Source organism: Lygodium microphyllum, unplaced genomic scaffold (genome assembly GCF_053477565.2).
Source record: "Lygodium microphyllum isolate KBCC unplaced genomic scaffold, Lygodium_microphyllum_v1.1.10 scaffold_95, whole genome shotgun sequence".
Lineage (NCBI taxonomy): Eukaryota > Viridiplantae > Streptophyta > Polypodiopsida > Schizaeales > Lygodiaceae > Lygodium > Lygodium microphyllum.
The window spans coordinates 180723-252811 of record NW_028229578.1 but is presented as its reverse complement, the minus strand read 5'-3'; the positions used below and the strand labels follow the sequence as shown (position 1 = coordinate 252811).

General features: G+C 41.6%; 2 pseudogenes; both read right to left on the bottom strand.

Moving 5' to 3' along the window:
• Positions 1–48384: 48384 nt before the first annotated feature.
• Positions 48385–49247, bottom strand: LOC148008663 (calmodulin-like; annotated as a pseudogene).
• Positions 49248–49348: 101 nt separating this feature from the next.
• Positions 49349–49780, bottom strand: LOC148008662 (monodehydroascorbate reductase 3, cytosolic pseudogene; annotated as a pseudogene).
• Positions 49781–72089: the final 22309 nt, after the last annotated feature.

Genomic DNA, 72089 nt, shown 5'->3' with positions numbered 1-72089 from the left:
TCACCAAGCACACAAACTTCTAGATCACAACAAGAATATAGGAGGAAGGGTTTGATATACCTAAGGTGTGTGAAGAATTCCCCAATGGCAAGATCGAATTGAATCACCAATGGAAGCTCTCTCTCTCTTTCTCTCAATGCTCGGGTGAAAAAATAAGCTCTTCTATGGTGTCCTAGCCCTTAAACCCCTTCCCAGGCAAGGTCTTGCTATCCCCAATTCCTCACTTTTCGACATTAATCATTTCAACAACTCTTTTTTTTTATAACCACGATTTGTGCTCTATTTTGCCTTACTTTACAACAGCAAACCCTACGCTTTTCCAATTTGATTTCTTAACCCTAAACCTACGCTAAATGCAACAAAATCAAAAGCAAATAACTAGAGTGATTTTCCCTTCTTTTCCAATCATCAAACAACCAAGATAACCAAAATATTTACTTGTATCAAAGATTAAAGAAACCCAAACTTTCTACCTATCTCAAGCTTTGTTTTGAGGATGAATCCCTTATTTCAATGCTTGATATGAGGCATGCAAGTGCTAAAGCTTGGATCCATTGGTCTCAACAACAGAACCAAAATGTAGAGGGAGCTCACTTTCAACCACCAAGACCCATAGACCGCTTATTGCTTCAAGTGTTTCAAGTGAGCTCTAATGGCTATCTCTCACCTAACCGACACACCTTCAAATCTACGAGTGTAGTGAGCTTATCTCCATGTCAAAATGAGTTGCCTCTTCCCTCACATACATTGGTAGCTCCACGATCCTAGATGCTAGCTTAAGCATCCTCGAGCCTCCTCCCTTGAGCTTCATCCACCATAGCCACACATGTGCACAAGAAGAGAAGAGAAGAGAATAAGAGAAGAGGAGATGGTGAAGAGCTTCACCCTCTTGATCCCTCACTCCCACACACTCTCACACAACCTCTCTCAAGAGCACACACACAAGCAAGGTGAAGAGAAGAAAAGAAGAAGAGAGGATTCTTGTTAGCCACACACCAAAGAATGAGCTTCCATTCACTTTTTGAACTTTATATACAATTCCTAAAATCCCATGGGCACTCATCCCTTTTTACATGACCGGCCCCTCTTCTTGCCTCATGTCTTAAGCCTACACTTGACTGTTCTTTTATAAATGACACATGAGGGATCCTGGTGCGCTTTTACAAGAGTTTTTAGAGTTTTTTGAGGCACCTTCCATTTAGAATTGCACTTTTTTCCTTAGCTTAGCTTTAGGGACAACCCTTGTGCCTTTGGTCTTTTTTTGTCCTTTTTTCACTCTTTGCTTCATATTTCCACCATCTTTCACAAAAAACCGAGGTTGTGGCCAAAACAACGACCATGAAGAAAAAGTTTCTCTGCTATTGACTCAATGAGGCTCTCTTGCAATCAACATCTCTCTCTCTCTCTCTCTCTCTCTCTCTCTCTCTCTCTCTCTCTCTCTCTCTCTCTCTCTCCCCCCACACCTATAAGGAAGCGCTGCTCTAATCCATAAGCTTCTTCCATAGCTTCCAAGAGACATTGAGATGCTGAGCGAGGTCATGCTCTAAGAGCTCATCAATTTTAGAAAGTAGTTGTTACTGCTAAAAGCGCAACCAGAAGTTAACCCCGAATCCATTCAACCCAAAGGACTGACTATTCCATAACAAACCAAGGTTGCGGCCCTAACCTATAATCATGATGGATGGCTAGATGTAGATAATCAGGTTCGGTGATGCCCACTCGATGCGTGGTGCTCACCCATATATTCGTCAATTTTTGTTTTCATGCTACAAAAATGGAACCCCCTCCCTCACGACATCAATGATGTCGTCAAAAGCGCTAAAAGAAAAAGTTATCTCTTTAGCATTGATGATTTCATCGAAAATTTTAAAAAGTAAGTGTTCTCTATTTACCTCCCCATTACTATATAAATAGGGATAGATCCTCACACGTAAAAAAAGGACACACACAACAATGATCGTGCAACAAAAGTCTTTCTCTGCTATTGACGTGACCAAGATTTACTGCAATTGCTTGACTCTCTCTCTTTCTCTCTCTCTCTCTCTCTCCACACCTATGCACAAGCACTACTTGAATCCATCAGATTCTTGCATGGCTCCCAAGACATGTCAAAATGCTGATTGAGGTAACACTCTGAGAGCTTCCCAATGTGAGGAGGTAGTTGCTGCTGCAAAAGCACAAGCAAAAGTTAACCCTGAATCCATTTAACCCAAAGGAATGGTTATTCCACAACAAATCGAGGTTGCAGCCATAACTTGTAATCACAGTGGAAGGGCAAACAAAGATAATTAGGTTAGGTAACGCCCATGCGACTCGTGCTACTCCCCAAATATTTGTCAATTTTTATCTTCATGTTATAAAAATGGAGCCTTCTCCTTGATATCATCAATGATGTCATAAAAAATGCTAAAAGAAAGTGTTCTCTCTTTACCATTGATGACATCATTGAAAATGGTAAAAAATCAAACATCCTCTCTTTATCCCCCCCATTACAATATAAAGAGGGATAGAGCATCATCACATCAGAAAAGGACACACATATGAATGACCACGCAACAGAAGTCTCTCTGGTGTTGACACAATGAAGCTCTGCTGCTACAATCAACCTTTGTATCTATGTATCTCTCTCTCTCTTCACACCTACACAAAAGCACTCTTCAAATCCAAGAGCTTCTTCCATGACTCCCAAGAGACATCGACATGCTAAGCGAGGTCACGCTCTAAGAGCTCCCCAATGCAAGGTAGTAGTTGTTGCTACTAAAGCAGAAGTGAAAGCCAATCCTCGATCCATTCAACCAGAAGGACTGGTTATTCTACAACAGACATCTGACACTCGGTGCTCACCTATATATTTGTCAAGTTTTATCTTCATGCTATAAAAATAGAGCCCCTTCCTTGACATCATCAATGACATCGTCAAAAATTCTAAAAGAAAGTGTTCTCTCTTTATCATCTATGACATCATCAAAAATGCTAAAAACCAAGCATTCTTTACCCCCCCCCCCCTCCTGGTTACAATATAAAGAGGGGTAGAGCATCATGTCAGAAAAGGACACACATAACAACGACCATGCAACAGAATTCTCTATGGTGTTGACATGACAAAGTTCTTGCTCTTATAATCAATCTCAGTCTCTCTCTCTCTCTTCACACCTACACGAAAGCACTGCTCAAATCCATCAGCTTCTTCCATGGTTCCCAAGAGACATCCAGATGCTAAGCCAGATCAAGCTCTGAGAGCTCCGCAACTAAAGCTAAAGCAAAAGTCATGGTAACCCATATATTCCTCAATTTTTATATTCATGCTAAAAAAATGGAGTCCCCTTTTTTATGTCATCACAAATGACGTTGTCAAAAAAGCTAATAGAAAGCGTTCTTTCTTTATCATCGATGACATAATTGTAAACAATAAAAAGTAGTCGTCCTCTCTTTACCCCCCCCAATTACTATATGAACATGGGTAGAGCATGACATCAGAAATGACACACATAACAATGACCTTGCAACAGAAGTGTCTCTACTATTGATGGAACAAAGCTCTACTACAATCCATCAGCTTCTTCCATGGCTCTCAAGAGATGTTGATATGCTTAGCAAGGTCATGCTTTGAGAGGTCCCCAACATGAGGAAGTAGTTGTTGTTGCTAAAGTGCAAGCTGAAATTAATCCTGAATCTATTCAACTCAAAGGACCGATTATTCCACAACAAATAGGGGTTGCGGCTAAACCCGTAATAATGATGGATGGCCAAACACAGATAATGAGGTTAGGTGATGCCCAACACATGGTGCTCACCCATATATTTGTCAATTTTTATATTGATGGTACGGAAAGGGAGCTCCCTCCATGACTGTCAAGAATCGCGTGGTGGAGGGGATTGCTCAAGATGCTGTGCCGAACACAATGCACAAGGAGAAGCTCACTCAAGAGACAAGAAGAGAGATGGAGGCCAAAACGTTTTCTTGCTGATTTCTTCTTCTTCTTCCACACACTTTACAATGTACACAAAGTATAGATAAGATACAAGATAAAAGGAAAGTGGCCTACTAAGTCAAACAATGCATAACCGACTACACTAGTCGACTGGCGCTATAACTATGCCAGCTGTAAATAGGTGTAACAATCTGAATATAATAAGTAATGAGTCAGTGGCCATGTGAGAGTCATAATGACCACCGACGTGCTAAGTGTAGACGTGTGGACCTATCTAACCAGGAGGTCCATCATCAATATCCACATGTGTTGAGCTTGTCATCTCAACACTCCCCCTCAAGCTCAACTGCATCTCTGCAACTCCAAGTAAGCTTCAAAACTTTTGAAGCTTCTCTGTACCCAATGCCTTCGTGAAGATGTCAGCTATCTGATCGTGTGTGCTGACATACACCAAGTCAATCTCACCTGCTAGTACCTTCTCTCTCACAAAGTGGTAGTGTACCTCAATATGTTTTGTCCTGGCATGGAACACAGGGTTCCTAGCCAACTGTATACTGCTCATGTTGTCACAATAAATGACAACTGGACCTTCCACCTGCACATCCAAATCAGCCAATAACTTTTGCAGCCATACTACTTCACATGCTGCAACAGCAGCACCTCTATACTCAGCCTCTGTACTCGACAAAGCAACTGTAGATTGCTTTTTGCTGCTCCAAGCAACTGCTGCACTACCAAGAGAGAACATGTATCCGCTGGTAGATCTTCTATCCGACATACTACCAGCCCAATCTGCATCTGTGTATCCAAACACATGTACGTCTGTACCTGCCTCATAGAAAAGTCCATAATGTAATGTGGACTTGACATATCTCAATATGCGTCTCACTGCATCCAAGTGTGGTTTTCTAGGTACTTGCATAAATTGACTCACAAGACCAATATCGTAGCTCAAGTCTGGCCTTGTAATAGTCATGTAAATCAAACTCCCCACTATCCTCCTGAACATAGTAGGGTCTTCTATCTCATCCCCAACATCAGCACTCAGCTTTACATTCTACTCCAACAGGACTGAAAGTGGTTTGCATACTGTCATACCATACTTGGACAACATATCCAAGCCATACTGTCTTTGGGATAGCCATATACCATCATCACATCTGACCACCTCAATGCCAAGGAAGTACCTTAGCTCACCTAGATCCTTCATCTCAAACTTCATCTTTAAACAGCCCTTGACTTCAGCAATCCCACTATCACTATCACCTGTAATAATCAAGTCATCCACATAGATGACTATGATGACCAAACCTGCATCTCCCTTTCTCACATAAAGTGAGTGATCAGCATCAGAAACATAAAAGCCAATATTGACAAGATACTCTCTAATCTTGTCAAACCATGCTCTAGGTGCTTGCTTGAGCCCATAGCGTGCCTTCTTCAATCTGCACACATACGTGGGATGCTCTAAATCTTCATAACCTGCTGGCTGATCCATATACAGTTCTTCCTGCAAATAACCATGCAAGAAGGCATTCTTTACATCCATTTGCTGCAACCTCCAACCTTTGGCTGCTGCCAAAGCAATCACACATCTGACAGTTTCCATCCTAGCAACTGGACTGAAGGTTTCATCATAATCTATGCCATATGTCTGGGCATAGCCTTTTGCAACCAGCCTAGCTTTGTACCTGCTAATAGAACCATCTGCATTGTGCTTAATCTTATAAACCCACTTACATCCAATAGCTTTCTTTCCCTTCGGCAATGATACTAGATCCCAAGTCTTATTAGCCTCTAATGCAGCCATCTCCTCATCCATTGCTGCATCCCAATGAGTATGACCAACAGCCTCCTCAAAACATGTAGGCTCAACATCCTCAACTAGTTTCACCATATAAGCATAATGGTGAGCTGCATAACCTTCAAAACCAAATCTTTTAACAGGGTATCTCACCCTGCTAGACTTGCGTACCACTGGATCACTCAATGGAGTCTTTGCATCAGCCCATGCTCTCTGCACACCTGGAGTTCTCACTGAAGGAATGCCAAGCTCATCATCTAAGCTCTCTGAGCCACTAGAGTCTCCATCAAGTACTGCATCAATGCCTTCTGACACTTTATTCTTTCCTTTGTCTTTACGTGTAGTGCTACTAGATGCACCCGAAGATGTAGAGGTACTCCTTAGTCTCCCAGACCAAGGACTACCAGATGATGTCTCTGGTCCACTAAGAGTTCGTGATTCTTGCTTTTCAGCCTGCACATGAGTGTCATGATCATCATCATCATCCAATGCATCACCACTAGATGCATACCAGCTGCTCATTTCATCAAAGATGACATCCTTGCTCACTTTGAACTTACATGTGACAGGGTTGTAACAGCGATACCCTTTCTGCTCTAAAGAGTATCCAATAAAGACACACTTTTCAGCCTTTGGATCCAGTTTCTTCTGCAATTCATCTGGCACATGAACATACGCAATGCAGCCAAATACTTTCAAGTGTGAAACATCAGGCTTCTTACCTGTAAAACATTCTTTGGGGGTCATACCATGAACTGCAGCTGTGGGAGTTCTGTTCATAATATAAACAGCAGTATGAACAGCCTCAGACCAAAAATGCTTAGGCATATTCTTTTCAGCCATCAAGGCGCGTGCAACTTCTGCAATATGCCTGTTTTTCCTTTCTGCAACCCCATTTTGCTGTGGGGTATACCTGCACGTGAACTGTCTCTTTATACCATGAGACCTCAGAAAATCATTGAACTCATTTGAGAGGTACTCTCCCCCTCCATCTGACCTCAGGCACTTTACTTTCAAGCCTGTTTCTCTTTCAACTGCAGCCTTGAAAGTTCTAAAGTGCTCAAACGCTTTACTCTTTTCCTTCATAAAATATACCCACAGCTTTCTAGAACAATCATCAATGAATGTGACAAAGTATGAATTGCCTCCAAGAGATACATTTTGTGTAGGCCCCCAAATGTCTGTATGTACAACATCAAGAATATTTCTGCTTACATCTCTATCATGTGAAAAAGGTTGCCTTGCCTGCTTACCAAACTGACATGCTTCACATACCTTCTGAAATTCTGCAACTCTAAATGTAGGCAAACCTGTAACTAACCCTTTGGACTGCATTAGTTTCAGCCTTTGTACATTTGCATGTCCAATGCGTTTGTGCCAAATTTCAATGTCTGCAATAACACCTTTTCCTTTGGCATACATAGCAGCATTCATAGTAGGGATTCCGGCATCTAGAGTGAACATACATCCAACTCTACTTCCCTTTGCTACCAACCTGCACTTGTCATTGAAGTCTTCTACAAAGCAGCCCTTTGCATTAAATCTGACTTGCAGCCCTTGCTCTACCATTTGACCGACTGACACCAAATTCTTTGTAATAGATGGCACATGTAATACATCTGAAAGACTCTTTGTCTTACCATCATGCAAGGACAAGGGAACTTTTCCAATGTGTGAAATTGGGTGGCATGAGTCATCACCCGTCTGCACATAACCTGCATTCTGCAAATCCTGCATCTCTCCAAACCATTCTGCATGGCTGGTCATATGATTGGATGCACTTGAATCGACATACCAAACATCTTCATGTGTTCCCTTTCCTGTAACAGCATTCAGCATATGCTACATAACAAACAAACGTTCATTTTTGTCTTCATTCTGTCGTGAAGAAGATGCATAGTTTCCTTGCTGCAACTTACCACTCCGAATATCATCTTTCTTGGCATAACATTGGGCTGCAATATGACCTGTTTTGCCACAGTAGTGGCACACGATACCAGAGTTGTTAGAACCTCTGTTCTGCCATCCACCTCTTCCTCTAAAGCTCCCCCTGCCTCTAAAGTTACCATGACCTCTTGAAACCTGCATATCGCCAAATTGTTGATTCAATCTATTTTGCTGGTTATCACTACCACGTCCTGTACCACGGCCTCTTGAAGAGAACATAACACGTCCCCTTCCTGAACTGGAGTAGAAAGCCTGGACCTGTTCACCACTTCTTTAAGATGTCTCACTCTGCATGTTGATTTCTTCAGTGATCATTAGAGAGACCAACTCATCAAAATTTGGAAATGGCTTTCTGACATATACGGAAGTTACAAAAGACTTCCAAGCCTTTTCATTGTTAAGTCCACCCAAGGTAGATGACACCAAATCATCATCATCCGGCATTGCATCAATTGCTGCCAATGCGTCTGCAATGCTTCTTACCTTCAGTGCATACTCATTGATAGACATCTTCCCTTTCTTTAATGTATTCAACTCTTGCTTGAGTTGAATCTTTCGTGCCTTTGTATTTACAGAAAACATACTTTCAAGTATGGTCCAAGCTGCATATGAATTCTCTGCATTTCTAATGTGTCCCAGCATATTATTGTCAATTACTGCAGACAACCAATACATGACCTTTTTATCCTTTGCATTCCATTCTTTCCGTGCCTTTGTCTCTTCTACAGTTGGAGGATCACTCATCTCCGGCTCCTTTTCTTCACCTGAAACGAACTCGTAGAGGCCTTTTCCAATAAGAAAGTTTGTGACACGGAACTTCTATGAAGGGTAGTTGTTCTTGTCAAGCTTCTCAATGATGGGGATTCCACTGTTCTCTGCCATTATCACAAGAATAATACCAAACAGCAAGCAAATCTTCTGCAATCCTCGACCTGCAGTGCACAACAATACACTAGACAGTCTTTTTCACTGTGTGCTCAACAATACATGCAATCTGCAACCTGTTTGCATATAAACCTCGTGTTTACTCACTGGTAAACACCTTTAATCTTACAGATCTGAAATCTGTAACCTGCGCACCCACTGTCAGTCGATACAGTTGAAGTCACAGCGTACCCTGAAAGTGCTGTCCGCAACTTGCGGCTCTAAAACGGGCCCTGAAACGGCCTCAAATGCCCAAAATAACTGCGGGAAATCCCTAAAGGGCCTATTTGCAGAATATACAGTGCTCTTCGTGCACACCAAATCTCACTGCAATCTGAGATTTTTGCTCTGCCCTGCTTCCGGTGCCTCCACAGGCACTATCCAAGAGAAAGAGTTGAAGGATGGGAGAGCTTCTTACCCGTAGCTTGCTTGCTCGAACCTTACTTCTTCTCCTTTGCTTCAACCTTCGAAATCCGCCTCTCTCAATGGCGCAGCTCTGATACCATGTCAAGAATCGCGTGGTGGAGGGGATTGCTCAAGATGCTGCGCCGAACACACACAGAATGCACAAGGAGAAGCTCACTCAAGAGACAAGAAGAGAGATGGAGGCCAAAACGTTTTCTTGCTGATTTCTTCTTCTTCTTCCACACACTTTACAATGTACACAAAGTATAGATAAGATACAAGATAAAAGGAAAGTGGCCTACTAAGTCAAACAATGCATAACCGACTACACTAGTCGACTGGCGCTATAACTATGCCAGCTGTAAATAGGTGTAACAATCTGAATATAATAAGTAATGAGTCAGTGGCCATGTGAGAGTTATAATGACCACCGACGTGCTAAGTGTAGACGTGTGGACCTATCTAACCAGGCAGTCCATCATCAATATCCACATGTGTTGAGCTTGTCATCTCAACAATGACATCATCAATGACATCTTCAATAATGCTAAAAGACAGTGTTTTCTTTATCATCAAGATGATGTCGTCAAAAAAGATGAAAAGCAAGCATTATCTCTTTACCTCCCCCACCATGAACTTCTTCCATGGCGCCCGAGAGAAATTGAGATGCTGAGCGCGGTCACGCTTTAAGAGCTCTCAAATGTGAGGAAGTAGTAATTGCTACTAAAGCGCAAGCAAAAGTTAACCTCAAATCCATTCAACCCAAAGGACCGGTTATATTGCACATATAAACTAAAGTGTAAGAGAAAGTTAACCCCGAATCCATTCAACCCGATGTGAGGTGCTCACCCATATATTCCTCAATTTTAATATTCATGCTATAAAAATAGAGCCCCTTTCCTTACATCATCAATGACATCGTAAAAAATGCTAAAAGAAAGTGTTTTGTCTTTATCATGGATGACATATCAAAAATGCTAAAAAGCAAGTGACCTCTCTTTATTGCCTCCCTCTCATTACAATTTAAAGAGGTGTAGAGCATCACGTCAAAGTAGGACACACATAACAATGACCATACAAGAGAATTGGTGTTGACATGACGAAGCTCTGCTGGTGCAATCAGCCTCTCTCTCTCTCTCTCTCTCTCTCTCTCTCTCTCTCTACACACCTATGCAAAGCGCTGCTAGTATGCATCAGCTTGTTCCATGGTTTCCAAGAGATGTCAAGATGCTAAGCAAGATCACACTTTGAGAGCTCCCCAATGCAAGAAAGTAGTTGTTGCTACTAAAGAAAAAGCGAAAGTCAATCCCTATTCCATTCAACCCAAAGGACCGGTTATTCCACAACAAACAAAGGTTTCGGCCATAATCTCTAATCATGATGGATGGCCAAACACACATAATCACGTTAGGTGACAATTTTTATATTCATGCTACAAAACGAACTGCCCTCCTTGATAGCATCAATGATGTCATAAAAAATGCTAAAAAAAGTGTTCTCTCTTTATCATTGATGATGTTATCAAAAACACTAAGAGAAAGGGTGCTCTCTTTACCCCTCCCCCTCCTTCTCATTACAATATAAGTAGGGGTAGAGCATCACATCAGAAATGAACACACATAACAACGACTGTGCATACATAAGTCTCTCTCAACTATTGATGCAATGAAGCTTTCTTCAGTGGAAGAAGGAACTTTGCAAGCATCCATTGAATTCTCCTCTTCTTAGCAATGCCATTTCCTTCATTTTCAACCTCTTCTAATGCTTATTGATGGCAAGCTTCCTCGGTTGTGCACAAAAAACATGGAGGCCCAAGAGGAACACCAATGAAAAGGGGTTTCTGCTGCAATAAAATCTATCTTGTAACATCAAAAATCTTTTGTTTCATTCTTTTGAGAACCACAAGGAAAATATTAAATCTTCACGTAGCATCATAGTAGATATCTCCCACAAATTTGATAGAATCAATCATAATCTTCAACATCTTCATAGAATCCATCAATAAAACAAGAAACACAAAATAATACACCACTTTTTAATGGAAATAATATCACATATAATTCATCTTCATTGTCTTCATATTTCTCTCTCTCAATGTCTCATAGATAGATACATTGTTTTGATAGAATTGACTATCTCTGACTCTCTCTCTCTCTCTCACACACACACACACAATCAATAGTATACCATCTTCTTACTACAATAATCAATAATGGCTCATAATAATCCTTCTTAGTTTGTGGATTCACCTCCCAAGAGACATGGGAGGTATGAAAGGGAACTAGAGTCACTACAATGTCTCTTCATAGCTCACTATTGTCGCTTCACTCCAGTCTTCATGCAGCTACTTCTTCCATTTTTTTTAGCTCTCTTGGACTTAGATTTATCCTTTCAAAAAGTTAGAAAAATTTTCCAATGTCATAAATACATTTCACATAACACTTGCAAAAGATCTATAGAACAGAACAGAACAAAGGCTCTATAGAGGGTTAACAGAAGATCAACAGAGGGTTACAGAAGGTCATCAGAGAACATCAGAACCTCATAACTCATACTAAAACCATCCCAAACTATAAAAAACTATTCAATAAGCTTTCAAAAGTCCTCAACCTTCATCAATCATCAATCCATGCTTCATATAGAAGAAAATCAGAACAAAACAAAAGCTGAACAGAAGGTATCAGAGCCAATCAGAACCTATCAGAACATCACAAAGCCTCATATTTCTACTAAAAATCATCATGAGCTTTCAAAAAATAATCAATATCATCCAAAACACTTTCAAATACTTCCAAAAAAACCAATCATCACTGAAAATCCATCAAAAGTTAACCATTCAGGCCTCAGAAACAACAAAAATCAACCAAAAAACCTAGTCATTTCAACATTCAAGACCTCATGTTGGGGAGCTGTTAGAGCATGACCTCATTCAGACTCTCAACATCTCTTGGGAGCCATTGAAAAAGCAGATGGATTCAAACACTACTTCTAGGTACATGTGCAGAGAGTGAGAATGAGAGGCTCGGCTGATTGCAACACAAAAACAAGAAAGAAGAGAGTTGGAATTTGTTCATGGACACTCAACACCAAGACATGTGGAATGCTTGGTGTTCTGAAAATCTTCTATTTGTCCAACTAGCAACCCACTAGAAGTTGGTAGATAGAGTGTTCTTTACAACATACACTGTTGAAACCATCAGAAGTTGGCATTATTATGATGATGGCACAACAATGATCCTAAGAAGAATGAGTTTTGATACTTTTAGAATGGAATATCTCCCCCTCTGTAGTGGTTTGAAAGCTGAATTCAAAGATGTTGAAAACAAGGAAGTGGAAGAAATGTTGGCTAGAGAGTCCTCTAGAGACTGAAGCCCCTCTGATTCTATTCTATTGAGTACAGACCAATTGGTTGGAGCCAACCCCCTAATGAATGATGCAATCAAGAGGCAAGCGCTAGAACGAGTCTAGAGGTACGTGAGAATAGAGAAGGTAAGAATCAAGCACTCTTTAGAGAAGTCCCATGGCGAGTCAAGGTCCCCTTCCTAGTCAGATTTGTCCTGGAAATATTGATGATAGGCCAGTAAATGTAGTCCCATTGTCAATTTTTAAGGGAGAGTACAATGAAGACCCTAATCTTCATGTAGTAGAGTTTATGGTAGCATGTGTGGCCAACAATGCTAAAACCCCTGAGTGTTGGTTAGCAATCTTCCTCGTCACATTCAAGGGCATGCATTTCAATGGTATGAGAGACAAGCAGCAAGAACTTTTGGCACATCAGACGTTGGCCTTCCTCACTAAATTCAGGCCTAAAGGTTTTGAAGAGAGGATGTGAGAGGAGTTCATGAACCTAAGTCAATCTTCTGGAGAAAGAGTAAAAGCTCATGTCTCACGAATGGGATCCATCCTGAAGAGATGGACCAACCATCATTTGGATGAAGGCATCTAGAAAGGAGTTTTCCTCAAAGGCCTACAACCAGAAGTTTGCAAGTTCCTAGAATGGGAGGTGGAAGAGAAGTGATGTGTTCAAATACATAGTGCAAACAGTGCCATCAAGCAGGACATTTAGCAACTGAATGTACCCAAAAACCAACCATTCCTGAAGCCTTCTATTCATTTGTTTGAGGAAGAACCATACAAAGGATATTTGCTCTTTGAAAGAGATGCACGAATGAAGAAAGAAAGATGAAGATGCACGATTCAACTTGCTAGAATCCAAAATGACAATGCACAACATTGGACCAAAGCCTAGGGAGTCTGGTCCTAATTTTAGTCCAAGGAGGTTTCCCTCTCAAAGTTACAGAGGAAAACAATTTGAGATCAGAGGTGGAATGTTAAAGATGTGGAGAAAAGGGTCATATCTCACCGAATTGTCCAAACCCTAGAAGACCTGTGGATTACAAGCCCTTACGCGTTCGATGCAAAGGAGAAGGCCATACTGCAAAACATTGTCCAAGTCCAGCCTCTGTGAAATCTACTTTTGATACCCAATAGAAGACCCAAGAACTTGCTTCCAATTTGGTGGAAGTTGAAGTGGCCATAATAACGCAAGCAAAGAAAGGAGAACTTGTAGTTCCAAAAGAAAACATTCCTTCTGCTAAGATTGTGAAGTTCAACCTCCCTTGGGAAAAACAAAAAAATGAAATCCAAAATAAGGAAGTATAGAGCACTACAGAGCCACAAAGAGCTACAATGAGATAGAAGCAGAGACAAGACTAGAGGTCCAGGAAATAGAGGATGTGGAAGTCCCTCCTCATGAAGAAGAAGCACAGATACTACCACTCCTAGAAGAAAAAGGGAAGATAAAAGTGGATGTGGCTCCATTTCCCAGTCGATTGAAAAAGCATGTGGATCCTATCAAAGATTATGATTTGGTCAAAGACCTAGACACCTTTAAACCAAATCTAACATTTTGACAATTACTCATGCTGTCTCCTAGTTGCCGAAAGAGATAAAAAAGTATCTTGACAAGAAGACGTGGCCTAAGGATTGCTCCCCCAACAACAACAAAGTCCAACAAAACCTCAAACCTTGTGAAGGAAGTGGATGTGGCTAACACCTTCCTAGATCCTAGATCCCCAAAGATTAGTGTATGGATAGAAGGATGATTTATTTCAGATGCATTGATTGATGGAGGCTCATCAGTAAACATAATGATGGATGTGACAATGAAGGATCTAGGTTTGCAAGAAATTTAGCCTATACAGTGGCTTATCGGATTGGTAAACCAAAGCAGAATCAAACTGTTGGACATCCTCCCATGCATAAAAACAACCCTTGTAGGAAGAGACTGTCGGCTAACATATTTGGTGGTCAAACCAAATTCCTACAGGACCTCATACCCTTTGCTATTGGGAAGACCTTGAACTTTTGAAGCAACAGCAAGGACAAATTGGTTCAAAGGAACCCTAACCCTAGGCAGAGGACCTAATAAAGTGGTGTTGAAATTGTATGGATTGCAAAAAGGCAATGGATCTATGTCCATTGAAGTCATAACAGACTCTTCTAATGAAGCAACAGATGGTACATCAGGAGACGAAGAGGCTGTCAAACAGATCTTTCCCAAGAAAATAGAGGCACAGTCCCTGATAGTGGGCACTATAAGCCAACTTCCTAGAGAAGAAAATTCTTTGTCCATGGGAGAATACCTCCTGCCTCAACCCGAATTGACTTTTGAAATCACTTCTGACAACGAAATAGAAGCATGGATGTACTATTCTCCCTATTACATGGCAGTTGTAGAGTTAGAGACCGAGTTAGAAGCAGAGACAGAAGCAAAAATAGAGCCAAAGACAGAAGTAGAACCAGAAGCAGATACAAAGACAGAGGACATGTTCTTCTCCTACAGAGTCTCCAGAAGAAGAGGATGAAAATGATGAGGAAGAAAAAGAAGCAGGTTATGAAAGTGCAATTGAAGAAGTTCCTCTGATAGCAGATAATCTTGTTGATGTCCCTACAGAGACCTCCGAGGCCGAGGATCGCAAGGTGTTGGATGGAATGGCTACAATTCCATTTGGGTTGACCAATGGATCACAAAGCATGTGGAATTGGCATAACCAATGGATCAATGGTATAAAAGTTATGTTCACCAATGGCTCCTCTCGCCCTGACCATTCATTCTAAAGAAAAGATGATGATGATTCCCCTTATCAACAGAAGCTAGAGCCATCAAAGCCACGGCTTATAGAAGGTCCATGCTATGTGACATTCTTGGACACATCCTTTAAAGATGAATCCCTAAGTCCAAAAGAAATCACCACTCACACAGAAGCAAACAAAGCTTTGATATCCTTCCAGCAATCTCAACAGATAAATGAGTCATTTGTTTAGCAGGACATTGGTGTTGAGATGGTAAGCTCCATATGTGCAGACATTGATGATGCATTGCCTAGCTAGATGAGTCTGCATGTCTACACTTAGCACGTTGGTGGTCATTATGATACTCACATGGCCACTGACTTATCACTTATTATATTTAATTTATTACACCTACCTACAACTGGCAAAGTTATAACGCAGTTGATTAATGTAGTCGGTTATGCATTGTTTGACTTAGAAGGCCACTTTTCTTTATGTTGTATCTTATCTATAATTTGTGCACATTATATAGTATATGGAAGAAAAAGAAAAAATCAGCAAGAGATCGTTTTGGCCTCTATCTCTCTTCTTGTGTTCTTGAGTGAGCTTCTTCTTGTGTATACAGTGTGTGTTTGGCACAGCAGCTCAAGCAAGTCCCCCCACACGCGATTCTTGACATGGTATCAGAGACGTGCCGCTGAGAGAGGATGATTTTGAAGGCTGAAGTGAAGGAGAAGAAGCAAGGTTTGAGCAAGCAAGCAACGGGTAAGAAGCTCTCCCATTCTTCCACTCTCTCTCTTGGATAGTGCCTATGGAGGCACTGGAAGTAGGGTTGAGCAAAAATCTTAGATTGCTATGAGATTTGGTGTGCGAGTAGATCACTATGTATTCTGCAGTTATTTTGGGTGTCTGAGGCCATTTCAAGCCCCGTTGTCAAAGAGTTTAATGTCCATGATATAAATTATGGGATTCTTATAAACACAGAAGAGTTTCACTAGAAGTTGTATGAGATATTTGCATACAAAATTCAGGCATTATTATCCAATATCTACATTAGTTTTACAAGTTCTTTTGTATTTAGCATATAATTTGCAGTTATACCATGTACATTTATGAAAAATAAGTCTAAGGGAACCTATAACTTGGACATCTGGAAGTAATTGACAGTCTGCTAGATAAATCACATTAATTCAGGTACAAAGATATGGACAAATCCCAAAAATGTTGCCAAAAACTAACAAAAGTCCACTAGGTCCACAAGGGACCAAAAGTAACTGACTTAGGTGACCAGCAAGTGACCTAGGCTAGTCAAAAAGTGACCAGGGATAGAGCAGAGAGCAGCCCACGTTTTTCGGCGCAAAATGCGGGCTGCACTGTCTAAGGAAGACTGGAAGAAAGCTGGAGCTGAGATGCATAAAGTGGAGCATGCAAACTGAAGATGAACAGGCCCATCTACTGAAGATGTAAACATGGTGAGAGCTCCACTTCTCTGCCTTTTGGTCTGACGAAAATGCATGCTGAAACTGTCTATAAAGAGGGGAAATCTAAGAGAAGAGTATTCAGCCTACTCTTATGCACGACTCCTCTCATCTTCTCTACCTTATTCTTGGTCCAATGAAGCCCGACTTGTGCCCAAGTACTTGAGTGACTTTGGGGCAAGCAAAAGGTGAGGGTATTGAAGACTTATGGACTGTTATGGGCTGAAATAACTAGTCACATAAACAGGGCAGGCCACTATTTTGATCTATTTTTATGAGCAAACATGGGTTTTTTATGGTTGTAATAGAGGAAAATGACCTCTTTTCTTCAGGACATTGTTCATAGATGATCAAAAGTGCTTCTTCTTGAGTTTATGTACTCATTTTGAATTTGTTTATGGGCTGGAATTTTCTGTTTTAAAACAGGGCTGAAGCTAAAAATATTCTTTTCCCATTCATTTCATATGTCTTTGGTCCAAATCTTGGATGTATTTGATTCTAGCATCAATATACTTGACCCAAAGGATTGAAATCCATCTATGTACATGAAATAAATGCCAATAGAGCTTGCATTTGACATTCATAAATGAATTAGAAATATGAAAATATCCTTTATGAAATGATATATGCATCCTGAAGCATTTGATGTAATCAGGTTAGTCTTATTCCTTCTGTTCATGTATGTTAAGTACAAAGTGAGAAGGCTTGAATTCCTCTTCTGTACCTAAATTCTTTCTAAACCCCGAATCTTATCAAAACCCAATCCATTTTTCCTTCCTGAATCTTGAAACCCAAACTCTTCTTCTACACTAAAAGCCCCGGTGGAAGACCTTCAACTCTTAATGCGACGACAATGGTGAACCCGACGTGAAGGCCTGCTCTGCAGAAGAAGAAGTCCAATGGGAGAATCATCAAGCTCGGGAGGAGATGCTTTGCAACAGTTGGTTCGTCTAATGCAAGAGAGCCAACAACAACAGCTGCAATTTCAGCAGCAGTTGCAATTGCAACAACAACGGAGACAAGAAGAAGAATGGATTGATGCTGCTGCCATTAAGGCCTTAGAAGTAGTTGGGCATGAGCTTAAGCAATTTAATTGGCAAAATGTGTCATCTTTTATCCGTCTCTACACTGACAAAATGGTCTTCTTTGGAGTTCCTCAACATGCTTGGAGCTGTTACTTTGCCCGCTTGGCTGTGCATGGCCTCTAGGACTGAATTCATGGTCTTTCCCAAAAAGATGTTGGATGGACTGTGTTAAAAAAGGCTCTTCAAGAAGAATTTTTCCTTGAAGATTCTGGCCTTATGACAAAGAAAATATTCACCGAATGGGTCGAGAGGCCCAATAAGGGTCTAACTGCTAACTACTGCTCTTCATCGAGAGTTTGAAAGCAAATTTTCCCAACTAGATCCCGATGACCAACAAGGTATGGAAAGTCAAAAGATTGAGTTATTTTTAAAAGCTGCAGACTCTTCTCTTCAGGAGAAATTGACTGACCGACTTGAAGACCCTGACTCTGAGTCGGGTTTAAAGACTGCTTGGAGTGATGTCACTGAAGCAGTTAATATGATTGCTCGAAGAGAGCGATTGCGCCTAAGATGGGGATCAACCCCTGTAACAACTGATTCTATGAAGGAGCCTGTTCCAGCTTCTCAACCTCCTGTCTCTATGGCCGAGCAATCAAGAAATTTTGATGTTCCTTCTCCAAAGAAGGATGTCATGGATGAGTTAATTAAAAGCATGTAGGATCTCCATCTTAATTTAATAGAAATTAATTCTAAATTAGAATGACTTGATGTTAAAGTAGAAGAAAGGGGTCGGTCAACCGCCCAAAGACCTGTACGAGAAGGCTTTAAAAGACACTACATTTGGTGTGATAGCCTTCAACATGACAAGAGGGAGTGCGGAGCATTCCGTGAAGCTGGAGCACAAAAATTAGTCTTTTGGAAGGATGGTAAAATTCATGCAACCGAAACCGGGCTTCCTCTTGAGCCAAACTTCAGTAACGGTGGCATGAAGAAAAGATTGGAGGATTTGGCAACAAGAACAGCCTATGCAGCTGTTGATGCTGCAACTTATGGGTTGCAAATTGACCCAACTAATAAAATTGTTAAAGCATGTAAAACTAATGCAAAATCTAAAGTGTGGACGCAGGCCTTGGAACGCATGGAGCAAGGCAAGGCAACTAAGGATGATTTAACCACTGCCAGCCAATGTATTCGAGGAAGAACCGGATGGTCCGAGCCTGTGGATTCATTTTCAGCTTTTTCCTAGCTAGCTGAAATTAATAATCAAGAAGCCATGATAGAAGAAAAGAGAAGAAGATGTTGCCGGTCCTTCTTCTTCAGGACCGACTAAACGCATAACAAGAAGCAAACCAGACCAACAGAAGGCTGCTGAAAATCCGCCACCACCAGAATTTGACATGGGAGATGCCCCTCAAGCAAAGAAGACATAAGGAAAAAGAAAAAGAAAACATCCCAGTTACAAGTTGCAGTCGGATATAGAGACCGCAACGGATCTTAAACGGATCCTAGAAGAAAGAATTCTTGGTAGTAGAATTGAATTTACATTAGGTGAAATTCTCGGTATTGCAAAACAAGGATTTCATTATGTAATAATTGATGTAATAAAACAAAAAAGACAATATGTTGGTGAGGAAACTGAAGAATCTGTACATGCTTTTTTGCAAGTACTTCATGTCTATTTGCAGGATGAAGAGAAGCTGAAAACTCAAGGGATTCGATTGGAGGCAATCAAAGATTTGATTGTAGCCATAGAAGCCAAAGATGAAGAAATTTATGAAGCAGAAGCTGAAGAAGCCATAATGGTGGAAACTTCACAATCTAAGGTGTAGCCCATGCAAAAGAAAGAGACTTTTCTTCACAACATGCAGTAAGAAAGTGAAACTCACTTTATTCCAAGTAGTCACTATTCCTGTACCCATTGGGCAAGGGCGACTACTGAAACTATTGTTAAAATTGGTGAGAAAGAAACTCCATGCATTGCCCTTATAGACCATGGTTCAGAAATTAATGTTATGTCAAGAAGTCTCTATGAGAATGGTGGATGGCCCATTGACGTGGACCCAGGGTGGCGCATGAAGGCAGCCAATAACTCTTTCGGCAATCTTTATGCAGCATCTCCTTATGTACAAGTTACTATTGGTAATGTAAAAGATGAATTTCATTTCTTTGTTCAAGATTCTTGCAGTTATCTAATCATTCTTGGACAACCATTTATTTCCGAGTCTCGTTTAGAGACAAAGGCTCTTGATGATGGTTCATCATACGCTCGGATAAGAAGCAAGGATAATGATAATGTTGTTCAATTCCTAACTGTTTGTGTTAATCACCATCGGAATAGGGATTGATTGAGAGATCATTCCGTTCCTCCTAATGCCCAAGAATTTAAGGGTTTTCGGGTAGTGCTGCTATAAGTTGAGGCTATGGGAGTGCATCATGTTATAACATATGAAGGGGGCAAGGTCTAAAGCTAATTTGTAGGTTTTTTCAGCCAATGGAGTGGGCTGTTATAAACAATTTTCAGCCATGAACAGGGCTGAAAGAAAGTATTTGAGTCATATGGAGCAAGAACTGAAGCAAATTGATGTTTTACCTAAAGATGAAGAAATTTCAGGTCTATTTTATGGGCTGAATTATAATGATACAATGGCTGAAATTTATACAGTCGTTTATGCTGAAAATCAGTCCATACAGGGTTGTACATTGGATATGTATGACATAATTCAAGAATTTGCAGATTATGAAGCCTTTGGACAGCCAAATAAGGATGAAGCAAGAGTAGAAATAAAATATAAAACAGTTGATAAGAAGGTCAAGCCGGTAGCTACTCCTCTACCACCTGAAAGCGAAGGATTGGCAGAACGGTATCCAAACAACCAAGCCTTCGTGATCCTAAAGATATTGGCCATCAATTTTCAGTTGAAAGTATACAAAAGCTAAAAATTGGTGGAGACTCTTTCCTCTTGCCGGCTGAAAAACAAATTTTCATGCAGATGTTAAAGAACTATGGTAAAGCCTTTTCATTTCAGCCGCATGAAATTGGCTGTGTGGATCCAAGCATTGTGGCTCCAATGGTCATTTTTACGGTCCCACATGTGCCTTGGAATCTTAAACCAATTCCAGTTCCAAGGGCTCATTTGCCTAAGTTATTGGAACTTTTAAATGAAAAGATAAAAATGCGAATATTGGAGCCATCTTCAGCTCCATATTCCAACCGATGGTATACCGTACCTAAGAAGAATGGATCTTTATGATTCATTCAAGATTTGCAACCGGTTAATAAAGTAACTATTAGAAATATTGGATCAGGACCAATTGTGGATGAGTTTGCTGAAGCTTTTGCAGGAAGGGCAATCTATTCCATGGGAGACTTATATTTAGGCTATGACCAATTTCAACTTGCTTTGGAAAGCCATGACATTACTACAATGAAGACGCCTCTTGGCCTAGTCCGCATGTGTACTCTACCTCAAGCGGCTACGTTGATGTTCCAATCAAAGGATGTGAGGTTCATGAGAAAAATGAAGAACTCAATGAACTTGGATGTCAAAAGTTTGTTTTTAATCATATTAATGATTGTGCTCAAATCCTGTCTAAATTAGAAGGTCATCTTACTCTTTCATGAGCTAAATATTGAGATATCGAGCTCCACTCGTGATATGCCAGGGTGACCGTTGTGCATTTATGTCACCACTTGTCAGTTTGCAGATGCGGTTGGTACACCGCCCATGAATAATAGCTAGATGACAGCTATCCTTATCTACTCTAGTTCATGGCTTAGTTAGTATGCCACCTTAGCTATTTGAGTTTGGTTTGAGACCCATATATAGGGTTCTTCTATTTCTTTGTATGAGAGTTATTTTTGGCTTACACAACTAAGAAGAGGAAAACTGTTTTCAGCCTCCACCTCTATGTGTATTCCCCCATTGTGCAAGAAAGAAAGCTACAAGTGAGACTCCTTCCTTCTCTCCCACAATCTTGACATGGTATCAGAGCCTTGTTTGTGGTAAGGAGCTCAAGAAAGCAAACCAAGTTCGCCGTGTTCTGGTAAGAGGAGCAGTGTCACCTTCATTTTCTATTTTGGGAGTAGATCTTTGCAGGTAGCACAACCGAAAATTGCAAGAGTGCATTGTCTCAGGTTGAGACGCCCTTCGCGGTGAAGCAAGAGGGCAGTATATGCTGCGTGCAAGGGCTTTAGCCCTTGGTGTCCTTGTTTTTTTGATTTGAGGCCATTTCGGGGCCTGTTTTGGAGGCGGAAGTTTTTTGCATGCACTCAGGGAAAGACTCTATTTTATGCTGTGCGACCACTGTTCTACAGGTCGGTGAAAAGTTACTGTAAAAAAATTGCATCGTATGCTTGTGCGCAGAGACATTGGGAGTTACAAAATCATCCTTATTGCCTGTTGATGCAAAATCGTCACTAGGAAGTGACTGTGTGGTCAAATACCACTTTCGTCAATTTTGCAGATTTTCCCTTGTGAGGCTGAAGCTATGTTCTTTGCAGTGACAGAATTTTTTGCAGTGTTCTGTAATGGCGTCTGATTCTCTTTCACAGATTGTCACTGAAAATCTTGACAAGAACAACTTCCAAGCATGGAAGTTTAGAATGACGAATTTCCTTATGGGAAAAGGATATTGGGAATTTGTTGCAGGAAATGAAGAAGAACCAGTTCTTCCTGATGTTTCCAATCAACAGCAAATGCAGGCATTTAAAGCATGGCATGAGAGAGCCAGGAAAGTTATATATTGGCTGTCTATCAGCATTTCAGACTCTATGATTGTGCATATTCAAGATGCAAGTACGCCAAAGGAGGCATGGGATACTTTGTCAAAAATGTATAGCACAAATACGCAAGCCGGGAAAATGCAGCTCAAGCAAGAGTTGCATAATGTACAAAGAGAAAATATGAGCATCAATGACTACCACATGAAGGTGAAGAAGATTGCAGATGCACTTGCTTCCATTGTGCCAGTGAAAGATGATGGTTTAGTTTCTGTGACCTTGAATGGTCTAGGAAAGGATTATGCACAATTCCGACCATCCATTTCCATCCGTGAAAGATTTTCTGATTTTGAGGAGTTGATTGCTCTTCTAATTTCTGAGGAGCAGAGAAATGGTGGTGCATCTTCTTCAGGAGGAACTTCAAAAGAAGCTGTCTTCTACTCAAATGCTAGAAGAGGTACAGGCAGAGGTAGAAGAGGCCGATCTGGAGGTCGTGGTAGAAATCAGAATATGCAGCAAACTCAAGAAAACCAGTCCTATGGAGGAGGACGTGGTAACTCTAGAGGCAGGGGGAGCCAAAGAGGTCGTGGTGGATGGCAAAGAGGCCAAAATGCAAACAACAATGTTGAATACTACTACTGTGGTAAAATGGGTCATATGGCTAAAGACTGCTATAAAAAGCAGAATGACATCATGAATGGAAAATTGCAACAAGGGAATTATGCATCTTCTAGTAGACAGGGTGATGACAGAAATGAGCATTTATTTATGGTACAGCACATGATCAATTCTGTGACAAGTGCAGAAGAAAGCAACGATGTATGGTATGTTGACTCAGGTGCATCAAACCACATGACAGGTCATGCAGAATGGATGGAGGATGCAAGGAAAATGGAAAAACTAGGATTTGTGGAGACTGGTGATGATACTGCACATCCTATTGTGCAGATTGGAAAAATTCCTTTCTCTATGCAGGATGGGAAAAAGAAATACCTGTCCGATGTATTTCATGTCCCGAATATCACCAAGAATCTGGTTTCTGTTGGTCAAATGGTTGAGCAGGGCTTGCAGGTTAGATTTAATCCTCATGGATGCTTTGTTGAGGATATGAAAAATAAAAGTCACTTGATAGCAAAAGGAAAGAAGAAGGGCAGAATGTTTACGTTGGATGCAGACATGCCTGAATTGAGTGCAGCAATGTTTGCATTAACGCATTAGTCATGTTAATATACAGCGACTTAAATCAATGCAGGCCCAACATATTGTTGCAGGATTGCCTAAATTCAAGGTTGCAGAAATGCATAAGGTATGTAAAGCCTATCAATTTGGAAAACAGGCAAGGAAACCATTTCCTAGACATGTTCAAGAGAGTAAGAAGCCATTGGAATGAATTCACTCTGATGTGTGGACTACTAAAGCTGCATCTCTTGGAGACTGTCATTATTTTGTTACTTTTATTGATGACCTTAGTAGAAAAGTTTGGGTGTATTTTATGAAAAAGAAAAGTGAAGTTTTTGGGCATTTCAAAACCCTTAAAGCTATGGCTGAAAAAGAAACAGGTCTGCAAATAAAATGCCTAAGGTCAGATGGAGGGGGAGAGTACCTCTCAAATGAGTTTGCAAGGTTCCTACAGGAGCATGGCATAAAGCAGCAATATTCATGCAGTTATACCCCACAACAAAATGGAATTGCAGAAAGAAAAAACAGCCATGCTCAATGAAAAAGGCATTCCAGATTTTTACTGGGCTGAAGTAGTTGCTACAGCAGTCTACATAATGAACAGGACTCCCACTGCAGCAATACATGGCATGACTCTAGAGGAGAGGTATACTGGTAGGAAACCAGATATTTCTCATTTGAAAATTTTTGGTTGCATTGCCTATGTTCATGTGCGAGATGAGTTGAGATCCAAGTTGGATCCAAAAGCTGAGAAGTGCATCTTTATTGGTTATTCTCTACAGCAAAAAGGGCATAGATGCTATAACCCTTCTACTCGTAAGTTTACAGTGAGCAGAGATGTTGTTTTTTATGAGATGAGTAGCTGGTATAAATCAATAAATGTGATTGATAATGTAGATGCAGAAAATGGTAATGCTGCACAAAATTCACAGCAGCAGTCACAAGATATTAGTGGACCTCGAGCGTCCTCTAGCAGTGATTCACATTATTCGCCATGGACAGGCAGATTGAGGTCAGGAGAATCTTCTCAAAGTAATGCAGATAGTGGTATGTAGGTATCACGAAAAGGAAAAGAGAAGGTAGATCAGCCCATGTTTGATGTGAATGCAGGTCACTCTTATGTGGATGGTGAATCCAGTGGCTCAGAACAGAGCATTGATGATGAGTTGCGTATTCCTTCTATTGTTACACCTGGAGTAAGGAAGACCAGGGATGTTTTGAGAGCACCTGGGAGTGAATCTACTTTGCGCAGGTCTACCAGAGCTAGGTATCCTATGGATAGGCTGAAATATAATGGATTTACAGCCATTCACTATGCATATATGGTCAAAATGATACAGGAACCAGAACCCACTTCTTTTGAGCAAGCCATGGGAAAAGAAAAATGGGAGAAAGCCATGGATGAAGAAATGGATGCCTTGGAAGCAAATGCTACATGGGAATTGGTACCTTTGCCTAAAGGTAAGAATGCAATTGGCTATAAGTGGGTTTATAAGGTGAAGCACAATGTAGATGGTTCTCTGAACAGATACAAGGCAAGATTAGTAGTCAAGGGGTATGCATAAACATATGGCATTGATTATGAAGAAACATTCAGTCCGGTTGCAAGGATGGCAACCGTAAGAGCAGTCATTGCTATGGCTGCATCAAAGGAATGGTCTTTACATCAGATGGATGTAAAGAATGCCTTCTTGCATGGTGATTTGCAAGAAGAGGTATATATGGAGCAGCCACCAGGTTATGTGCATGCTGTTCATCCTGAGTTTGTTTGCAGGTTGAAGAAAGCATTGTATGGCTTGAAGCAAGCATCTAGAGCATGGTCTGACAAGATAGGACAGTATCTTGTCACTATTGGCTTTCAGATTTCCAAGGCAGATTTCTCACTTTATGTGAGAAAAACAGAGAAAGGTATTATGCTACTTGTCATTTATGTTGATGATTTGATTATGATAGGTGACAGTGATGAAGATATCCTTCATGTGAAAATGCTATTGAAGCAGAAGTTTGAGATGAAGGATTTGGGAGAGCTGCATTATTTCTTGGGCATTGAGGTGATTAGATCACCAAGTGGGATACGGCTCTTGCAGAGGCAGTATGGATTGGACATGCTGTCCAAATATGGGATGACAGGCTGTAAGCCTATTTCAGTTCCTTTGGAGCAGAATGTGAAGCTGAGCGCAGATGCAGGTGAGCTTCTGGAAGACCCTAATATGTACAGACGCATAGTAGGAAGTTTGATTTATATGACTATTACCAGGCCAGATTTGAGCTATGCTGTTGGATTGGTAAGTCAGTTTATGCAGGCTCCAAGAAAACCGCATTTGGATGCGGCTAGACGCATACTCAGGTATGTGAAGTCCACATTGCAGTATGAACTATTTTATGATACTGGTACTCAGATACAGTTGCATGGATACACTGATGCTGATTGGGCTGGTAGTATTTTTGATAGAAGATCTACCAGTGGATATGTGTTCTCTTTTGGGAGTGCTGCAGTCACTTGGAGCAGCAAGAAACAGCCTACAATTGCCTTGTCGAGCACAGAGGCAGAGTACAGGGGTGCAGCAATCGCTGCATGTGAGGTAGCTTGGTTGCATAAGCTACTTTATGATATGCATCAGTCTATAGATGGGCCAGTTGTCATTTATTGTGACAACATGAGTAGTATACACTTGGCAAATAACCCAGTCTATCATGCTAGAACAAAGCACATTGAGGTGCATTATCACTATGTGCGAGAGAGGGTTTTACTAGGTCTTATTGATCTAGTTTATGTCAGCACAGAGGATCAGGTAGTTGACATATTTACGAAGGCATTGGGCGCAGAGAAGCTACACAAGTTCAAAGACCTGCTTGGTGTGCAGGAATTGGGATTGAGCTCGAGGGGGAGTATTGAGATATCGAGCTCCACTTGTGATATGCCAGGGTGACCGTTGTGCATTTATGTCACCACTTGTCAGTTGCAGATGTGGTTGGTACACCGCCCATGAATAATAGCTAGATGACAGCTATCCTTATCTACTCTAGTTCGTGGCTCAGTTAGTATGCCACCTTAGTTATTTGAGTTTGGTTTGAGACCTATATATAGGGTTCTTCTATTTCTTTGTATGAGAGTTCTTTTTGGCTTACATAACTAAGAAGAGGAAAACTGTTTTCAGCCTCCACCTCTGTGTGTATTCCCCCATTGTGCAAGCAAGAAAGCTACAAGTGAGACTCCTTCCTTCTCTCCCACAATCTTGACACTAAATTTATTTTTGGAGTTGAAGAAGTCCTTGTGGTTGGTCATATGTGCGGACCAGATGGCCGAAAGCCTTCTCCATAAAAAATAAATGCAGTCAGCAAGATGCAAGAAGAATGTACAAATGTTTCAGAAGTGAGAAGATTTCTTGGTGCATGTGTCTTCTACCTTATTTGGATACCACATTTTTCTCATGTTGCTGAAAGTCTTTATCAGCTTCTAAGAAAGGACCAAAGGTTTCTATGGACAAAAGAACACACTCAGGCTATTCGAAAATTCAAGAAAATGCTAACTTCAGCTCCCACTTTAAAGAGGGCTAACTACTCTAATGGACAGCCTATTTTTCTCACAGTGGACACAAGTCCTATTGGAATAGGATGGGGAGTTGGTCAAGACGACCTTGATGGCAAACAGATATGTGATCCGCTTTGGAACAAAGGTTCTTAATGAATGACAAAGAAGGTATGCTCAAATTAAAAGAGAGCTTTGGGGAGTAGTAACTGTATTAAAATGTGACAGGGAGTATTTCATGGGCGCACATGTTATAGTTGAGACAGATTGCCTTCCACTCTTGGGCATGATAGCCAACTGTTCCACTCCTGACATAGCCATGCTAAGATGGATAGCCTATATTAAATCCTTAAATCCTGATTTGAAACATATTGCAGGTAAAGAAAATCCAGTTCCTGACATGCTTTCACATGCCAAATATATGGATGAAGAAGAAATGATGGATGAAGAAGAATCAGAGGTTATAAATGAAGCTGTTAATGCAGGTACAACAAAAATTACAGCAATAACAACAGGTTCAGCTGATAATACAACTTTTACATCAGCAAGGATAGATGAATCAACTAAAGAAGGATAATGGACAGTTAGTAAACAACATATACCATGTTTTGTTATGGTTTGTTCACACTTTAAAGAAGAATATTATGCAGATGATTGGCTAAAAATTGGCCAATTTTTGAGCACTATGACAAAGAAGGAAGAATGGACTCATGAAGAGTTCAAGAGAATTAAGAGAAAAGCCTATGGTTTTTTTCTTAAAGATGGCTACCTTTGGAGGCATGCAAAAAAGAAAGGAAGAGCGCCTGGTTATGTCTTAGGTGACAAAAAGACACAAAGACATGTCATGCAAGAATTCCATGAAAGCCTATTGGCTGGTCATAGAGGCATATGGGGTACTTTTGCCAAAATAAAAGAAAAATTTTGGTGGCAAAACATGTATAAAGACATTGAGCATTTTGTTGAGTCTTGTCATGCTTGTCAAATGCATTCTATGGTAAAGCATAGAGATGGGCTTCAACCTACCTATCCTTTATCTATTCACTATAGATGGGTTATTGATTTAGTAACCATGCCTACAGGAATTTGGAACATGAGATATCTAGTACTTGCTAGAGAAGATCTCACAAATCAAGTGGAAGGAAAGGCCTTGACAACAAAGCCTATTCATGTTGTTTGTAGATTTTTACTTGAAGAAGTATTTTGCAGGTATGGATGTGTTGCTAAAGTAACTGCTGATAGAGGAGAATTGGATGTCGATGAAGCTCACCATTTCTTTGCTCAATTGGGAATTAAGCTGTCTCTTACTTCAGCCTACAATCCTGAAGGCAATGGTAAGAGTGAAAGAGGTCATCAACCAATTCTTAAAGCTTTAGCAAAATCATGCAAAGGAAAGTTGAGGGAATGGCCTAAAATTCTACCATTCGCATTATGGGTTGATAGAACAACCCATAGTGCAGTGACAGGATATACGCCAGCTGAACTCATGTATGGATAGCCACCTATTATGCCTATTGAGGAATCCGTTGTCACATGGAGTATCTTGCCTTGGGATGAAGGCATGAATAGGGAAGAATTGTTGTCTTTACGCATAAGGCAACTTGAAAGAAGGCCATAGGATGTTAAAATAGCCATTGAAAGGCTAAAAACAACAAGATTAAAGAATAAGAAGAGGTTTGATAAGCACCATCGACTCCGTCCAAGAGCTATTCAAGAGAATGACTGGGTTCTTGTTTATGATAGCAGCCTGGATAATCAATATAATGCTCGTAGGAAGTTAGCCAAGCGATGGTTCGGACCATATGTTGTAAAAGTAGTACATAATAATGCTACTTACTCTTTAGTTGAAATGGATGGGACTATGATTAAGATTCCAATAGCTGGGAAACGAATCAAACTCTTCAAACGAAGAGAATCTTCAAGTTATGAACTTGATGACTTAGAAATGAGTCCTCTACTTGAAGACATACAGGAAGAAAAAGACTTAGAGAATGAAGATGAAGAAGAAGACCCTCCTTGACTTGTAATCTTATGAAATGGCACATGCCAGAGGATGTGCAGGTTAGGAGGGGGTGAATGTCAAAGAGTTTACTGTCCATGATATAAATCATGGGATTCTTATAAACACAGAAGAGTTTCACTGGAAGTTGTATGAGATATTTGCATACAAAATTCAGGCATTATTATCCAATATCTACCTTAGTTTTACAAGTTCTTTTGTATTTAGCATATAATTTGCAGTTATACCATGTACATTTATGAAAAATAAGTCTAAGGGAACCTATAACTTGGACATCTGGAAGTAATTGACAGTCTGCTAGATAAATCACATTAATTCAGGTACAAAAATATGGAAAAATCCCAAAAATGTTGCCAAAAACTGACAAAAGCCCACTAGGTCCACAAGGGACCAAAAGTAACTGACTTAGGTGACCAGCAAGTGACCTAGGCTAGTCAAAAAGTGACCAGGGATAGAGCAGAGAGCAACCCGCGTTTTTTGGTGCAAAATGCGGGCTGCACTGCCTGAGGAAGACTGGAAGAAAGCTGGAGCTAAGATGCATGAAGTGGAGTATGCAAACTAAAGATGAACAGGCCCATCTACTGAAGATGTAAACATGGTGAGAGCTCCACTTCTCTACCTCTTTGGTCTGACCAAAATGGATGCTAAAATTGTCTATAAAGAGGGGAAATTTGAGAGAAGAGTATTCAGCCTACTCTTATGCACGACTTCTCTCATCTTCTCTACCTTATTCTTGGTCCAATGAAGCCCGACTTGTGCCCAAGTACTTGAGTGACTTTGGGACAAGCAAAGGGTGAGGATATTGAAGACTTATGGACTGTTATGGGCTGAAATAACCAGTCATAAACAGGGCACGCCACTATTTTGATCTATTTTTATGAGCAAACATGGGTTTTTTATGGTTGTAATAGAGGAAAATGACCTCTTTTCTTCAAGACATTGTTCATAGATGATCAAAATTGCTTCTTCTTGAGTTTATGTACTCATTTTGAATTTGTTTATGGGCTGGAATTTTCTATTTTAAAACAGGGTTGAAGCTAAAAATATTCTTTTCCCATTCATTTCATATATCTTTGGTCCAAATCTTGGATGCATTTGATTCTAGCATCAATATACTTGACCCAAAGGATTGAAATCCATCTATGTACATGAAATAAATGCCAATAGAGCTTGCATTTGACATTCATAAATGAATTAGAAATATGAAAATATCCTTTATGAAATGATGTATGCATCCTGAAGCGTTTGATGTAATCAAGTTAGTCTTATTCCTTCTGTTCATATATGTTAAGTACAAAGTGAGAAGGCTTGAATTCCTCTTCTGTACCTAAATTCTTTCTAAACCCGGAATCTTATCAAAACCCAATCCATTCTTCCTTCGTGAATCTTGAAACCCAAACTCTTCTTCTGCACTAAAAGCCCCGATGGAAGACCTTCAAATCTTAACGCGACGACACCGTTTTAGAGCCGCAAGGTTGCGGACAACAGTTTCAAGGTACAATGTGATTTCGGTTGTATTCACCAAAAGTGGATGCAGAGGTTACAGATTGCAAATTTGTAATTTTTGAGATGTTTGCAGGAAGTAAAAATAAGGTTTATCTACAAACAGGTTGTAGATTACATGTACTATTGAGCAATCAATGAAAAAGGTTGCTTGGTGTATTGTTGTGCACGTGTTGTGAAAGATTGCAAAAGACTAGCTTGATGTGATGTATCCTTGTTTGTGATAATGGCAGAGAACAGTGGAAATCCCATTATTGAGAAGCTCGCCAAGAACACCTACCCTTGATGGAAGTTCCATGTGATGAACTTCCTCATTAGAAAGGGCCTTTATGAGTTTGTTTTAGGTGAAGAAAAGAAGCCAGAGCTAGGTATTCCTCCAACTGCAGATGAATTAAAAGCATAGAAAGAATGGAATGTGAAATACAAAAAGGTGATGTACTGGTTATCTGCAGTCATTGATAATACTATGTTGGGACATATCAGGAAGGCAGAAAATTCACATGTATCTTGGACAATTTTTGAGAGCATGTTTTCAGTAAATACAAAGGCACGAAAGATTCAACTCAGGCAAGAGTTGAATGCCTTGATGAAAGGGAAAATGTCTATCAATGAGTATGTGTTGAAGGTGAGGAGCATTGCAAATGCTTTAGCAGCGATTGATACAATGCCAAATGATGATGATTTGGATTCATCCACTCTGAGTGGCCTTAACAATGAGAAGGCATGGAAATAATTTGTTACTTCAGTATATGTAGGGAAGCCATTTCCAAATTTTGATGAGCTGATCTCTCTCATGATTAATGAAGAGATCAATATGCAGGGTGATTTGTTTGAAAGAAATGGTGAACATGTGTCCAAGCATTTTAGTCGAGTTCAGAAAGGGGACGTGGTAGATCCTCTTTGAGAGGCCGTGGTATGGGACGTATTGGCGATAATCAACAAAATAGGTTCAATCAATAGTTTGGTGAAATGCAGGTTTTTGGAGGGAGAGGAAACTTTAGAGGTAGGGGAAGCTCTAGAGGAAGAGGTGGATGGCAGAACAGAGGCTTTGGAAATTCTGCTATTGTTTGCCACTATTGTGGCAAAACATGACATATTGCAGCCAATTGTTATGCTAAGAAGGATGATATTCGCAGTGGTAAATTGCAACAAGAAAACTATGCATCATCTTCATGACAGAATGAAGACAAAAATGAGCATCTGTTTGTTATGTAGCATATGATGAATGCAATTGCAGAAAAGGGGACACATGATGATGTATGGTATGTCAATTCAAGTGCATCTAATCATATGACCAGTCATGTTGAATGGTTTGGAGAGATGCAGGACTTACAAAACCCACGCATGTGCAGACAAGTGATGATTCATGCCACCCAATTTCACACATTGAAAAGGTTCCCTTGTCCTTGTATGATGGCCAGACAAAAAGTGTGACAGATGCAACGTCTCGAATCTATGCGTCCATCAGATCTTCAGGATGCACTCATTCGAGCGGTGCCTATAATTCACGAGGTGCAAGCTAGACCAAGGGGTAACAAAACTTAGTCTTATAGTGACCCGAACAGAGGAGCATTCAGACCTCAAATGAAGAGAGTTCAAGGTCACAATCAGGGACAAAGAAAGAAAGCAAGGACAAATAACGTCAACAACTTTGTTCCTACTCAAAGTAATGGACGAAACCTCCGTTGTTTCCACTGCAACGAACCCAGTCACTTCAAGAGACAATGTCCCAAGCTCAGCAGAGGACATCGTCAAATGCCTTTCCAAGGAGCAGGCTGTGGTCAAGGAGCCACTACCCGTGGAAGAGGAAGAACCGCCTGTATTGCCAATAGGCAAATGTGCGAAGGAGGGGAAGAAGAAGATCCGACCATGGAAGCAGAGTTCAAAAGAGCAACAGTCCACGCCGCTCTATACAAGAAAGGGCTGAATCGCCAGTTCTCGGTGATTCAGACACCGTCGGGCTATCAAGGTAAAGGTTTCAAAACCTTGATTGATTGTGGCAGTACACATTTCTTTATCTCACCAGCATGTGCAAAAAGATTAGAAATAGCCACAGTAGAAGCACCTACCCTGCTTGTGGAATTGGCAAATGGTCGTGAGGTTACTTGTACCAGGAAAACTGCTGAGGTGGAATTCTTTCTGGGAGAGAAGAAGACTTCAGTCAAATTCAGAGTCATGAATTTAGGTATCCATGAGTGTCTACTCGGGATGGATTGGCTTAAGCCCAACGACGCCCACATTCACTGTGGGAAGGGTCAAGTTTCTTTTCGAAACTCTGAAAGGGAATTTGTCACAACTCAAGGTGAGGCAGGAGTGCCAAGAATCCAATTGGCCAAAATATCTCGGATCATAAAAGGAGTCAGAAAAGGATTACCTGTTTACTTGATCAAACTTAACAAGTTAGATCAAAAGCAAGAGTCTCATGAAGGGCCTTCTTGGCTAAAGGAATACGCTAACGTATTCCCTGAAGAATTGACTAAACTTCTGCCTCAAAGAGAAGTAGATCATGAGATTAGGTTAGTACCTGGAGTTGTGCCAATTGCAAAGAGACCTTATAGAATGTCCATACCAGAAGCAATTGAGTTGAAGGAACAACTCAAGCAACTCTTAGATCAGGGCTACATCCCGCCTAGCAATTCACCGTGGGGAGCTCCAGTACTATTTGAAAAAAAGAAAGATGGGACACTTCGACTATGTATTGATTACCGAGGGTTGAACCAATTAACAGTCAAGAACAAGTATCCCATTCCTAGAGTAGATGAGCTTCTTGATCGTCTTCAGGGTGCAAAGATATTCTCCAAGATTGATCTCAGGTCAGGTTACTATCAGATAAGGATCAAGGAAGAAGATATTCCAAAGACGGCTTTCAATACAAGATATGGGCACTTTGAGTTCCTGGTTATGTCATTCGGGCTTACGAATGCACGTGCCACCTTTGATAGATTAATGCAGGATATCTTTAGACCATATCTTGATGATTTTGTGCTTGTCTTCTTCGATGACACTTTAGTCTACTCTAAACATGAAGAAGATCATGAACCTCAACTTCGGATTGTCCTTGAGAGAATGAGGTCACATAAGCTGTATGCAAAAATGAAGAAGTGTGCATTCTTCAAGCATCAGATTGAATATCAGGGATTCATAGTATCATCAGAAGGAATATCAGTAGACCCAGCCAAGGTTAGAGATGTGCTTGAATGGCCAATACCAGTATCCATCAAAGAGATACGTAGCTTTCTTGGATTGACAGGATGGTATAGGGTCTTCATCAAAAACTATGCTTTGATTGCAGCACCTCTTACAGACTTACTAAAGAAGCAGACTTCCATTACATGGTCAACTTTCGAACAAAATAGCTTCGACAGATTGAAGCAAAGTTTGGTATCAGCACCTATTCTGAAACTTCCTGACCTCAATAAGGAGTTCGAGGTAGTAACTGATGCTAGCATTCTTGCCTTGGGGTGTGTACTTATGCAAGAAGGTCATCCAGTAGCATACTCTTCAAGGAAATTGAAGAATCATGAAAAGAATTATGCCACGCATGATCTGGAATTACTAGCTGTCATCCATGCTCTAAAGCTTTGGAGACACTACCTGCTGGGTAACAAGTTTACTCTAGTAACCGACCATAAGAGCCTCAAATGGATCTTTACCTAGAATGAGCTCAACATAAGGCAACGTCGGTGGATTGAAGTGTTGGAGGAATATGACTTTGAAATCAAGTACCGACCAGGGAAAGAGAATGTAGTTGCCGATGCACTTAGTCGCAAGGCATTCCTAAATTCCCTAATCCTGCAGAATCCATCAACGGCCAGATCTCTGGCTACAAAAGTATATACGTCAAATAACCCTATACTTGAATTAGCTAGAGAGGGAGCATGCCATGATTTGGCCTACCAAACAATGCTAAAGGAAATATATACCAAGGAGCAGAATCAAAAGTTACAAGCTAAGTATTAGGAATTTTCCATTGATAATGGACTTATCTACTACAGAACAAGGCTGTGTATACTAGCAAGCCAGTCACTTAAGCAGAAGATAATGTGGGAAGCTCATGATTCCCCTTTCGCAGGACATCGTGGCTATGCTAAGACTCTTAATGCAATTAGGAAGAGCTACCATTGGGAGAGGCTTAAAGGTGACGTTCTCAAATATGTCATTGAGTGTTTGTCTTGCCAATGTATGGCCAAACAAAGTGAGTAAACCAAGTCATCGAGGATATGCTTAGGGCATATTTCTCTCGAGAACCCAAGAAGTGGATTCAATACTTGCCATTGGTAGAATTTTCCTACAATGCTTCTTACCAGCAAAGCATTCAAATGACCCCTTTCCAAGCATTATATGGCCATGATTGTCGAAGTCCTCTAAACTTTTCTGATCCAACCCTAAGGGTTGAAGCATCAAGACAGATGTTGGAAGACATGGATGATCAAATAAAGTCAATAAGACAAGACATACAAGCGGCCAAGGATAGACAAAAGGCATACGCAGATTTAAAGCGTCAAGAAAGAGTCTTCAAAGAAGGAGACATGGTCTTCATTCGCGTACGCCCTAAAAAGAGTTCTCTATCCCTAGGAGATTGCAAGAAGCTAAGTCCAAGGTATTGTGGGCAGTACAAAGTACTCAAACGCCTAGGACCCAATGCTTATAGATTACAACTCCCTGAGAACCTAAAGGTTCACAATGTATTCCATATCATCCTATTGAAAAAATATGTACCCAACCCTAACCATGTACTTGATGACCAACAAATTGTAATGCCTAGTCAAGGAGTCCTTGAACTAAGGCCGGATAGGATCTTAGATGTTAGGGAGAGATAGTTAAGATCCAAAACCTTGAGAGAATATCTCATCCAGTGGAAAGATTATCCTGAGGAGGATGCCACTTGGGTAGAGGAAGGCACTCTCAACCATCAATATCCCCAGTTTATCTCAAGATGAGGACATCTCCATTTCTCTAAGGGGGAGAGAATGTAATATTCTTGTTTTAAAAAAATATATGTATATATTATAAAGGCCAGGTGAAATCTCAGGGAAGTGACAATGTTACATGGAGACAGGTTAATCTAATACACTCACCACCGAGCCTAATCAGGACATGGTTAGGGATAGGATATATTTTTCCGAGTTATTTACAATGAAGGAGTTTAGTCTAATTGAAAAAATGATAATTTATAGAACATAGTTTCATTTGAATAGCATCATGCATTATAAAGAATTACGAGCAAGATCATCTACTTATTATAGTAGTATATTTCAGTTAAATCTTGAAGATATAAAAATTGTATCTTGCACCATTAACCCTATTCCTTTAGCAACGATTCATCATGAAATTCATGAAAGGTTTTTTTTTCGTTACTCAAATTACTAGGAAGTTATCATTACTAATTGCATTTCTTAGCAAGGAAAAGATTATTATTTGGCATGAGTTTCGTTTGCAAGGAAAAAGGAAGGTTAAATTGAATTCATCGACTGAAAAATCAATTGTCACAAGGATAACAAATCGTGATGAGGTGATCAATATTACCTTCCAAAAGATAACTAAACCAATCTAAACTTAGAAATACCATGTTGAAGAGAAAAATACGCCTCGGAAATGATTTAAAGACCAAAGAAACGTTTATACCTTAAGCACTTGACTACTTTCCTTATTGTAGGGTCAATAAATTTGTAACGATAAAGAACTAGGGTTTGTCCCTAAGGTTCTTAAAAAGAAACCCTAGGTCCGACATACGTCAACTTAAAGAAACTAAAACGGATCATTTCAACACAAGACTTGCACAGCAAGTACGAAGTCATGTAGTCTTGTGACTGATTCACAAGACGAAAGGGTAAACAACCTCAACAAGGATGGCAGATCCTTACTGAAGTTATCTCAAGTTATCTTGCAAATGGATGTATTCTTGGATATCCTTCTAAATAAGGAAAGTTATAAACCGGAAACTAAAGTATCTAATGAACTTTAGGGTTGACCAAGTTGGGTTAATAAGGTACGCCCTAACCCAAAATATAAAGGATCTCGCCAAGTTACAAGACACCTTGGAAACGAGTGCTGATACACTCAAAAGGAAAGAATAATTCCTTAGCAGTTTGCCAAACAACACGACCGTTTAATGGAAATGTTTGTGCTTGCTAGAGATTTTAGAGCACTATTTGAATTATGAATTACAAATTAAATGAATACCTATACTTCAGGTTAAAGGCCTGAAGGGAGAGGCAGTTTCAGTTACCCCCGACTGCCTGCCTGACCCTAACCAAGGGGGTTGTTGACCGCGCCGGGAACGTGGACCGAACCCGCCACGAGAGGTCTCTCCGTTGAGCTCTACTTGGAGCAGGAGAACACTTGGGTGCCAGGGGGGGATCTGGCCGTAAATCCCTCACCTTCCGGGTCCTGCACAAGAGGCTAACATGACTCGGGATTGGATCTTGAGGCCCGCATACTAGTCTACGGGCGGAAGCTTGGGATAGTGATCATTGTGGATTACTGGATAGCCTTCGGGCAGATTATGGACAAGCCTACAGGCGGAACTCCTTGTATTTCAAAGATAAAAATGATGATATGTTAATAAAGAACTTGTTTGATATTGTTTTTCTATGTCACGTGATAAGATTACGTGAAGGAACCAGTGTTTAATGGATTAATTAAAGAAGCTGGTTGATATATGTCAAAATTAACGTGTTAGATAATTACATAACTAAAGCAAATCGAGGAAAGTGCAGAGGATGGGCCATGGGTCCGTCCTACGGTTGGGTGGTCCCGGTTAGCCGGGAACTTTTCTCAAAATCTCGAAGAACAGTGGAATGATCGTCAAAGAAAACAAATAACAAAAGCGATGACCTAAAGTTATGTCTTTACCGATTTATGCTATTTTAGGGGAACGGAATGGGACTATGCCTTATGGAAGAGAGGTTGAGCTTTGCATCCCTCTCGTTTCCCATTCTCCTTAAACCAAGTGCAGCGTAAATCCACTTCAGATCTGGTGTTTCTGCGTAAAGCAGTACGCTTGGGTTCGACGCTAGTTGCTGTTAGATAATGACCAATCAGGATAACCCTAATTCTGATCGATCCTAAGTGGGAACGGCTAGGATACTTCCGCTACATGGCAGACGCGGAAAGACCTAGATCACAAATCCTGTAACATTCCATGGGAGTGCCGGGCAGAGATTTCTAGACATACTTTTTGATGGACTACTAAGACGTGTCCTTGATGATTTTAGTGGACACGTTACATAGGAGGAACTATAGAAGTTGCAAAAAGTGGGTTTGATCTTCCCTGTTCAACATACTAAATGGTGCTCACTAGTTGTGATAAAAAAGAAGAAGAGTAATCAAATCCGTCTTTGTGTAGGTTTTAGAGGGTTGAATAAGCAGACTGTTAAAGATTACTACCCGTTGCCATTTATTGACCAAATTTTGGATCAACTAGCGGGTAGGGAAATCTATTCATTTATGGACTGCTTTTGCTTTGCAGGGTATAACCAAATGGCGATCGCTGAGCAAGACAAGCTAAAAATGACATTTATTATAGTCTTTGGTACCTTTGCGTACCATGTGATGGCATTTGGGTTGTGTAATGCACCTAGTTCGTGGCAAAGAACAGCCGACAAGATCTTTGGTGACATCTCCCTAAAGAAGCTGAAAGTATTTAATGACGATCTGGGAGCAGCCACCGTAAGGGATAGATATTTGATCATTTCGTGGAAGTGTTTTGAGCGTTGCAAACAATTTTGCATAGCTCTTAACCAATGAAAGTGCATCTTTGGAGTCCCTTATGGGCTCTGGTTCGACCATGTGGTTAGTTCTATAGGGATTGCGACTGATCCTGAAAAGATCAAGGTCACAGTTGCCATGAGTCTGCCACGTACTCCAAAGGAAGTGCATAGCTTACTGTCATCAATAGGATATTATCGAAGGTTTATCAATGCCTTGATAGAAAGAGTGTTGCCTCTAACAAACCTATTGTCTTTTAACTGTCAGTTTAAATGGAGTGATACTTGCAAAGTGTCTTTTGATGATGTGAAGCAAGAGCTTGCAAAAACACCTGTTTTAAAAGCACCAAAAAGGGATGAAATGTTCTATATATTTTTAGTAGTAACCATGTATAGTATCAACTGCTGTTTAGCTCAAATTTGGGAGGAAAAGTGGTACCATCCGATAGCTTTTGCTAGTCAAAAGTTGGGCATATTGGAAATTAACTACATGTATATGGAGAAGTTTTGCCTTACAATGGTATTTGCAACAAAAAAGTTCAGGCACTACATTCTTTATGAGAGGGTGGTTTTTAATACAAAGGCAGAAGGGCTTCGATTATTGTTGAATAAATCACAGCCGCATGACCATTTAGCAAAGTGGTTAATCACTTTGCAAGAATTTAATTTTGAGATTTGTTGAGATATCGAGCTCCACTCGTGATACGCCAGGGTGATCGTTGTGTATTTATGTCACCGACTTGTCAGTTGCAGATGCGGTTGGTACACCGCCCCTGAATAATAGCTACATGATAGCTATCCTTATCTACTCTAGTTCGTGGTTCAGTTAGTATGCCACCTTAGTTAGTTGAGTTTGGTTTGAGACCCATATCTAGGGTTCTTCTATTTCTTTGTACTAGAGTTCTTTTGGCTTACATAACTAAGAAGAGGAAAACTGTTTTCAGCCTCCACCCTTGTGTGTATTCCCCCATTGTGCAAGCAAGAAAGCTTCAAGTGAGACTCCTTCCTTCTCTCCCACAATCTTGACATGGTATCAGAGCCTTGTTCGTGGTAAGGAGCTCAAGAGAGCAAGCCAAGCTCACAGTGTTCTGGTAAGAGGAGCAGTGTTGCTTTCATTTTCTATTTTGGGAGCAGATCTCTACAGGTAGCACAGCCGGAAAGTGCAGGAGTGCATTGTCTCAGGTTGAGACACCCTTCGCGATGAAGCAAGAGGGCAGTATATGCTGTAGGAGAGGGCTTTAGCCCGTGGCGACCTTGTTTTTTTAATTTGAGGCCATTTCGGGGCCTGTTTTGGAGGCAGAAGTTTTCTGCACGCACTCAAGAAAAGGCCCAGTTTTATGCTGTGCAGCCACTGTTCTACAGGTCGGTGAATAGTTACTGTAAAAAAATTGCATCGTATGCTTGTGCGCAGAGACATTGGGAGTTACAAAATCATCCTTATTGCCTGTTGATGCAAAATCGTCACTAGGAAGTGACTGTGTGGTCAAATACCACTTTCGTCAATTTTGCAGATTTTCCCTTGTGAGGTTGAAGCTGTGTTCTTTGCAGTGACAGAATTTTTTGCAGTGTTCTGTAATGGCGTCTGATTCTCTTTCACAGATTGTCACTGAAAAGCTTGACAAGAACAACTTCCAAGCATGGAAGTTTAGAATGACGAATTTTCTTATGGGAAAAGGATATTGGGAATTTGTTGCAGGAAATGAAGAAGAACCAGCTCTTCCTGATGCTCCCAATCAACAGCAAATGCAGGCATTTAAAGCATGGCATGAGAGAACCAGGAAAGTTATGTATTGGCTGTCTATCAACATGGGATACTTTGTCAAAAATGTATAGCACAAATACGCAAGCTAGGAAAATGCAGCTCAAGTAAGAGTTGCACAATGTGCAAAGAGAAAATATGAGCATCAACGACTACCACATGAAGGTGAAGAAGATTGCAGATGCACTTGCTTCCATTGGGTCACCAGTGGAAGATGATGATTTAGTTTCTGTGACCTTGAATGGTCTAGGAAAGGATTATGCACAGTTTCGGACATCCATTTCAGTTCGTAAAAGATTTCCTGATTTTGAGGAGTTGATTGCTCTTCTAATTTCTGAGAAACAGAGAAATGGTGGTGTATCTTCTTCAGGAGGAACTTCAAAAGAAGCTGTCTTCTACTCAAATGCTAGAAGAGGTAGAGGCAGAGGTAGAAGAGGCCGATCTGGAGGCCGTGGTAGAAATCAAAATATGCAGCAAACTCAAGAAAACCAGTCCTATGGAGGAGGACGTGGTAACTCTAGAGGCAGGGGGAGCCAAAGAGGTCGTGGTGGATGGCAAAGAGGCCAAAATGCAAACAGTAATGTTGAATGCTACTACTGTGGTAAAATGGGTCATATGGCTAAAGACTGCTATAAAAAGCAGAATGACATCATGAATGGAAAACTGCAACAAGGGAATTATTCATCTTCTAGTAGACAGGGTGATGACAGAAATGAGCACTTGTTTATGGTGCAGCACATGAACAATTCTGTGACAAGTGCAGAAGAAAGCAATGATGTATGGTATGTTGACTCAGGTGTATCAAACCACATGACAGGTCATGCAAAATGGATGGAGGATGCAAGAAAAATGAAAAAACCAGGATTTGTGGAGACTGGTGATGATACTGCACATCCTATTGTGTAGATTGGAAAATTTCCTTTGTCTATGCAGGATGGGAAAAAGAAATACCTCTCCGATGTATTTCATGTCCCGAATATCACCAAGAATCTGGTTTCTGTTGGTCAAATGGTTGAGCAGGGCTTGCAGGTCAGATTTAATCCTCATGGATGCTTTGTTGAGGATATGAAAAATAAAGATCGCTTGATAGCAAAAGGAAAGAAGAAGGACAGAATGTTTACATTGGATGCAGACGTGTCTGAATTGAGTGCAGCAATGTTTGCACATGGGACCGGTGTAGTTGCAGATATTGATATCTGGCATAAACGCATTGGTCATGTTAATGTACAGCGACTTAAATCAATGCAGGCCCAAAATATTGTTGCAGGTTTTCCGAAATTCAAGGTTGCAAAAATGCATAAGCTATGTGAAGCCTGTCAGTTTGGAAAACAGGCAAGGAAACCATTTCCTAGACATATTCAAGAGAGTGAGAAGCCATTGGAATTAATCCACTCTGATGTGTGGACTACTAAAGTTGCATCTCTTGGAGGTTGTCATTATTTTGTCACTTTTATTGATGACTATAGCAGAAAAGTTTGGGTGTATTTTATGAAAAAGAAAAGTGAAGTTTTTGGGCATTTCAAAACCCTTAAAGCTATGGCTGAAAAAAAAACATGTCTGCAAATAAAATGCCTAAGGTCAGATGGAGGGGGAGAGTACCTCTCAAATGAGTTTGCAAAGTTCTTGTAGGAGCATGGCATAAAGCAGCAATATTCATGGAGTTATACCCCACAACAAAATGGAATTGTAGAAAGGAAAAACAGGCATATTGGAGAGGTATCTCGTGCCATGCTCAATGAAAAAGACTTGCCAGATTTTTATTGGGCTGAAGCAATTGCTACAATAGTCTATATAATGAACAGGACTCCCACTGCAGCAATACATGGGATGACTCCAGAGGAGAGGTATACTAGTAGGAAACCAGATATTTCTCATTTGAAAATTTTTAGTTGCATTGCCTATGTACATGTGCTAGATGAGTTGAGATCCAAGTTGGATCCAAAAGCTGAGAAGTGCATCTTTATTGGTTACTCTCTGCAGCAAAAAGGGTATAGATGCTATAACCCTTCTACTCGTAAGTTTACAATGAGCAGAGATGTTGTTTTTGATGAGATGAGTAGCTGGTATAAACCAGCAAATGTGATTGATGATGTAGATGCACAAAATGGTAATGTTGCACAGAATTCACAGCAGCAGTCACAAAATATTAGTGGACTTGGAGCGTCCTCTAGCAGTGGTTCACATTCTTTGCCATGGACAGGCAGATTGAGATCAGGAGAATCTTCTCAAAGCAATGCAGATAGTGGTATGCAGGTATCACGAAAAGGAAAAGAGAAGGTTGAGCAGCCCATGTTTGATGTGAATGCAGGTCACTCTTATGTGGATGGTGAATCCAGTGGCTCAGAACAGAGCATTGATGATGAGTTGGGTATTCCTTCTATTGTTACACTTGGAGTAAGGAAGACTAGGGATGTTTTGAGAGCACCTGGGAGTGAACCTACTTTGCGCAGGTCTACGAGAGCTAGGTATCCTGTGGATAGGCTGAAATATGATGGATTTACAGCCATTCACTATGCATATATGGTCAAAGTGATACAGGAACCAGAACCCACATCTTTTGAGCAAGCCATGGGAAAAGAAAAATGGGAGAAAGCCATGGATGAAGAAATGGATGCCTTGGAAGCAAATGCTACATGGGAGTTAGTACCTTTGCCTAAAGGTAAGAATGCAATTGGCTGTAAGTGGGTTTATAAGTTGAAGCACAATGCAGATGGTTCTGTGAACAGATACAAGGCAAGATTAGTAGTCAAGGGGTATGCACAAACATATGGCATTGACTATGAAGAAACATTCAGTCCAGTTGCAAGGATGGCAACTGTAAGAGCAGTCATTGCTATGGCTGCATCAAAGGGATGGTCTTTACATCAGATGGATGTAAAGAATGCCTTCTTGCATGGTGATTTGCAAGAAGAGGTCTATATGGAGCAGCCACCACGTTATGTGCATGTTGTTCATCCTGAGTTTGTTTGCAGGTTGAAGAAAGCCTTGTATGGCTTGAAGCAAGCACCTAGAGCATGGTCTGACAAGATAGGACAGTATCTTGTCACTATTGGCTTTCAGATTTCCAAGGCAGATTTCTCACTTTATGTGAGAAAAACAGAGAAAGGTATTATGCTACTTGTCATTTATGTTGATGATTTGATTATGACAGGTGACAGTGATGAAGATATCCTTCATGTGAAAATGCTATTAAAGCAGAAGTTTGAGATGAAGGATTTGGGAGAGCTGCGTTATTTCTTGGGCATTGAGGTGATTAGATCACCAAGTGGGATACAGCTCTTGCAGAAGCAATATGGATTGGACATGCTGTCCAAATATGGGATGACAAGCTGTAAGCCTATTTCAGTTCCTTTGGAGCAGAATGTGAAGCTGAGCACAGATGCAGGTGAGCTTCTAGAAGACCCTACTATGTACAGACGCACAGTAGGAAGTTTGATTTATATGACTATTACCAGGCCAGATTTGAGCTATGCTGTTGGATTGGTAAGTCAGTTTATGCAGGCTCCAAGGAAACCACATTTGGATGCGGCTAGACGCATACTCAGGTATGTGAAGTCCACATTGCAGTATGGACTATTTTATGAGACTGGGGTTCAGATACAGTTGCATGGATACACTGATGCTGATTGGGCTGGTAGTATTTCTGATAGACGATCTACCAGTGGATATGTGTTCTCTTTTGGGAGTGCTGCAGTCACTTGGAGCAGCAAGAAACAGCCTACAGTTGCCTTGTCGAGCACAGAGGCTGAGTACAGGGGTGCAGCAATGGCTGCATGTGAGGTAGCTTGGTTGCATAAGCTACTTTATGATATGCATCAGTCTACAGATGGGACGGTTGTCATTTATTGTGACAACATGAGTAGTATACACTTGGCAAATAACCCAGTCTATCATGCTAGAACAAAGCACATTGAGGTGCATTATCACTATGTGCGAGAGAGGGTTTTACTAGGTCTTATTGATCTAGTTTATGTCAGCACAGAGGATCAGGTAGCTGACATATTCATGAAGGCATTGGGCGCAGAGAAGCTGCGCAAGTTCAGAGACCTGCTTGGTGTGCAGGAATTGGGATTGAGCTCGAGGGGGAGTGTTGAGATATCGAGCTCCACTGGTGATACGCCAGGGTGACCGTTGTGTATTTATGTCACCGACTTGTCAGTTGCAGATGCGGTCGGTACACCGCCCCTGAATAATAGCTACATGATAGCTATCCTTATCTACTCTAGTTCGTGGCTCAGTTAGTATGCCACCTTAGTTAGTTGAGTTTGGTTTGAGACCCATATCTAGGGTTCTTCTATTTCTTTGTACTAGAGTTCTTTTGGCTTACATAACTAAGAAGAGGAAAACTATTTTCAGCCTCCACCCTTGTGTGTATTCCCCCATTGTGCAAGCAAGAAAGCTTCAAGTGAGACTCCTTCCTTCTCTCCCACAATCTTGACAAGATTAAGAGCAAGCCGCCAAAGCTTCAGGGCATTGTAGAGTGTCTTGTGGATTTCGGAGAACCAAAAGAGATCTTGGCTGAAGGAGGTGACATGCAGACTTTGTTCAAGATTGATATGGTATCTATTCCCTCTTGGTATGCTGCTATAACGCACTATCTTTCTACGGGAGAGACTGGAGCTACTTTATCAAAATTGGAGAAGAGGAAAATGAAACATCATGCATTAAAATTTTTCTTGATTGCAAGAACATTATATCGGCAGGGTGTTGATGATATTTATCACCGATGTGTGATGCCTAACGAGGTTTCCTTTATTTTGGAAGAGTTCCATGACTCTGCTTGTGGAGGGAACTTTGCTGGGCGGTTAATGGCACAAACAGCTTTAAGAGCTGGATATTGGTGGCCACCCATCTTCCAAGATTCCTTTGAGTATGTCAAGAGATGTGATACATGTCAAAGACATGATAGTCGAGAGAATAGGAAACGCCCACTTACACCTATCATGGCTATCCTTCCATTTGAGAAGTGGGGCATTGACTTTGTGGGTCCTATTACCCTGTCGTCTACTACTCAGAAGAGGTATATTATAGTAGCAACTGATTACTTTACAAAATGGTCAAAAGCACGGGTGACGAGGCAGGACAGTGCAAAAGAGACTACTAGTTTCCTACTAGAGCAAATCATCTGCCATTTTGGTCCACCAAAAGAAATAGTATCGGACCATGAAACTCACTTTTTAAATAAAGTGATTAAAATTCTGACTGAAGCATGGAAAATTAAGCATAACAAGACAACCCCCTATAATTTGCAAGTAAATGGACAAGTCAAAAGTACCAATAAGTAGTTGATGGATTGCATATATTAAGTCTCTCGACCCCGAATTAAAACATATTGCAGGAAAGGCAAATCCAGATGCTGACATGCTATCACGTGCAAGATATGACAATGAAGAAGAGCTGATGGAAGAAGATGAAGCTGAAGAATCTATACTTGCTGAATTTCATTCCATGGTTGCTGAAAATACCTTTTCAGTTACAGCATATACTGGTCCAAAGCTGAAAACAACAAGATGGTCAATCAGAAGCTAGCATGCTCATTGCATTGCTCAAGTTCTAGTTCATTTCCTTGAAGAATATTGACTAAAGATCGGCCAATATTTGAGTACAATGAAGAAGAAGGAGACTTGGACTGATGAGGAGTTCAAATATATCAAGAGGAAAGCTTGTGGCTTTTTTCTTAAAGAAAGACATCTATGGAAGCACGCAAAGAAGAAGAAAGGAGCGCCTGTCTGAGTTTTAGGTAACAAAAGATTGCAACAATAGGTAATGAAGGAATTTCATGAAAGCCTATGGGCTGGCCATAGAGGCATATGGGAAACCATTAGTAAAGTCAAAGAAAAATATTGGTGACAAAACATGTATTGGGACATAGCACATTTTGTTGAAACCTATTATGTGTGTCAAATGTATTCTATGGTCAAGCATCGAGATGGGTTACAGCCAACTTATCCTTTGTCTATACATTATAGATGGGTTATTGATCTTATAACCATGCCTACAGGAATATGGAATATGCGTATTTAGTGCTTGCAAGAGAAGATCTAACCAATCAAGTTGAAGGAAAAGCCTTAACAACCAAATCCACTCAAGTTCTTTGTCGTTTTTTGCTTGAAGAAGTGTTTTGTAGATATGGTTATGTGGGTAAATTAATGGAAGATAGAGGAGAGTTGGATGCTGATGAGGCACGCAACTTCTTTGCTCAATTGGGTATTAAGTTGGCTTTAACATCATCCTACAACCCTAAAGGCAATGGAAAGACTGAGAGAGGTCATCAACCTATTCTCAAAGCTCTAGCAAAGTCTTGTAGAGGAAAAATCAAAGAATGGCCTAAAATGCTACCTTTTGCATTATGGGCTAACCGGACTACTCACAGTTCAGTGACTGGCTATATGCTAGCTGAACTTATGCATGGACAACAATCAATTATGCCAATTGAAGAATCTATTCTCACATGGAGTCTTATACCTTGGGAGGAAGGCCTCAGTAGAGAAGAGTTGCTAACTTTGCAAATATGGCAACTAGAAAGAAGGCCTGAAGATGTTCAAGCAGCTATTGAGAAGCTAAAGACAACAAGACTAAAGAATAAAAGAATATTTGATAAGCGACATCGACTTCAGCCAAGAGCAATTCAAGAAAATGATTGGGTTCTTGTCTATGACAACAGCCTAGACAATCAATACAGTGCTTCTAGGGAGATGGTAAAGCGTTGGTTTGGCCCATATGTGGTAAAGGTCATTCATGACCATGCCATATATTCATTGGCTGAATTGGATGGAACAAGCATCAACATACCCATATTTGGAAAAAGAATCAAGCTCTTCAAACGAAGAGAAAGTTCAACATATGAGCTTGAAGACTTGAATATAATTCAAGAGCATGAAGACATAGAGGAAGAAGAAGAGGCAGAAGATGAAGACATTGACATGGTAGAACATACTTCTTCTGACACTGTAAATCCGTAAGACTTTGGCACATGCCAGAGGATGTGCAGGTTAGGAGGGGGTGGATGTCGTGCCACTATGTGCACACCGTGTAAAAAAATCTAGAGTGTGGCTTCCTTTTAGATTTAGAGAGCTAATGCCATTTTAGACATCAGTGTTAGTGTCCATGGTTCAAAAATATTAGATTTTAGTCCATTTTTTATATTCTAGATATTATCTCTTGTAAAAAATCCATAAATCTATAGACAACTTCTAGATTAAAATGACATGTAAAAGAAAGCATGTAGCTTTCAGCTAATTTGAAAGGATTTTATGTAAAAAGAGAGATTAGCGAAATCGCGTGATACGCGATCACTGTTTTCAGGCAGTGAACAACACTCCGAAAGTGGGAGATGAAGAAGGAGTGATCTGGCACAATTCTGGCCAGGTGTCCTAGTATTTAACCCCCTTTTGGAGACATTGGAAGCATCCGATTGGTGATCTGAGCAACATAGAGGAAGGTATTATTTTGTATACGTTTTTATCTATTAGAGTTATATTTTCTCATAATGCTGAAAGAAACTGATAGGCTTCATCTTTGTTAGTATTCTTCTATATTTTCTAATTCTTTTTGGGAGTATTCTTCTACATCTTCAATCTCTTCGAACCCCTTCTCTTTTGTCTATTCCTCTCCTTAAATCTACCTACACCCTGCTATCGAAGGGTTTTCGAAAGCAAAGTCGTGACCACAGAGGTCCTTGAGAAATTCCAAGATAGAAGATCAATCAAGCAAATAAGCAAGATGAGAAAATGATGTCAAGTCTCTGTTTTTATTTCTGCCAATAATTGAAGACGAATAGAAAGTCAAATCAGCTTACAGTGGCAACCTCCACAACGTTCATATTTACATTCCAACAACTCTTCAGAAGACTGATGAGACAAACAGCTTCCTAGCTTAGCAACTCCCTCTTTTACATCAGAAGAGCTGAACTCTGTTATGACAGCATGATCTTTTGATTCAGACAGGTAATTATTGTCTATGTTCACATCCACAGCCTTTGAGAATCCTGAACCCAATTTGGGACAACAATGCTCTATATCTCAGCCCTCAGAATAGCTAAAAGAGCCTATTTAGGGGTGCAGCCTTGGCAAGGAGAAGTGAGCATTCCTGTCACAAGACCTTCTCCAAAAACACCTTGAATCCAGTAATCTAGCACCAGACTGTACCACGTTACATAAATGGAGCTCTCTACTAAAGCATTAGAGGTCAATTGCAAGAGTGAATGATGCCACCATACAGCAAACTAAAGTGACCAAGTTTTGTATGTGAGGGTCTTGCTGAAGTACAGACAGAATTGGCTTTGTGTTGGTTTTAAAATAAAAATCATCAGTAACTACTTGCTGGCATAGCAGGTAATGTCCACCACAACATTTCTCCAGATGCAGAAAAAGAGTGGCTCATTTGGTAAGCATCATTCTCACAAACTCCTCATAATTTACTTGTCCATCATCATCTACATCTACCTCACAAATTGTCTCATCCATTTCCTCATCTGTCAACTTCTCTCCAAGATTCGTCATCACATGGCGCAGCTCTGCTACAGAAATAAAGCCATTTTGGTCTTTATCAGAAATCTTGAAGGCTTCCTTTAATTACTCTTGAGAATCAGTGTCTGTTTCCATCCGCATCAACCTCATTGATCATCTCTTGCAGCTCAGCCTCCGTTGCATTCTGGTCAAGGAATTGCATCACAGTTTCCAATTCTTTTGTGGTAATGCTTCCGTCCCTGTTTTTGTCGAACAAACTGAACGCCTCTTTGAATTTAGCAATCTTCTCACTCACTGTTGAGGCAGCAGTTTTGACTGACTGCTGGTTACAGTCTTGAAGATCCAAAAGCACAATTCAAATGTCGTGAGGCCTAATTAGGCTGCTAGATGATAAAATTCGCTGGGCTTTCTGATTAAGGGTGTCGTGGTCCCCTGTGAAAAACTACTTTGCATCCGCGCAAAAGCCAGAAACTTCAGCTATCATCAGAATGTGCTCACAGCTCTGTAGGCCCTTCATCAACAAGCTTGACACATCCTCCTCCACCGTAATGTCCCAAAAGCTTGTTTTCCCTCTATTTTTTCCGTTCGTTGCTTTCTCTTTTGACTCAACATTCGATCCTCTTCCAAATCTTCCGCCTGCGCCAAATTCTGTGAGAGGTGCCATCAGACTTCAATTTTGCGTTTCTCCTCCAGAAATACGGTTCCCCCTCAGAAAAGCGGGCCAATTTTCCCAACACCAACCATAACCACGTCAGCTGACAATTCTCGCCCATCTTTGAGCTTCACTTTCTTAACATTTCGAGATGCATCACTCTCAAAGCCAGTGCCAACTGTTCCCTTCACAATCTTTACTCCCTTATTTGCATAATAGCCCTCATAAAAGGCTGCTATCTCTGCTGTGAAAAGGCGAGGCTCTGGATAGACCATTGTTATTCAGGGCCAAAGCTGCTTCAAGTTCCAAACCAATGTAACCACCCCCAACTATTATACCTGACCCGCCTTCTTTTCCATGAATACCCTCGATCAGAGCATCTGCATCAGTAATCTCTCTCAAATAGTAAATACCTTTGGCATCTGCTCCTTGAACGCCAAAATCGGTCAGCTTGATGAATGTGGCCCCTGTTGCTATAATCAGAGATCCATAGGTGAAAACAGCTCCAGCAGCACTTGTCAGGGTTTTGCTGACAAGGTCGACCTTAACCACTTCAGTACTAAGCATAAGTTCAATGCCTTTCTCGAAGTACCATTCAGGTAGCAATCTTTCTCCTCCACTGCCAACACAAGTATGCCTTTCTCGAAGTACCATTCAGGTAGCAATCTTTCTCCTCCACTGCCAACACAAGTATGGAATCTAGGAAGCCTCACAACACCTTCTGAAAAAAGTTAATCTTCGCTCAAAGCACGTCTTTGAATGCCAACAAGTAGGTGACTTTGCTTGGTTTAATGCCCTCATCAAGCATTTTTTCATACTGTTTAAGAGCAGAAAGACCATCACTGCTTCAGACATATGCACCAACCATGGCTGTCCATGCAACTACATTGTGGACTGGTAATCTATCAATGAATTAGCATGCTTCCTCTAGACTGTCATGCTTAGCATACATATCAACCAGAGTATTATAGATAAGTTCCTCTTGATCCAAACCCCTCACCACTTTACTGCCCACACAAAATAAAATACAAACACAACAAATAAATATGTACAAAGTAACAAATATCACACACACAGCCTTTTGGTGGATTTCACACCTCGGATGCGCAACAGTACGACACTGCTGTCTCTTATCTTCAAGAACTTGGCTTGAAACCTTCGACCCTTCTCTTATCTCTACCATCTCCAAAGTCTAAGCTCTTGAAACCCCATACACTCTTCTCTTGCCAAACCCCTATGGGTGACCTTCAACCCTACGCACTGCGACAACGATCATTGGGCCCACATTAACAAACCACAATTACAGCTGACTACCACCAAACTAAGCCCATATGGGGGCTGATCATAAGCACTCCTAGGGAATTGCAAGGCCGCAGTTTCTATCGAGTCTGAGAGCATACCAATGATATTTTATGTCTTTCCAAACACTAAAGATGCAGGTAGAGAGTCACTACTAGGTCAAACCTTTAAAAAGCAAGCTTGTTGCAATGTAGATTATGAGTCGTAGCATATCCACCTAGCCATTGGCAATGTTTGCTTAGTAACAACTTTCAACAAGGGCTGCGTGACTCCTATGAGATTCATAAAGCCAACCGGTAGAAATGCCTACAACCAAGTCTAAGGAGGGGGTTGTGACTTGTTACAACCCACCAAGCCTCTATGCCACCAACCCACTAAGGCCAAAGCCAATGGCCACACACCCTAGTTAAGATTGGTACCAAGACATCAAGACCTGCCAGTGAGGAACAATCGGCCACATCATCGCAAAGCTAAGAATGCAACCTCAAAACCTAGGAGGCCAAGACAAAGCTACAGACAGCGAGGTATGTTCAAGCTGCATTGTTGGGTGCCTAAGACCCTATTGCAAGCACAAGGCTATTTTGAGGGTAATGCCTGGATATGAATCCCTAAGGCTAAAATAGCCAAAGGCACTAATCAAATGCCGCCCTCACGCTTAACCATACCCAGCCATACCACGTGTCAAGGCCTAGAGCCGCATAAGCCTCGAGACACCAAGCCTGTGGAGTCGCAACTGATTATGGCCACAAAGACTGACCAATTTTATCAACCCAAATCTCAACCTGCTACTCCCAAACCACTACCACATAACTCTACCAAGACGTAGGAAGCCATATTGAGAGCGGAATTTTGGTGCCGGGAAGTGCTTAAAAATAGCTAAAAATTATGAATATCAAGGGAAAAATATTCAATGTCAAAGGCAGCGGCTCGACCTAGGACGATTTTAAGCGTCAAAATGCTCTAAGGACTCCCGGGCAACACTTGCAGATTTTTAGCAATTTTTCCATGCGCCTGTGGTGGTCAGTGGAGCTATCAGTCAGTGCGGGATGTCGAGACAAGCTCACAGAAATTTTCAGACTGCAATTTGGACGCCGTATGCGAGAGGAGCTGGGAAAAGGCCAAAAGGCCGGTCAAGAACTGGGAGGTGCCCAAAAAATTGAGAAATGAGGGGTGCCTTTGTGAAGGGGCACCCTCCCCTTGAAAAATCATGATTGAGGGGGGGGGTGGCGGCTGTTGCAGGCCGCCGAAAAAAACGGCGCCCCCCCCCCAAATCAAGATGAAGGCTTACAAACAAGCCATGGATCCAATTGCAGAAGGCAACCGCACTCATCATCCGCTCCGTATCGCTCCGTTCCACGCAGTCAATGGCAGCCTGTAGAGGGAGAGAGAAAATCAGTCTTTCTCTCTCCTTCCTCTCTCTCTTCTAAGGGGGAATTCATGTGGGAAGAGAAAGGAAGAAGAAAGAATGATGGAGGCTTGTCCGGCATCGATTGGATTGCTCCACGGGCTAGAAATGTGATTTGTGATCGTCATGAGCATGAAGTGCTGCTGATTTTCAGATTTGCAGCTATGGACATGAAACCCGAAACACGCAAATAAGCGGTAATTGAATTTTTTCAAAGAAAATTTGAGATTTTATGGCTTTTGATTGATAAAGTGTTGTTCATGTGGACTAAAAATTGTTTATGTTGCTGTTTTCCATGAGTACTTGTTGATCATAATCAGAAAATCAGAAAAATATGCATCTTCTGACTCAAAATAATACACTAAAACACGTAAAATATGGAAAATCAAGGGAAAATTATGTTTTTGGGCATAAAAATGGGAAAATGAATAAGGAACACCAACTAAATTTTCATTTTTGCTGCAAAAAAGGAACTAAGGGCCACAGCCCATAACCTATTTTGAATTTTTAGTAATTAAATAATGCAAAAAATAAGGGAAAATACAAGGAAAATAGAGAAAAACCATAAAAGATAGGGGAAAAATGCATTTTGAGTGCGGAAAATTAATGAAAATTAAGAACAATGTTTGTGAATGTTTGTGGGGACTGAAGCATAAGGATTTGCCTCAGTTCATCCCCACCTTCTTATTCTAGTGTGTCTTTTTCCGTTTCTTACACATAAAATGATGGCAAAATGCCCTATAAATCCATACAACAATGCAACATTTGATCGATGGGAGGGTAGAGTGGTTAAAATGTGTCTAAATGTGGAGTAAAATGATGAAAATATTGCTATTTTTGTTTGCATGCCATATAGGTCAGTGAATAATTATAAAATAAGAGCCTACTAGCACGAGGGTTTCCTCGGTGCTAGGTTCGTGCAACGCCGCATAAGAACAGTAGTTGAAAATCATTGAAAGGATGTTTTTCAAATGTGCACAATATTGATTTTATAATTTTTTGAGCACTTGGCATCCACAATATGCATAAATCATGGAAATATTTAAAGGTATCAGAAATCCTGGATGTAGAGCAATTGTTTTCATTAGGACCTTGACCCACGCTGAGTGAGAGACAGGACATCCTAAGCCATAGGCTAGTCGTGGGGTCTAGGGGAAAGAGAAGTAAGGACAATGGTACATTCATGTATACGATTAAATGGTACCTTGAGTGGATTTTGTGCGACATGTTTATATGTTGAGCGACGCATCGAGGGGCCAATCCCCAAGGTGTAGAAGAGTCGCAGAGGGGTGGCGGCACTCAGCCGTTGGAGGACCCCCTATGTCTGTGCTTCGTGCCATTAGGCAATGTGTAAGGGACTCCCTCTGAGGAGTAGTGGGTGAGAGAATAGTGGACTACAAACGACGTAATACAAACGCAAGATGTCTAGGAAGGCAATGTATGTGTCATCAACGCTCCTGGCCGCGAGGCCGTGGGGTTGTTGAGCGCATGAGATAGAGGTCCGGCTAGTGCACGAGCCAGTGCCGGCCCATTCTAGGTTCCATCAATGGTGCGTCTGTCGGGAGCCGCTTAAAAGTGGCGATCCTCGAATCCTGGTTGTCTAGGGACCAACTTGCAGTTTATGCCAAAGGATACTGAGATTGATCCGTTATTTAACGATAAGCATCGTCTAGCAGAAATCCAAAAGCAAGAAAGAGACGAAAGAGCTAGGCAGTGTGCTGAAATTTTTAGGAGATATTCCCCTAAGCGTATTGGTGCTGAACCCTTACGAGGGAGTGGATCTAGTGGTCTTGGGGCCAGAAGCAGTAAGTTAGGAGAAGGTGGAAGCTCTAGTGCTCCCCTTTCTTCCATAAGCTAGTCTACATCAAGTGCGGGAGGTGCAACCCCACCGTCCCCTATTCCTAGTGCAAATCCAATCTTTGGCATGGCGCAGCCTATTGCAATTCCAGCAGGAACGACGGATTTGCCAGCCCTAGGTTACCCGCTACCCATTTTTAATGGGCTAGTTGAGGAAGATGCGGAACTCCACATTAGGGAGTTTCAAAAGCTGATGTTTAACTGTCGCATCCAAGAAGAAGGACATTTAATGATGTTCTTCAACATGACTCTCAAAGGAAGAGCCGCTATATGGTATCATGGTTTAGAAGCCGGAACCATATTGAATATTGATTCATTTTATGGAGCTTTTCGAAGGGAGTTTGCCCCTGAAAGGGGTGGACAATATTGGTTGCGTGTACTCAACGTGACCCGCCAAGAACCACACGAGGATATTCGTGCTTATGCAAAGAAAATAAAAGAGGTTTTCCGTAAGTTGGACACCTCTATTCCTATCCCCGCAGCTGCCCAGTTGCAATATTTCCTACAGGATTTGGACTTTAATATCCAATTGCAGTTGAGTAGTGTCCCCTTGGGGGATATAGATACTGCCATTACACGAGAACAAGAGGTGGAATCCCGACTACAAGCGGCCTATGCTTCTCAAGGCAATTCAAATATGGGTTTAGTACTGGGAAACAATATGGCGACGGCCAATGGCAGTGGTAGCCAAGGGATAGCGATGGCTAACCCTAATGGGAGAGGGAACATAATGCAGAATGTGCCTTTATTACCAGCTCCCCCTAGCATGTCGATGCCTACGAGCAGTCAAATGGCTCCAAATGGTGGGGGCCAGGTGGTCAATTCTAATACCATGCCTGTGGCTCAACAACCAGTGCCTAATCGAATTGTTAGGCCGATGGAACGACATGGTAATGACCAAGGCTATGAGTCGAGTGCTTCCAATATTCTTGGCGAGGTTAAGGACATGATGAAGCATTATACTGACATGATTACGGAGCAGTATCGGCAAATAGCCATTGATGTCAACTTCCTTAAAAAACAACAAAATTTGATAGGAAGTAGATACCCAGATGAGGGTGCACCTTCGAGGTTTAGTTGCAAATGGTGTGGTGGGCAGCACTATCCAAGAAATTGCCCAAATGTTAAGTGCGACATCTGTGGAAAATCCGGCCATTTAGCAGCTACTTGCTGGAGTAAGATCAGTTCCCTCCAGCGCGGTAGTCAGCAGCTAGGGCCTGTTAATCATCGTGCCCAAGGGAATGATTCCCAGCGAGAAGACGGGCCTAAACAAATACTTCAACGACCAAAGAATACAGTGGAGGAGCTACCTAGTGGTAGTGGGGTTAGCTTGATTGAGGCTGTATGCGTTAATGATGCTGAAACCTCTAATCTGCGAGCTGTTCTTACAAGAGGTCAAAAGGTTAGAGAAGCCGACAAGGATAAGCCTGTCGACGGAAACCCTAGACAAGGCGACAAAGGAACGCAAGTTTTGGATCCTACCATGGAAGGGGGACCTTTGAAGCTCGTAGAAAGTAAAGCCGATAAGGAACCACCAAAGAAGAAGGTGAAAGTTAAGAAAGAGGCAATAAAGCCGGTTCAGCGACCTAAAGAGCGGATGGTTTGGCGTGAAAAGCAAGCTCTATCGAACTATCATGAATTTGATTTGGCGAGCTCTCTTTGCGAAGTCAAGCCGGATGTGAATCTTTTACAGCTTATTAAGCTTTCCCCAGGAGTACGCAAGGAATTTAGAAAGATCCTACGTACCGAGTATATCATAGAACCTTTGGGTATTGCGCGAGTTGGTGATGACTGGTTCAAGCATGCTGAGAAGCATTGCCCAAGGGTTGCAGCCTATGTCGATGGGATATTAGTAGATTATGCCATTGTCGACATGGGATCATCTGTTAACATTATGAGTTCTGAACTGATGGAAAGGTTGGGTCTTGCGATCCAGAAGGATACCTCCACAATTCTCAGAATGGCGGATGATAGTTTGAGACAGCCAGAAGGCTGCATTACTAAGGTCCATGTCACTGTTGCAAATGTAGAATGCCTGTTGGACTTTAGGGTGATTCATTTTGCAGGCCGTCCAAGTTACCAAGTATTACTCAGACAACCTTGGATCTTGCAAGCGGACTGCCAAGTAGATATACCCGCCGGTCGACTAATATTCGGCAGAGGTGCCTAGCGTGTGGTGGTTGATGCTTATCCTGAGTCCCCGCAGAGTGAGAGAGCTCCTCTATCTTCTACAGAATTAGAGACATTAGAAGATTTATCTGCTAGTGAGACATCATCGAGTGATGAGTCCAAAGAGGGATCCACCACGAAAGACATCTATCAGATTACTTTGAACGAGCCAATAGAGGGCCAAGATCGTATAAGAGATGCATATGTTATCGAGCTAGATCTTGGTACGCCTGATGATTCGCAGCCAATCAAATTAGGTTCTATGCTCAGCACAGCAGAAAGGGAGGACTATGTGGCCTTGATTTAGGAATTCCGTGATATCTTTGCCTAGAGTTATGATGAGTTGAGGGGCATTCCTCCTAGTCTTGCTGTTCATACAATCCCGTTGAAAGAGGGCAGTCGTCCTGTACGACAGAAAGTAAGGCATATGCCTTTCGAACTAAGGGATGGGCTGTTTGAAGAGTTACAGAAGCTTCGAAACGCGGGTTTGATTTTTCCTGTGAAACACACGGAATGGTGTTCGCCAGTTGTGATCAGAAAGAAGAAAAATAATCAAATCCGATTATGTGTAGACTTTAGGGAGCTGAATAAGCAGACAATTAAGGACTACTACCTGTTGCCATTTATTGACCAGATTTTGGATCAATTAGCGAGTAGGGAGATATATTCATTTATGGATTGCTTTGCAGGATATAACCAGATGGCAATTGCAGAAGAGGACAAGTTGAAAACAACTTTTATTACTGTATTTGGTACTTTTGCGTACCATGTGATGGCCTTTGGTTTATGCAATGCGCCTGGTTCGTGGCAACGAACAGCAGATAAGACATTCGGTGACATATCCCCTGAAGAGTTGAAGGTGTTTATTGATGACTTAGGGGCTGCCACCGTGAGAGGAAGGCAGCTGATCATTTTAAGAAAATGCTTTGAGCGCTGTAGATAGTTTTGTATCGCCCTAAACCCACGGAAGTGTGTTTTTGGAGTACCTTATGGGCTATTGTTGGGTCATGTGGTCAGTTGGGTAGGAATTGCAACAGACCCCGAGAAGGTCAAAGTTATAGTTGCCATGGGTCCACCACGCACTCCGAAGGAAGTTCATAGCTTTCTATCTTTGGTTGGTTATTACCGTAGATTCATAAACGCCTTGGCAAAAAGAACGTTGCCGCTTACAAATTTATTGTCCTTTAACTGTTTGTTTGAATGGGGTGACCCTTGTAAGGTAGCATTCGAGGATGTGAAACAGGAGCTAGCAAGAGCGCCCGTTTTAAAAGCACCTAAAAGAGGTGAGGTATTCTATATATTCTCAGTAGCCACCATGTATAGTATCAACTGCTGTTTAGCCCAAATTTGGGAAGAGAAGTGGTACCACTCGATTGCTTTTGCTAGTCGGAAGCTGGGGGTATCCGAAATTAATTATACCTACATGGAGAAGTTGTGTCTAGAGATGGTCTTTAGGACCAAGAAATTCAGGCATTATATTCTCTATGAGAAAGTCGTGCTTTATACGAAGGCGGAGGGGCTTCGACTATTGATGAATAAGCTACAGCCGCCTGATCGTCTAGCGAAGTGGTTAATCACTTTGCAGGAGTTTCATTATGAAATCTGTAGTAAGACACCAAGGTTGCAAGGCATCGTGGAATGTCTTGTGGACTTTGGGGAGCCGAAAGAATCTGTGGCTGAAGGTAGTGACATGGAGTTGTTATTTAAAATAGATACGGCATCTATTCCCTCCTGGTACGCTGCAATAACGCATTATTTATCGATGGGAGAGGCGGGATCCGAATTATCTAAACCTGAGAGAAGGAAAATTAGGCAGCAAGCGTTAAAGTTTGCCTTGATCGTAGGTAGATTATATCGGCAAGGGGTTGATGACATCTATCGCCGATGTGTGATGCCTGACGAGGTGCCATTCATTTTGGAAGAGTGCCATGATTCTGCTTGCGGTGGCCATTTTGCTGGATGGCTTACGGCACAAAAGGCTTTAAGAGCAGGTTATTGGTGGCCTGCCATCTTCCAGGATGCGTTTGCGTATGTTAAGAGATGCGATATTTGTCAACGACATGATAGTCGAGAGAATAGGAAACGACCACTCACCTCTATTATGGCGATACTTCCATTTGAGAAGTGGGGAATAGACTTTGTGGGTCCTATTACTCCGTCGTCGACTACGCAAAAGAGGTACATCATTGTAGCAACTGACTACTTCACAAAGTGGTCAGAAGCACGTGCAACAAGGAAAGATGATGCTAAAGAAACTGCTAGTTTCCTTTTAGAGTAGATAATATGCCGTTTTGATCCGCCGAAAGAATTAGTGTTGGACCGCGGAACCCATTTCCTGAATAAGGTGATCAAAGGTTTGACAGAATTTTGGCAAATCAAGCATAACAAGACAACCCCCTATAACCTGCAAGCCAATGGGCAAGTTGAAAGCACCAACAAGTAGCTTGTGGGCATCCTGTCCAAAATTGTGTCGGAAAAGAAACGAGATTGGGATAAAAAGTTATACGTGGTAGTGTGGGCCTATAATACGACCTTCAAACGAGCCACTGGCCATACCCCGTTCAAGTTAGTATATGGGGAGGAGTGTGTCTTTCCTTTAGAGATTGAACTGTTGACTATTCGGTTTGCCATCAATCATTCTTTGAGTGATGAAGACACACTTTTTGAGCGCTTGACGACACTGGCACATTTAGATGAGCTTAAGCTGCAGAGCTTATTGCACCAAGAAGTGGCAAAGCACCGAATGAAGCAGTTACACGACCTCAAAGCCAAGAAATACACCTTCAAGAAAGGACAGCTTGTTCTGTATTATGATGCACGACGTGAATTATTTCGAGGCAAGCTATAGCCCAAATGGGACGGGCCCTATAGGATCGTTAGAATAGGAACGAATAAATCCACAGTCTTGTTAGGTGACCTTGAGGGGGTAGAATTTAAAAATAAGGTTAATCTTAATAAGATTAAACCTTATTATTTCTGATTGCACTAATACTATGACTGCCTTGCAGGTTTAGGAGAGATCGATCAAATATCTGCAAGGAAATTGTGATAGAGGTTGATGGGTCGTTTGATCCCTTATTTAGAACACCCATATTTAGAACAGAGGTATCATTAGGGAAAGCTCATTTGGTGGAGCAAAGGATATAAGGTGACTGAGCAAGAAGGCGGGACATTTATTTGGGAGATCAAGGTCTTCTGCCATCACTGCCTACAAATTTTGACGAGCATCCCTGTTGAATTCAATGAGGATGGAGGGATGGAGCCTACAGTCCATCCGTTGAATATGTTGAATTTCGATTACCATAATTACGAGTAGAGTTCAGGATGGCGGGATATGTAAACCCTTTATGGACGTACACCTTGTACTTTGATGGGGCGTCCAGGGGTGCATGCAAAAAAGGAAGTGTAGGTGTTGTCATCCGAGACCCCCGACGACGCATTGTCATGAAGTTAGCTGCTTATCTCAGGGTGAATTTTACCAATAACATGGCCGAATACAAAGCCCTGATTATGGGTTTGAATATTGCAAAGAAGGGTGGTATCCGCCAGTTATTGGTGAAAGGGGACTCTCAGTTGGTTTTAAATAAACTCAATGGGATGTACATGGTACGAAACCCCATCCTTTGCATGTACCATCATACTGCCTTGATAGAGTGTCTTTTCAGCTGATTCCACGAAACTGGAATCAGTTTGCCGATTCATTGGCTAATTTTGCGTATGAAGAAGACCTCTTCTTTAATTGTGGCCCTTGTCCCGATATATCTATTGACGATGAGACAGGACCTGGTCGTTTGTGGGGTATTCTTTCTGAACATGCCCTCTTTGGCAGACGATGGTTGATCTAGGTGATGCAGAGGGTAAGCGAGACTCATCTGCCTTTATTAACTTGGACCCACAGACTGATTAGACGACATGTGGTGCGAACACCTCTTGCGATATACGCAGGAGGGATGGGTCATAATTTAATGCACCTAGTTTAGGGCTATGAGCCTCTGTTCCCCTGGGAATGGTATGCTTTGATGTCTATCATAGTTGTTTCCAGGAGGATGTTATGAGTAGTATTGTTTGATTTCATTAGGCCAAGAGGGCCGATTCAGTTTTGTAGTGAAGTGTTTCATTTCATTAGGCCAAGAGGGCCATTTCCCTATCTAGTGCGGGTGCGTTTAATCGGGTTTTTGTTTTAAGTGTTGTGTTGGACAGGTTTTGTGGTTCGTGAATGTTGGTGGAGCCTGGAGGAGCCTTTGCTGCAATGGAAGCTTCTTGTGGCCAGTCCAGGTGATACCTCTCCTTTACGAGTACCTTTCTTTCCTGTTATATGTGTATTTGTACTTGTCGAGGGGATATATTTTTGTTGGGGACCGGCAACCAAGGCATGAAGTCCCAAGTTTAGGCTAAGTTTGTTTGAGGGAGGTCGGAGTAGTCATTGCCTCCTGTAAAGACATTGTCAGGCATCGAAAGACCTGTTTTAGAAGGAAGTCCGAGTGGCCCTGTTCTGCTAGCCTGCTAGGCAGCCATTCTAGGAGTTCTTGTTAGTAATGAGGCAGTTAGAGAAGCCTGCCAGAAGATAATAATAATGATGCCAAGAAACCCTGAACATCCTAAAAGATGAATATAAATATGAAGGTGTGTAAAAAGGGGTTCTAACCCCTATCAAAGAAAAGAAAAAGAAATGAAAATATATAAGCAGTTGATCATTGCCTTGTGAAGGCCTGGTAGGTTCCTGGGGACGAATCAGACCCGGGGCCGATACCTTGTCTTCCTAGGGGTGGCTTCTTGCTAAAGAATGAATGACAAAACAAGGAAGGTTGGAGCGAAAATAAAAGTGAGCGTTAGAAAAGGATTAAGTGTCGCCTTGCAAGGGCTTGGTAGGTTCTTGGGTGCCGAGATAGGTCCTGAGACCGATGCCCTGTTCTCCTTGGGTCACTACGCTCAGCTCCCTCCTTTTTACATGCCCAAGTATGTTAATAAAATAAAAACCCTAAAAGAAGAAATGTACTGAAAGAAAATACTCCTTGATCAGGCTATAGGAGTCCTCGCCTTATAGGAGCTCCTAGTTGTGTGGTCTTTAGTTGGTAAGTAGTTCAGACTACCACTAGGGAAACCTCTTTGAAAGGTTTTTTAGTTTGGCTATGTTGGAGCAGTTGGTTAGTGACTCGCTTCGGACCTTCTATTAGATGATGCTAGGCCTACACCTTGTGGATGTCATGTCTTGGTTCTGTCCAGGGGTAGGGGGAGCATTGTGCTGAGTTTTATTATATATTTATTTTGTATCAGCTTGATGCTTCTTTGGTTGTTTATGTGCAGATATGTTTGTGGATTCGACGGGCTGAGTCACCCTATCCCGTGGTCGCCAATGAGAGCGGAATTTTGGTGCTGGGAAGTGATTAAAAATAGCTAAAAATTATGAATATCAAGGGAAAAATATTCAATGTCAAAGGCGGCGGCTCGACCTAGGACGATTTTAAGCGTCAAAATGCTCTAAGGACTCCCGGGCAACACTTGCGGATTTTTAGTAATTTTTCCATGCGCCTGTGGTGGTCAGTGGAGCTATCAGTCAGTGCGGGATATCGAGACGAGCTCACAGAAATTTTCAGACTGCGATTTGGATGTCGTATGCGAGAGGAGCCGGGAAAAGGCCAAAAGGCCAGGGAGGTGCCCAAAAAATTGAGAAATGAGGGGGTGCCTTTGTGAAGGGGCACCCTCCCCTTGAAAAATCGTGATTGAGGGGGGGGCGGTGGCTATTGCAGGCCGCCGAAAAAAATGGCGCCCCCCCCCCCCCCCCCCACAAATCAAGATGAAGGCTTACAAACAAGCCATGGATCCAATTGCAGAAGGCAACCGCACTCATCATCCGCTCCGTATCGCTCCGTTCCACGCAGTCAATGGCAGCCTGTAGAGGGAGAGAGAAAATCAGTCTTTCTCTCTCCTTCCTCTCTCTCTTCTAAGGGGGAATTCATGTGGGAAGAGAAAGGAAGAAGAAAGAATGATGGAGGCTTGTCCGGCATCGATCGGATTGCTCCACAGGCTGGAAATGGTGATTTGTGATCGTCATGAGCATGAAGTGCTGCTGATTTTCAGATTTGCAGCCATGGACATGAAACCCGAAACACGCAAATAAGCGGTAATTGAATTTTTTCAAAGAAAATTTGAGATTTTATGGCTTTTGATTAATAAAGTGTTGTTCATGTGGGCTAAAAATTGTTTATGTTGCTGTTTTCCATGAGTACTTGTTGATCATAATCAGAAAATCAGAAAAATATGCATCTTCTGACTCAAAATAATACACTAAAACACGTAAAATATGGAAAATCAAGGGAAAATTATGTTTTTGGGCATAAAAATGGGAAAATGAATAAGGAACACCAACTAAATTTTCATTTTTGCTGCAAAAAGGAACTAAGGGCCATAGCCCATAACCTATTTTGAATTTTTAGTAATTAAATAATGCAAAAAATAAGGGAAAATACAAGGAAAATAGAGAAAACCCATAAAAAATAGGGAAAAAATGCATTTTGGGTGCGGAAAATTAATGAAAATTAAGACAAATATTTGTGAATGTTTGTGGGGACTGAAGCATGAGGATTTGCCTCAGTTCATCCCCACCTTCTTGTTCTAGTGTGTCTTTTTCCGTTTCTTATACATAAAATGATGGCAAAATGCCCTATAAATCCATACAACAATGCAACATTTGATCGATGGGAGGGTAGAGTGGTTAAAATGTGTCTAAATGCGGAGTAAAATGATGAAAAGCTTGCTGTTTTTGTTTGCATGCCATATAGGTCGGTGAATAATTATAAAATAAGAGCCTAGTAGCACGAGGGTTTCCTCGGTGCTAGGTTCGTGCAACGCCGCATAAGAACGGTAGTTGAAAATCATTGAAAGGATGTTTTCCACATGTGCACAATATTGATTGTATAATTGTTTGAGCACTTGGCATCCACAATATGCATAAATCATGGAAATATTTAAAGGTATCAGAAATCCTGGATGCAGAGCAATTGTTTTCATTAGGACCTTGACCCACGCTGAGTGAGAGACAGGACACCCTAAGCCATAGGCTAGTCGTGGGGTCTAGGGGAAAGAGAAGTAAGGACAATGGTACATTCTTGTATACAATTAAATGGTACCTTGAGTGGATTTTGTGCGACATGTTTATATGTTGAGTGACGCATCGAGGGGCCAATCCCCAAGGTGTAGGAGAGTCGTAGAGGGGTGGCAGCACTCAGCCGTTGGAGGACCCCTTATGTCTGTGCTTCGTACCATTAGGCAATGTGTAAGGGACTCCCTCTGAGGAGTAGTGGGTGAGAGAATAGTGGACTACAAACGACGTAATACAAACGCAAGATGTCTAGGAAGGCAATGTATGTGTCATCAACACTCCTGGCCACGAGGCCGTGGGGTTGTTGTGAGCGCGTGAGATAGAGGTCTGGCTAGTGCACGAGCCAGTGCCGGCCCGTTCTAGGTTCCATCACATATCCACAAGTACCAGTACCCCATTAGATGTTGAGTCCCAACCCATTGTGCAAAGGACCCAACCGCAATCTTAGGAGCAATTGAACCCGCAACCATCTGCTGCCAAACTTTCTAGTTTTGTCACATCCCAACCACCCGCAAGCCTTAGACCCTCCTATGAGCAGAAATCATTCTTGACATTGGCCACCACAGATCTAGCCAAAGACATAGGGGATGATGTGGTTGCTTGCCTTAGATGCTTAGATGCCACATTCATGTCACTGGCTCTGAACTATGAACTCTTGGACTTGGACCTATTGCAAGAGCCCTTTGCAACCGAAGTTCATACGTTGCCTTGTTCATGGAAGACATCCAAATTTGCATTTGTCAAAGCATCCCACTCAGCTACAGAGTTTCTTAGCATTGAGATATCTAGAGAGCAATCCATCAAATTGTGTCTCATTACATCATACAATAAGCGAGCTACTTTTGCTATCATTGACCAAGAAATCGAGTTGAAACAGCTTGTTGAAACTGAATCCCCGTTCTTATGGAATTGGTATGCTCTTTGATTGCAATGGGAACTCAAAGGATGCCAAATAATGACCAACACTGAGCAATGACGCGCAATCAAGACATCGGAGTATGACCCGATCGCTCCAACTTTGTACAGGTGTTAACAACTATTTGCGGTGTCGTAGATTTCGTGTAAGGGCTGCTGAACATAGAGTTCAAGTTGCAACAAGGGAAGAGACTAACAAGAAGAAATCGAATTTTTGATGCCAAAGTTCACTATATTCCTTGTCAAGTGAGTTACATGAGGTCCATGTTCAGAAAAAGCTGTACATATCCAGCTTCACATTCAGATGTTCGAGTTCAGTTTTGCCATTGGCACATAGACTTGTTAAATTCTGCTGGGTGATAATTCTTGTGAACAAATTTTCCGGATTCCATACAAAGTCAAAACAAAGGAGTTCTGTAGGCAGCAACCCCTATGTACATAAAACAATGGAGTTCTGTGAGTAGCAAAAGATGTGGGCCCAGCCAAGCACAAATGAGGAACAATCTGTCAGCGAAGCACAAATGAGGAACAATCTGTTTGTATCATGCAAGAGCCTGTTCAAACCCTTGACAAGGTTGCTAGTCTGTGTTGTCACGTCTCCAAAGCCAAAGCAAGGTATTAAATTGTCTTCATCAAAAGGTGAGAGTGTTCTGCCAATAATAGATATCGCATGCTCATAAGAGCTGAACGTGCCTCTATTAGCCACTTGTTATAGAGGTCATACCATTTCGGAGAGAGGATAGGAAGGCACTGATCAAGACCAAGTGTTTGAATGCACCCAAATTGAGGACAACGAATAGGAACTTGACTTGACTGGACCTTAACCTCTGAATGCTAGATAATACATACACAAAAAAAACTGTGCAGACACCCAAAAACCACGAACATATCTGCATGGCACTTCCATTCTAAGCATATTATTCAGAAACTATTCACTTCTGAAATTATTTCGCTTGTGCCACCACTCTCCTTGGGTAGATGCCTATGGACAACTTCCCTTGCCAATCTGATAGCATGGTTATTCTCATTACGGGGAACTAAAAATAAATTGTGTGAGAAATGCGGGATCTAGAGCATGGCAAAAACGAAAGCTATGGAGGATGGAAAAAGAAGTGTAGACTCATGATGGAAAGGACACTGTTTGTTACACAAGTGAATTAGGTTCCAAGATTGAGACTTGGACTCATAAACACAATCTTGTGTATGTGGACAATGACATTGACACTTTACTGAAATGAAAAGAGTACTATCATTGCATTAAGAAAGGAAGCAAGTACAATGCTTTATAGGAAAGTAGGAAACTGCAGTAGGCACCATTGTGCATATGGGATAAGTTAGCCTGCATATCCTTGACCCTGAGATTCCATACAAAGAGGCTGTTTGAGTGTGATTGCTGATCCTCAACACCCCTCCTCAATCACAACTAGAAAAGGCACAAAGTGTGTAGAGGCTGTAATGAGAACCACCTGCAAAGTGTGGGCATACCACAGACATGGCAAAACACCAGAGGCTGTCGCAGAAAAAGCTAAGTGTGGGTACCATAAACATGGTGGACATCCAGAGGCTGTAACAGGGGCCTCACAAAGGGTATAGGGACTGTAATGCCAAGTTACATAAAGAGTTTACAAAGCTTATGGCACGAAGCATTAGGGCAAGGAAAATACAAGGCTATTAAAACAGTCTATCAGAATTATGAGAGTACAAGGACTGATGAGTCTTGTCCTTCCGATCCTGGTGGTCTTCATCTTCATCTTCTTCTTCCTTTGCTCCATTTTCTTCTTCTTCTTTGACGGCGACTAGATAGGCCTTTTGGGATCTCTTTCTTGCGTAGCAGAACTTCTCGGTGTGTCCGGTCCTTTTGCAGAAGTCACAAAAGAGCTGATCCTTCTTGCTTTTATACCTGTTGCCAACATATAATGCATGCTCATCTCTAGAGGTACTTGGTTCTTCTTTAGTTTTTAGCTTCTTTTCATCTTCTAACAGTGATGCCTGGATATCAACAAGTTCAGGATTTGGCATGTTGATTAAAGTTGTTGATACATTATTATATTCAGGAGGCAAGCTCTTAAGTAGAACACCGATGCAAACATCTTCATCCATTTTAATGTTGATTCCTGCAAGTTGGGTTAGGAGTCCTTCCATGTAATTAAGATGTGTGGCAAGTGATGTGTTGGACTTCATTTCAAGCCTGAAGAATTCAATTAGGAGACCATACTTTGATGATTTAGATTGTGCACCGAACAGGGTGTCAAGTCTTTTCCATGTATCCTGTGAGGTCTCACAGTTATCCACATGGTGGATATAACTGTCGTCTAGCTCCAGTTTGATAATGGCCTGAGCTCTGTCATCATTCTTTTGCCAAGTAGTTGCAAGGTCCGCGTCCTGAGGTTTCTTCTCTTTGCCATTTGTGATGGCCCAGAGACCCTTTTTCATCAAGATGAGCTTGATGCGGGTTTGCCAGGTGTGAAACCCGACTCCTTTGAATCGAGCATTTGGAGAGTCTTTGCCCATGTTAGATTTACGGGAACAGTAGCAAATCAACTTCAGACTTATTAGATTTCAGCAACAGAAGAATTGGTTGAGAGACACAAGTGCTAAAAAACACTAACTGAGTGTCAATGAATACCAGATCTGCAAAAGTCTTTTACTCTTTTAAAATCCAAGTGATCTTCCCCTTCTTGATTTGATGCTGATGCCTTCATATCTGAGTGACAGTACTTTAATGAACTTCAGAGAGTATTGCTCAGTGATTAAAATCACTGTTGATAACTTCAGTGAGAGAAACAGTGAAAAATGTCAAGATTTTGAAGCTTTGGCTATGGTGGAATTAGGGTTTCTGAGACAGGGGCCTGGTTTTTTGCTGATTGCAAGAGTTACAGTGGATCATTTTCAAAATTTTTTATATGCCTAGGAAGCTGATTTCATGGGCTACCAAAGCCCTATCATAATCGTCAAAATCATGGACAGTATGCAGCACGTAGGGGGCGTGAACAGAATCGGCGCAGTCTGGGGCAGCGACGTCAAATTTGTGCAATGCCAGAGCTGTAGCTTGCCAATGTGGTTATTTGTTGCGCCAGGATGAAGCGCCTTGAGCAGAGGAACAACTCCCTAGAAGAAATCGTGGGCTGAAATGGCCTGGTTGAAGAGTTATGGAAACTCCAAGTAAGGTAGGTCCTGTCTGGCTATGGCAGACACAGAGTAGAGATTGAGGATTTTCACAATGCTGAGCTCCAGATGGTCCAATGTCCTGGATTGATGTGATACAGGGAAGCTTTGTGAGTTGGGGAATACTTTTCCAGAAGGAAGCTTTAGTGAGAGTAGAGTTGGGAGATGAAGTCATGAGCTGACATTGAGCTAGACTGAGGTTGAAAGGAATCAAGAGAGGCTAGACAAGCAATGCCATGCCCAACTGGGCTCTGATACCATGTGAGAAATGCGGGATCTAGAGCATGGCAAAAACAGAAGCTATGGAGGATGGAAAAAGAAGTGTAGACTCATGATGGAAAGGACACTGTTTGTTACACAAGTGAATTAGGTTCCGCCCTTACTGAAAGTAGTTACCATATGCACACTGCCCATGGTCAGGTAAATGCGGTCTAGGTTGTAGTCCACATTGCAGCTTGTCCGCTTTTTGAAAGTGCATCCTAGTAGTGATTTATCACCGGCTCCTTTAGTATTTGGTAACACATAAAAGATGACTGGGATACTCCCAGACTCGATGGAGACAGCCGCTTGGCATTTCCCTAAGAGAGGGTAAGTGTTGCCCCCAAATGGGCTAAGTTTTGCTTTCGTGGACTGTAATTTGGGCTGACCAATGCATGTCCAATGGTCGTGTGTCAAGACATTACGGTCGGCCCCTTCGTCGATCAGAGCATCAAAAGAATATGTCCATTCTACAGTGACCATGATTCAAAGGTAGGCAAGTGCGATTGAGACTTGGACTCATAAACACAATCTTGTGTATGTGGACAATGACATTGACACTTTATTGAAATGAAAAGAGTACTATCATTGCATTAAGAAAGGAAGCAAGTACAATGCTTTATAGGAAAGTAGGAAACTGCAGTAGGCACCATTATGCATATGGGATAAGTTAGCCTGCATATCCTTGACCCTGAGATTCCATACAAAGAGGCTGTTTGAGTGTGATTGCTGATTCTCAACAAATTGAACTGTTACAACTTCCTTGCATGATCCAGCATTTGTGACAGAAGTTCTTTATGTTTACCAGAACGTGTTCCCCATCTCCTTAGAACCTGGTTATATACAAGGACTGAATTTGTGTAGGCATCAGCCAAGCATAAGCCCATTGTGTGTACCATTTCCAATCCTGAAATGAGAGCCACATAATCAGCAACTCCCTTTCTAGATTCTAACTTAAGTGGCTTCCGCAGCTCTGACAGCACATTGCCACACGAGTCTAGGATGACTACACCAATACCAAACTCAAAGCAGTCATCATCCCTAGATGATACTGCCGCGACGTATAGCTTGCAGTACAAAGCTCTTGGGCGTCCTCGCCACCAAAATCCTCAAAGGGATCCTCCCATTCATCGCCATTAGGACGCCACCGAATTCCAGAGAGAGAGAGTTTGCCAAGTAATAATCAAATCAGGCTCCAATCCCCAGTGTATACCACACTACTTCCACCCACTTTGACATAGAACATCGCCATTCCAAGAACATGGCCAGCATAATAAGCACGAAGTTGAATATAGTGAACAGCTCCTATTGGCCTCTTCTCTCCGTCATAACTTTGCGATAATTCTCAAGCATCCAAGGAGTTAATGCCTTCATAGGAAGAGTCCTCAAAACAGTGCCTTCATAGCAATAGCCATTACTTTGTCCAATTTCACAATCATATCTTGGATACGATTTTTTTGAATCTTCCTATGGGGACGAACAATTTCATCTACCTTTACAGCATCAACCTCAAGCTGTATTTCGACCAGTCGATCAAGCAAGCAATCATGTTCCTTCTTTTTCTCCACACTTGCAGTATCTTGTGACATTGAAGCAAGAAAGCATGATACCTCCTCCTCTAGTTTGTCAATCTTGCTTGGAGCTGAACCAGTGCCCAAAGAGGACGAGGCCCGCGGCAGCGAGAGCTGTTACTAACAGGTTAAGGAGCCACGCGGCATTGTCTGGTTGCTGGTGATGGCACTGCTTTTGTGGATGATGAAGCTGCTTCTGCTGTTTGTCCGGCTCCATCACTTCCACTCCTGCAATACCACCTCGACCTGCTTTTTCATTGTCAGACGTACCCCCCCCCCCCCCCCCCCCCCCGAATTAGTCTCCCCTTCTCCTCTTTTAGCTGAGCGAAAAAAAACTCCTCTTTGACAAGAATAACTCTAGTTTCTTTACACCAACAGGAGATCTATGCACAAACTTTGATCTTGACCTTGAGGACTGACGTAGGGTATCTCTGGAGTCATCAATTGCCCCATTAACAGTCAGCTTTGTGATGGGTGATCTGCACACAAACTTCGACTTCGGCCTTGAGGGCTGGGTGGCAAAATGCTCTCTCGGTGCTTCACTAGTGCTTTACTCACTTAAGCAGCTTTTGAGAGACTTCCTTCAACTCTATTTCATGGGAACTATTGAACTTAGATGATCGGCTTCCACAAATCTTCCTTTGATTCCACAATTCCCTGCACTTTTCTTAGAGATCATCATTGAAATTATCAGCTTGATAATGTCCTTTGGCATCAGTTTTTCATATTTTTCTAACACACACACATCATGCATCCAAACAGAAACACACACACATACTAGCGGAATATATACATTGGATGCGGGTACTGAAAGGACGGATTATCGTAATGCATCAATCACACACAATGAATCACACGCGGAAAAATAACACAAATGCACAACAAAAAAAATGGAGGTGTATACTGCTCGGATGCGCAGCAGCACGACATCCACCCCCTCTAAACCTGCGCATCCTCTGGATGAGCCAACTATCCAGGATCATTCAAGTCCACAAACAAGTCGAGTCCTTCTTCAGTTTCTAGTAGACCTGTTTCTCCATCAGCTTCATCATCCATATTCTCTGCTTCTTCTACTTGACTTTCTTCTACCTGCTCTTCTTCTGCCAATGCTTCAAGTGAATATTCTTCATCTTCTTTTCTCTTGAAAATCTTGACCCGTTTTCCAGCAATGGGCACCCTCAATATTGTTCCATCTAATTCAGCCAACTCATAGGTAGCATTGTCAAAAACATGTTTCACCTCATACGGTCCAAACCATCTTTGAACCATTTTTCTCATGCTACTATGTTGATTCTCTAGACTACTGTCATAGACTAGAACCTAATCTCCTTCTTTTATGGCTCTAGGCCTCAAGCAATGGCTCAAATCAAACCTTTCCTTGTTTCTGAGTCGGGCTACCTTCAAACGATCAACTGCTAGCTGCACATCTTCTGTCCTTCTCTCTAGTTGACGAATCCGAAGAGCTAGAAGCTCCTCCCTTGATAAATTCTCATGCCATGGAAGAACAATCCACGTGAGAGCAGAGATTTCTGTAGGCATGACACGTTGTTGCCCATACATCAACTCTGTAGGCATATATCCAGTAGTCACGCTATCTGTAGAGCGGTCTTGTAATATTCCTGCATATGAATCTCCTCTTAAGTTAGATAATAGCAAATTTTTTTAAAATTATCCCCTCCTTTCCCCAGTCGACGATCGTGTTGGAGGAGAGGGAGGGGAGGCACGATGATTGTGCACTGTGCTGGAACTCATGGAAGGCTCGATGCTCATGCAGTAGGCCACGTGGGAGAGGGGAGGTATCTCTCCCTCTCCCTATAAAACCCATTGCCATGGGAGTTGGGAGAGGGGGGGAGAAGGTAGGCATAAGAAAAAAGAGGCTGTGATACGACGGGGCGTTGGCCAGGCCAAGGAAGAACGAGATTGAAGAGAGTCAAGATGCCGCCGTTGAAGGGGAGAAGAGAGCCGCGCTGCTCTACTAGCTGAGGAGTAGGCTGTGATAATCGGCTGGTGGCCGTGACGGAGGAGAGCGTCACGCTACTGGGCGTGAGGAGAGAAGAGAGCTGTGCCGCTCTGCTGGCCGAGAGGGAGGAGGAATCTCCTGAAGATCCGTTGCTCCCATATTTCGCCTCCTGCCCACCAACAATTGTCGACTATAGCCATCCCCCTCTTCCCCCCCCACGTGAATACTGAGACCACAGAAGCTTCCAAGAACCTTCTTGGAAGCTTCTAAGGGATCTTCTTTTAAGCCCCCGTTCCCATGGTCCATTTTAAACCCCCTTCCCGTGGACCTTTTGTTATTGCCTTCTCAAGTGGGTTTTTATCACTTCCAGGTTTTCAAAAAAAAAAAAAACCATTGTCCATTTTCCCTTCTTGTGCGGTCTTACACCCCCAGAATTAAGGTCTTTCCCCTTGCATCCTTGTGAATTAAGCCTTTCCCCCCCCTTGGTCTCCCCATAAGTCATCTAGCCCAGGGTTTTTAATGCCTTTTCATAGCATTTTCACAAGGCTAGTTAACCCCGTTTCCTTTTAAATCCTCCCCTTGCATTCCACCAAGCCATTTTTTAAACCCTATCGTGGATTTCCCCCACCCAAGTTCTTAAAAGGCTCCCGTGGCATTCCCACTCAAGCCATGCTAGCAAGTTTTAAACCCTCTTTCCATTGGTTCTCCTTAAGTTCACTCTGACCGACGGATTCAAAAACCATCTTTTTGATTGAATCTCCCACAGTTTTTTAACTGAATTAAAAAGGGCCTTCCCTTTTGAACTCTTTGAAAGCCCAAAATTCTTTCCCCTCTTAAGCTTCGAGAACAAAGCCTATAAAGCCTTCCAAAGCCCAATTCCGCAAGACGGTGCATCGGTCAAGGAAGCTGAATCTCAAAAGGAATTGCACGTGCAAGGGAGACGGGCCAAGATCATAAGTCTACGGTTAAGGCAAGAAGGTCCAAGTCACGATGGCTCCTAAGAAGGCACAAGACGCAACCACAGGAGGATCATCTCCCAGCATTCAGGTGGACATTTCACCGAATCCACAAGTCCAGGTTTTCTTCCTGATATTATTTTACGTCGAAGTATTGCAATTGTGCATGGATAATTTATGGAATTAGGATACACTTATGCTTGTCAAAATCCACCTAGTTTGATGAGAAAGAATTACATTGGCTATTTCAAAAAGAAATAACTCACGATTAAAGATTGGTCATTTGTAATTTCCAACAAAATGAACGAA